The sequence below is a fragment of the Eptesicus fuscus genome, chromosome 22, assembly GCF_027574615.1.
Source record: "Eptesicus fuscus isolate TK198812 chromosome 22, DD_ASM_mEF_20220401, whole genome shotgun sequence".
Taxonomy (NCBI): Eukaryota; Metazoa; Chordata; class Mammalia; order Chiroptera; family Vespertilionidae; genus Eptesicus; species Eptesicus fuscus.
Genome location: NC_072494.1, coordinates 28823890 through 28884837, shown reverse-complemented (window position 1 = coordinate 28884837; position 60948 = coordinate 28823890). Strand labels below are relative to the sequence as shown.

Sequence of the window (60948 nt, the reverse complement as noted above, 5' to 3'; positions counted from 1 at the left end):
ATCCTTTACTCCTACCAGTTTATGTACGGGCTACGTGCACACTTGGGATGCTTCAAAAAATAATAATAATAATAGGAGGAAAAAGAAGAAAAACAGTATCCCCGACCCAAATATTCCTGCTCAAGACACCCGCTTACCTCGAAAGGACCCAACCAATAGAAACGTTATTCCACACTGCATTTAATGGGCATGCTGGTAGATCACTTCGATTCCCAACCTAAAATGTCACATCTCCATTAGAAAACTTGATACAGTAGCCTATCACGCAAGTGTGATTGGTGTGTTTGTGCATGTCTGTGTCGTTTCCAGTAATGGGGTGCAGGGCGTGTCTGCGGGCTTCGAAAGGGAACGCAGTGAAGGCTGGGGATGCTCAAGCAAGTCTCCTTTCTTGTCCTGGACACCTAACCTGGACAGCTTGATTTTCTTTTCCTTCTTTTCAGTGTTTGAATCCAGTGCCAAAAGTTTCCTACAGGGTGTAGAGTTGGACATAGTATCATTGCTATTATTCGAAGAGATTAACTTCCTTACAGTTGGATGAATTTGAGGCTGGAATGGTAAATGTCCTAGGAGGGGTGTGTGTGTGTGTGTGTGTGTGTGTGTGCGTGTGTGTGTGTGTTTGCAGAAGCTGGTGGTAGTGTAACACACCTCACAAACACCCTGTTGTCAGGATGCAACGTGATTCAACCTTTGATCTGATTAAGTTTGAGGGACACCAGGAATCCTTGCCCCCGTCCTACCTAAGAAAATGAGTGTCTCATCAACTAAGTGTGAATGTTTCTGCTTTGCAGCCCTTGCTCGTCTTAGCATTTTCAGGACCTTAAAGCCCTAAGCCCGGCTGCTTTATTGAAAGCCATGTACTGTGCCGGGAGAAAGGGATGTCCTAGCCGCAAGGGCTGAAGGTTTGTAACGTGCACACCCCCAGGAGCTCTTTACTAGCCACGTTATCTAAAGCAAAGCTTGCTGGTTATTTTTCACCCCAGATATGGTCAAAGCAAAGTGAGTTTTCTCTGGCTTGATGGTGAAGCCCGATATTTAAGCGTTTGAATGTTCTTACCTAATAAATACATTTTGAAGTTTGTCACCGGGGATTGAAAATGATGTAAATCGTGTTTGAAACCCATCTCTGGCTGTTCTGGGGTGAGTGAGTGAGGGGTGACTCCGAGATAGCGTTTGTTAACATTTTCTGTAAGGCTACCGTGCCTGCCATCCAAATAGCGTTGTCGGAGGCAGCCGAGGGCAAGGATTGCTCTTGATCATTTTGACGAGAGAGGTTGACTGGGATTCGGCCAAGGCTGGTCTTCTGATACCAGAGGCCACGGAGCCGGAGTGGAAAACCTCTGGCACCTATTATTTAATCCAAAACCTACCTGTATTTTATAAGTGTCCACCTCCCCCTTTAAGATTCTGTGAGTGGCCTGCATTCTTGATACTACCTATCATCATTTTAAAAGTGGAATGATTTAAGGATCCGCACTCCATACCACCCCACCTCTTAAAAAAAAAAACAAAAAACAAAACACACACACACAACACTTTTCTCCAGGGCACTTTCCCGTGCCTTCCTTCACCCAAGTCCGAGGGGCACTGGGCGAACTCCACCGGCTGTCCCTGGGACATGAAGAGGGGGGTAAGGAAGGGGATCCGCGCCCTGGAAGAGCGAGAGTGAGCGGAGCGCCGCCCGCGCCCGCACCCGCTTTGCATCGCGCCCGCAGATGGCTCGCTCTGGCCCCGGCGCGGCCAGCCAGTGGCCCCGAAGCAGCGGCGGGGCACGGGTGGGGTGGGGGTAGAGGCCTGGGGTGGAGGCGTGGGTGGGGGGGGAGAGGAGGAGCGCGGGGGCCCCTCTCCCCTCCTCTTTTCCCAGCCCTTCACCCCCACCCCTTTTATATATACATATATATATATTTTTTTTTCCTCCCAAGTTCTCTTGCCTGGCTATCCCCCCTTGAATCCGAAGGCGCCTCGCGATTGGGTGTCGGGGCCGGGTACGTCAGTCAGACTGTGACGTGCAGTCTTCCTGTTTCCTTCAGCTGTGTCTTAAAGTAAATCTTGTCGTGGAGCGCAGCCCTCAGCGGAGGGAGCGCTCGGGCACAGTCCACCAGCGCAGCCGGGCGAGCGGAGGCGCAGGGAGCCTCGCCGGGTCCGCCTGCTCCGCCGGGCTCCGCGCCCGCCCGCGCCTTCCCCCCCACCAACCCCGTCCTTCTCTCCTGCTCCCTGCGCGCTTCTCCTCTCTCCTCTCCTCTTCTCCGCTCGCTTTCTCTCCCCCTCCCCGCCCTCTCCTCTCTCGCCCCTCTCCCCCTCGCCCCATCCCTGGCTCGCTGTCGCACACTCACCGTCCCTGGTCCAATTATTATATTCGCCGCCCGCCGGAGACCTCCGGGTGGGCGCGCGCGCGCGCGTTTCCCTCGCGGCCGGCGGGGGAACAAACACGACGCGGCTCGGTCCCCCCTGCCCTCGGCACCGCGTAAGTATCTCCTGTCCCCTCGCCAGTCCCCTCCCCTTTTCCAGAGTCACTTGTGCTGGCTGGTTCTTCAATGGGAAGAAAAGAGACTCCCAGGACTTAGACGCCTGTCAACATCTTCCCCCCTATCCACCCACCCCCCCACCCACCCCCCTAGGAGAAAATGGTGTTATTTAAATGAACCAGAATAAAACCGCCTGGAACGCCGCGTCTGAGCCGGAGCCCCGGTGGAACTCCGCGCTGCGCTCTCCCCAGTTCCTAAGAGTAAGTGGTCCGCTCGCTCGGCTTTTATTTCTTTCTCTTTTCCTGCTGGTGGCCGGGGTGGCGGTGGCGGTGGCGATGGGGGGGGGGGGGGGAGGCTGGCCGTGCTGGACCGGTCGCTGATCTTGTCACCTTTTGTGTGTCCCGGGCTGGGGTGCGCGGGGGCGTCTGCTTCCTTTCCTCTTTCTCTTGCCCTGTCTTCTCTGGAGAGAGGACCCCCCCCCCGAGGGGGGGGGACAGGGGGTCGCTTTTTTTTGTCCGTCTGGATGCCCGCTTTCCGCCGAGCCTCATCCTTCCCCGGTCCCCGGTGAAAAACTCCTGGGCCGGCCCCCGCGTCCCTTCTCTTTGTCTACTTTATTACAGCTGCCTTCCTTGCAGGCACTTCCAATTTGCTTGTCATTTGCATACCTTTCACTTCTCCTTTCGAACCCCGGCGCAGGGCCCGGGAGAAGGGAGCTGGGGAGAGGGGAAGAGGGGGCGCTCTGTTACTTTCCTCTCCGAACGCCGCGCGGGTGGGTAGCCGAGATGTTGAAATCGGGGTCGGAGCGGTGGAGAGAGGGTCCCGGGGAAACTGAGCGCGGCGCCCCGCTCCTGAGCTCCGGGAAGCCCCGGGGGTAGGTCCAGTTGAGCGGGGTCGGGCCGCCCCGGGAGCCTGGAGGGGTCGTGGGGCAGGGGGATTGGTGCCCCAGCGCCGCGGGGGGACCCACCGATCGCGCTCGGGTCGGCGCGCGGGGGGTGGGGGGGGAGTGTTCTTGGGCAGCGGACTCGCGAGGCCCAGACTCCCGCAAGTCATCGCTGGCATTGCTTGGGTCGCGTCCTGGCTGGGTGGTACCTCCAGTTTTGCCCCAGTTTGGACGACGGGGGTGGAAGGAAAGGAGAGGTGAGAGTCATTGTTAATGGGAAGAAGGGTGAGGAGGGGCGGGAAGAGCTGCTTCTCTTGCCTGGACAGACAGGGAGGGGGGGGCGCCGGGGTGGGGGGTGGGGGCGTCTGAGGGTGGGCGGCGGGGTTGAGGGGAGACATCACCCAAAGTCCAGTTTAGCGAGTTGTTGGTCCCAGGGCTGTGGCAGCCAGTTACTCCTCCTGCTCAAAGCTGATCGCCGCTGGAGAGAGTGTGGATTTGGGATGGGGGCGTAGATTGTGAGAGACTGGAGGTCTCCCGCCCCCTGTCAGCTCTTTGGAAGTTGAGTCCTCCAGGCCGGTGGAGAGAGGGAGAAGGCAGGTTTAGGCAGTCGCCTGAAATAGCCCAGGGAGGCAGGTAGGAGTGTGAAACGGCTGCTGTTCTTGGCAGTCCGGAACCCTACTCCGCCCGGGGGGAGGCTGGGAGCTCACCTGCTTGCTTTAATTTTTCCAAGAAGGTCTGTGTCGTCTCCTTGAGCTTATAAAAACAGACCAAGTACAGGATGGCCTTCTCTCAAAGTCAAGGCTAGAAGTTTTCTTCTCTTGTTCTCGTTCTCTCTCTCTCTCTCTCTCTCTCTCTCTCTCTCTCTCTCTCTCTCTCCTCTTCCACCTATACCCTCCCATAAAAAATAAAAAAAAAATCCCTTTCCTAAACTAGGTAAGCAGAGGTCTATTAGCAGAATGCGCATGAGCAGGGCCTGACAGGTGTGTTATGTCAAGAAAGACAGGTGCAAATTTCCTCTGTGTCTGTGTGTGTCTGTGCAGTTCCAGACCACAATGCATGCCCCGGGGTTGTAGAGATTTATGAATTTATGGTTGCCCTGGTTAATAGGATTGTCCAGGCTAATGGGAATGGGCTGTTGTGATGTTTTGAACCCTTGCCATGTGAGTTCTTTGGTTGGGGGTAGGGGACACGTTTGTGTGTGTGTGTGTGTGTGTGTTTATTTTTCTTAAGGATGTTGGCAGGCGGCTGCTGAGGCTGTGTCTCAAGCTTCTGTCTGCCAGGCGGCTGAAAGTACCCCCACTTCAGGCAGCAGGTGGAGGGAGATTGACTTTCCCTTTGCTTCCGTCCAGTTTATGTCTATCTCCCAGGTCTGTGGAGGGAGGGGGTGAGAGCTGTCTTTTGTGTGTGTGTGTGTGTGTGTGTGTGTGTGTGTGTGTGTGTGTGTGTGTTTTGGACAGCCGTGGGTGATGTGTGTAACTGCCAAGAATACCAAAGTCAGTTTGAAAGTGTTACTGTTGTGAAAGCTTATCTTTTTAGTGTGCTTTCTCTCTGCCCAGAAAGAATAGGTATGTTGCATGAACTCTTTCAAGTCATATGTTAAATATTCTCATAAAGTAGAATGAGCCTGTCATTGTACCAGACATGTGCCAGATGTCCTAGTTATTACTTTGATGGGGAAGGGAAATCTCAAGTACGTGAGAGGTAACTGCTTTTCTGTTGGATGCAAGATGCGGGCAGTCAGTTCTACGAAGAGTTCCTTACAAGAACTTCTGAGTATTTTCGAAATGAAATGGGCTGTGCATGGTGAGGAAGTCAAAGGGGGGAGTATTTGGGTTAACCTGTCCATGCAACATAACACGGCTATGTTTATGTAATGGTACATAGACGAAGGTAAGGACTGTGGCTTAATGCGTGAGGGAAGATGTTGAGAATTCAATGTAAGCACTGTATCTGGATTCTTAATACTTGATCTTTACTTTTTTTCTTTACACAGGTTACTTCTTGAGTTGCATAGAATTAGGTTGGATGGTGGATGGTTTTTGTTGGTTTTGTTGCTCATTGTTTCATGGAAATGAGATAATATGTGCCATTTATTCTTTTGACTTAAACATCAAAGTTTCCCTCCAATACTTTCCTTGGATGGTTTTGAAGTTCTTTCATAATTAAAATGTCCTCTATGGATATGTTCTGCTTATTTTTAATAAGGGGTTATCTGTGCTTGGCACTTATTGATATTTTTATGTGTCCATTATGCAGAATTCTATTTAGTTTAATCACCACCTTGTGGGGGAAAAGTCACGCATACATAACATGCATCTTTGTTCCCACTTTATTCATTTCCGAGCATCGGCCCTCTACAAGTGGCACTTGCGATCTTAAAGCATAAGGTAGCTGCCAGGTTGGCCATTTATTTGTTCAAAGCGCAAACAGGCCTTTTCCCCTGAATTTATTATATCATTTCAGGAATTGTCTTGCATTTGCAACTTATTATATAAGAAATATTTAAGGTTCCGGATTAACAAAAGAAATTAGAAAATGTTACTGATTTCAGAATATGAAGATGGATTGTGCATGCTATGTTGTTATAGGATTCTAATTAAGTACCTATACAAATTAGAAAGGACATATACACAAGGAATTTCTCAAATCTTATTGCCTAGTGTATTCTAAAGCTGCGGAGGACATTTAGAGTATTTTAAATTTCAACAAAAAGAAAAAAAAATGTGTCTTTTCTTGAGATTACTTCTCACTCTGATTTACTAACTCGGTGAATTATTACTCTTTATAAATAAGTAGAAATAATTATTTTAGACATGTCTCCGAAAATGTTCTGTGTTCACTATGCTGGTGAGAAATGTATGGAATTTTTGATAGGATGGAGGAATTTTAAATGAAATGGTTATGATTTGAGAACTCTATGATGATAGGAAATTTTAAAATCTGATACAAGGTTTTGACAATGCAATCTCAGTTCATTGAAATATTAACTTACGTCAAGTGAGTCCTTCAGAATAAACATAAAAGGTTTTCTTAACCTGCTAGTAGGCAGAAACACCTCCAAAGGAAAAGTTGCTAATTAGCAAAAATGAAGGGGACAGTGAAGGGACAGCTTAGAGATTTGGGGGAAGGCAGAAGCTACCTACATTAAATCATCAGATTTTTTTCCCCTTTGAATTACTGATTCCCAGATTAATTTATTAATGATATTCCATTTGAAATTTCATAACCAGGTTGATCCAAGTAGATGAGGGGCCCATTCAAAGGTTGTTCTCTAAAAGAAGTAAAGTGTAAGCTTGAGCAATTTCTTAAAAATTTTTTTATCAACGAAGACAGATAATCTAAAGAATCCAAACAGGAAACCATGCCAACCTTACAATTGCCCTGCCTCACAAAAGATGTGTCTGAACTATCTGGATAATGACTGTAATGAAATACTTCTTTGTCCAGAATAAGGACTCCAGGTAGAAGCATAAAAGTTGCACTCCCCTCCCCAAAATAAGTTCTTGATTAAAGTCAGAGCACTTAACCACTTTCTACTTCACACCAGAGTGTTCCTTAAAAATGCTTCACTGAAAATTCTTCTCTACTAACATTAAGTCATCAGCTTCCTTAGGATTATGTTAAATAGAATGTCAGATCACTCCAATTTTAATTAAGAATCTTTTGGAGTAATTAAAATCGGACTTGATTATACCTGGATACTTATTCTTACATTTTACTAGAAGGAATCTGCTATGCTAAGATATCCATTGCATAGGAATTATTAGAGCATTTGTGCCTAATGGTACAACAAAAATATTTAATAGTGAAAAATATTCTCTATAGATGTTCACCTTAATTAAAGAGGAGTTTACAGGAGTAGATTATGTATATCTAATCAATAATACATTTGAGTTCAAATTCAACATCAGTAATATTCTGCATACTGGCTGATACTTAGATTCACCCCTGCTGATCAGGAGGTTTCAGATTGCCTGGTTCAACTTAAAATTAATGTTGAAATTAAAATACAAGATGATAATAATGCTGGGGGAAATAGAAGGTAGCAGGAAAATAGGAAGACCAAATATGAGATGGATTGGCTCCATAAAAGAAGCCATAGGCAGGAGTCTACAGAAGCTGTGCAGGGCTGTTGAGGACTGGATATTTCGGTCATCACTCATTCAAAGGGTCTCCAGGAGTTGAAGCTGACTTAACGGTACATAACACACACAAGAATCAATAAGAATTGTAGCTGAGACATTCTGGCTTAGTACATATGTTGAAAAATAAAGGACTTTTTAAAAATCCGAATGGACAGGACAATATCAATGATAAAGTCATTCGATAGCATTTTCTAAATTCTGAATTGGGAAGTCGTGGAAGTGCTTTGAAAGTATTTTCAAGTGATTTAATTTACGTTTTGCTCATTTAACTGTGTTTCTTATGTGGTAATTGTATATATATATATGAAACATTATGCTAGTAAAATACTATGTCAACTAGTTATAATTATTTAGTCTTGCCCATAGCCTCCATAGGTTATAATCCTACAGTGCACTAGTACAATTATTTCTAAGTTTAGGTCCAAGCTATATGGAGAGATATATTTCTTCTATTAATATAATCCCTTGTCTTGCTCGATTATATAATTTTTGCCATTTGTTTCATCCTATTTATTATGTCTCTGCTGGATATCGAACAACAAGACCTAAAAGTAATTAAATTCTCTTAGCACACAACAGAAACGAATCATGATTTAGTCTAAAAATGCTGACTGGTTGAAAGAGAACTGCAAAAAACAGAGTAGTTTGGTGAATTTGGAGGAAGTTACAGGGTATGTTTTCCTTCAAAGATCCAACAAGCATGTTTAACACTCTTCTCCACTGAAGACGAGAATATCATTTCTTTCCACCTTAGGAAGAGCACAGCCCTCCTCTTGGCTCCGGCATGAGGCAGGGGTGCAGCTGTTGAGACCTAGGCTAGATGAGAGGAAGTGCAGTTGACGCAGAGGTAAATGGCAGCTGGGAAAGGAAGGATGCCTGGGGATGACCTTGTGCTCATCTCTCACACAGCGTGTCACTTCTGAGCCTCTGGTGCAGAGGTGCTCTTCCCACAGCAAGGATGGGGAGCAGCAAAATCCCGTTTGGGTGTGAAGGTGAACGGGGAGAAAAACACTGCAGAAAGTTGGGTCAGTGTGTTGATTGGAGATCCCTGTGCTTTTCAGGTGATATTAAAGAGAGAAGGATTTGCACACAAAAAAGACGTAAATTTTTAAAATAATGGCAGTGAGCTCTACTTTGCTGAACTGCATGCAGAAAAGACCTCTCCCTCAATATGCAAGTCTTTCTGAGAATTAATTCATCTTTTTTTCTTGTTTGTCTCAGTCTTTCCTCCTTTCCCTCCCACCTGACAGCTACACCGGGTTTATCAGATCTAACGTGTTAGTGAGAGATCTGTCATTGCATCTTTGTATTTCTGAAACCAATTTTATCAGTAATGTGTGAGGAGTCCAATTATCCCAAATTTGACTTTGAACTCAATATTGAAGTTATTAAGGCTTGTTTCCATTCTAAATTTTTATCTTGAGGCATATAAAAAGTATTTTATTCTCAATCATACAAATATATATGTGTGTGTATATATATATGTATATGTATATATACACATATTGATATACATATACCCATATATGTATGTACACATATATATGAAGAGGCATCATACTGCTTTCACGATATTCTAAAACAGGCTCTTTTAAAATGTTGTAGCTTCACACAGAAACCAGAAGCAAGGTCTGCATGATGAAATCTTTCTCGCTTTAAAAAAAAAAAAAATACATGCTGCCATCTAAAGCATTGAGCATTTTCTTGATTTTTACAGGTTATTTCATGCTGAAATCATGCCTATTTGCATGGATAGTCATTCTTTAAAACTAGCCACAGATGCAGTCCTAGGGAGCACGTAGATGTTTTCACAGGTGAACCGAAAGAGATGGGAGCGGTTCCAAGCACTCCGCACGCTGCCTTTGGCAATGGACCCTGTTATTGTGAAGATGTGCTCTGTTAAGCAAACGTGAAGTTTAATATTAGATAAACCCTGGGTGAAAAAAATATTCTCATTTTCTCCACAAAATGTTAATTGTGAGCAAAAAAGATGTGACATCTTACATTTATGCCACATGTGGGGTTAGCATCACTAGTTAATAAATCACAAAATATGGCAACTACCTTTTATAAAATGCAAGGAGGGATGTTCTCTTTTTACATTGTGTTCCCAAGAAACAATGGAAGTTCAAATGCAGAGAAGATATTTCCTTTCTCACATATATTGGAGTGATGTTATTTTCTTTCTTTTTTATACATCTTTTTTTTTTTTGGGGGGGTCTTTATTTCTGTGTGTTTTTTCTTAAATCCAGCATATGAAATAAGATTCACAAGTGGTGTACGTTAAAAAGTTTCTTTAAGCATGGGGAGTATTATTGTGGCAGATTTTAACAGAAGAAAACTATTCCTGAAGATATATTTATCCTTGCCTAATTCAATTTATTGATTTCTAAAATGTAACAATGTCGTTCTTTTGCAGTGAGTTCAACTTGATAATAATTTAAGTAATCAGAAGGGCATCATGAAAATTTATAAATAGTCTCATACTTACATTAAAAAACCCAAAAGATACCACCTTCAATAGTGATTTTACTAATAAAAAATGAATATTATGCTAAATAAGCAGACTTGTAGTAGAAGTATTTTTGCAGTGATTTCAATGTGAAATTGACCATTTATGTTGGCAAGATGCTGATGGGGCTGTTCTCATTTCATTTCACATTTGACAAAAATATTTTAAAATTTGGTAATAAAGAGTGTGTTTTAAATATTTGCACTTACTTCAGTGTTCTTTTCATAGCCTTAAAATCACAATAATTTTAATGCAGAAATGGAATTTTGCATCCCAATTTCACCCAGCCTCAAAATTAAATCCTATTTCTTAAGTGTAGCCCACTTTCATCTTCTTTTGTAATGTGAATCCGAATGCCCAAAATTTAATCAATTGGTTGTCAGAGGCTGTGTACTTATAATCTACTATTTCTTCTGATGATAAACAGTATCATTTTAGGCATTTGTGAAAGAGAATCATATTACTGGTGCTTAAGCAGTTTTTGCCTTTTTTTTTTTTTAATCTTAATCCATCTTAAACCAGTGGAGCAGAAATATTTAAAAATGTTTCATTTCAAGCAGAGTGCATAATAAATTTCAATAATTGTAATGTGCCATAAATCCCAGAGCCTATGCATTTTGTATTTGATTCAGGATTGAGGTCAGGAAATTTGGAGAAATTTAAAGAAAATGATTCATCAGTCCTTTTGTTCTGTTGGCCAGGGTCCCGGGATTCTTGAGCTGTGCCCAGCTGACGAGCTTTTGAAGATGGCACAATAACTGCCCAGTGATGCCTGACCATGACAGCACAGCCCTCTTAAGCCGGCAGACCAAGAGGAGAAGAGTTGACATTGGAGTGAAAAGGACGGTAGGGACAGCATCTGCATTCTTTGCTAAGGCGAGAGCCACGTTTTTTAGTGCCATGAATCCCCAAGGTTCCGAGCAGGATGTTGAGTATTCCGTGGTGCAGCATGCAGATGGGGAGAAGTCAAATGTGCTCCGCAAGCTGCTGAAGAGGGCGAACTCGTACGAAGATGCCATGATGCCTTTTCCAGGGGCAACCATCATTTCCCAGCTGTTGAAAAATAACATGAACAAAAACGGTGGCACGGAGCCCAGCTTCCAAGCCAGCGGTCTCTCCAGCACAGGCTCCGAAGTACATCAGGAGGATATATGCAGCAACTCTTCAAGAGACAGCCCCCCAGAGTGTCTTTCCCCCTTTGGCAGGCCTACTATGAGCCAGTTTGATATGGATCGCTTATGCGACGAGCACCTGAGAGCAAAGCGCGCCCGGGTTGAGAATATCATTCGGGGTATGAGCCATTCCCCCAGCGTGGCGTTAAGGGGCAATGAAAATGAAAGAGAGATGGCCCCGCAGTCTGTGAGTCCCCGAGAAAGTTACAGAGAAAACAAACGCAAGCAAAAGCTGCCCCAGCAGCAGCAACAGAGTTTCCAGCAGCTGGTTTCAGCCCGAAAAGAACAGAAGCGAGAGGAGCGCCGACAGCTGAAACAGCAGCTGGAGGACATGCAGAAACAGCTGCGCCAGCTGCAGGAAAAGTTCTACCAAATCTATGACAGCACTGATTCTGAAAATGATGAAGACGGTAACCTGTCTGAAGACAGCATGCGCTCGGAGATGCTGGATGCCCGGGCCCAGGACTCCGTAGGGAGGTCAGATAATGAGATGTGCGAGCTAGACCCAGGACAGTTCATTGACCGAGCCCGGGCCCTGATCAGGGAGCAGGAAATGGCTGAAAACAAGCCCAAGCGGGAAGGCAACAACAAAGAGAGAGACCACGGGCCAAACTCCTTACAACCAGAAGGCAAACATTTGGCCGAGACCTTGAAACAGGAACTGAACTCTGCCATGTCGCAAGTTGTGGACACTGTGGTCAAAGTCTTTTCGGCCAAACCCTCCCGCCAGGTTCCTCAGGTCTTCCCCCCTCTCCAGATCCCCCAGGCCAGATTCGCAGTCAACGGGGAAAACCACAATTTCCACACCGCCAACCAGCGCCTGCAGTGCTTTGGCGACGTCATCATTCCGAACCCCCTGGACACCTTCGGCAACGTGCAGATGCCCAGTTCCACAGACCAGACAGAAGCACTGCCCCTGGTGGTCCGCAAGAACTCATCTGACCAGTCTGCCTCCGGCCCTCCCACCGGCGGCCACCACCAGCCCCTGCACCAGTCACCTCTCTCTGCCACTGCAGGCTTCACCACATCCACCTTCCGCCACCCCTTCCCCCTACCCTTGATGGCCTACCCATTTCAGGGTCCATTAGGTGCTCCCTCTGGCTCCTTCTCGGGAAAAGACAGAGTGTCTCCCGAATCCTTGGACTTGACCAGGGAGACGACGAGTCTGAGGACCAAGATGTCATCCCACCACCTGAGCCACCACCCTTGTTCACCAGCACACCCACCCAGCACGGCGGAAGGGCTCTCCTTGTCCCTCATCAAGTCCGAGTGTGGCGATCTTCAAGACATGTCTGAAATCTCACCTTATTCAGGAAGTGCAATATCCTTTTATTTTCCCCTCAAGGAAAAGCAAACAAAACCGAGGCTTCCCAACGGGTCAGGTTTACAGCACGTGTAGAATAATGTAGGTTAGCATCTTCTGAAGAATTCAGTCTCTCCTGTTACTCAGATAACTTTTATCAACAGGCCTGTGGCACCTCTAATGGCACAAAACCTCCCCACTAACCCAACACCTTTGCAATTTTTACAAGTTGTGAACTGCCCCAAAGAGCTGGTATTTAATATATGCTTTATCAGCAGTGTTTTTCTGCTGTTCTTCCTTGTATTCTCTTCTTACCCTTTAAAACATTTTTATTTATTTTAAATAAAATTTATTGATTGATTGATTGATTTAGATATTTTTATTGATTTCAGAGAGGAAGGGAGAGATAGAAACAGCAATGATGAGAGAGAACCATCGATCAGCTGCCTCCTACACCCCCCCCCCTCACCCCACACTGGGCATCGAGCCTGCAACCCGGGCATGTACCCTGACTGGGGATTGAACCATGACCTCCTGGTTCATAGGTCAATGCTCAACCACTGAGCCATGCCTGCTGGGCTTAAATATATTTTTATTGATTTCAGAGAGGAAGGGAGAGGGGAGGCAGAGAGAGAAACATCAATGATAAGAGAGAATCATTGATTGGCTGCTTCCTGCATGCCCCCTTCTGGGGATCAAGCCCAAAACACTGGCACATGCCCTTGACCAGAATCAAACCTGGGACCCTGTAGTCCGAAGGCCAATGCTCTATCCACTGAGCCAAACCAGCTGGGGCTACCTTTTTTTTTTTAAAGAATAAAATCAGAGATAGAAAAAAATCTCATTGTGATATTGAATTCTATCAGATATATAATTTTTAAGAAATGGTAAGTTTTATAATGGAGTGAAAAGTCAGTTTCAGATGCCATAAGAAGAATTCTCCCTTTAAGCCCTGAACCGGCTCCTGGGCTGTTTAAAGAAGGCTTGATTCAGTCTGATGAAGAGCACTGTGCTGGTGGGAGAAAGAGGGATGTGGGAGGGGAGGTGGATTCTCCCTTTAATCCTGAAGCGAGACGCCGTTTTTTAAAGGAAATACACAGGTACTGATTTATTCAGACGGCATCGGTCTCTCGTTCACCAAGGTCTGTTCTTTGGGGCTGGTGCAGCTGCCTTCCATGCATGATTAACCTCTGTTCAGCCATACACAGAAATCTTTTGTCCTAACATACACAAAGCAAATTATTTTGGAAAGCGAGAGAGCACAATTAAATATAAAACTCAAGCTGTATTCGACTTAAAAATGGCTCTTTTTATGACTCTTTTATATTTTGAATTTGACTTTGATGTAGAGATGCCAGTTATATATTTTATTGGATCTATCCTGCACTCTGGCTATTTTTAATTGATGATTTTTTTTTCTCTGTAAATTGGTCCTTGCAGTAAATTCTTAAGAATCTTGTGGTCATTGATGTTCTGGGTCGTAGACTAGTAGCTTTGGGGGGCAGGTAGAGGCATGTTTCTCTTATAATAAATTGCCATATGGATATAAAATTTAGCAATTAAGTTGGCTGTTGCTAAATTAAGGATTTTGAGCAATCATCTTGATGACTGGAAATTGACATTTTAGTATGTAAACCCACTCAGGAGGCTGCCACTTGAGTGCAAAGTCCCAGCTCTGGTGGAAATGTGTTTTCCCAGGTAGTGAAGGTCGTCCTTCCAGCCAAATCTTAGGATACTGGTGAAGATTTCTTGTAAGGCGAGTGGGAACCACTAGTAGGAGACCCACTTGGGCAGCTAGCAGAGTCTCTTTCTATGGTGAGGAAGAAAATCATGTCATGAGAGAAAGCAAGAGAAAGATGCTGAGGACCTAGCTTTATAAATAGAAACTGAGTCTTGGTTTGGTTTCAGATTTAACTTCTACCGTTCAAAGACCTAAAATCTAACCCATTGGTCATGAATCAAAGCTGTGCCAAGCACCATACCTTACCTGTGATGAGCAGGCAATAAACAATCAGAATGATTGGAATATAGCTATTGGTGATGAGATAGGCAAAGTAAGAAGACATAAGGACTGGATTTTTTTTTTTTTTTTTACTCTTTGTAGGCAGAGCATCTTCCAAAGTTCATACCAGGCCACTGTCCAAAGCCCAACCCCATCTCTTCAGAGATCCTCTAGTTCAGTGGTCGGCTAACTCATTAGTCAACAGAGCCAAATATCAACAGTACAACGATTGAAATTTCTTTTGAGAGCCAAATTTTTTAAACTTAAACTATATAGTTACATTGTTATTAACTTTATTAGGGTACTCCTAAGCTGGCCTTTGCGAAAAACTCAAGGGGCCAAAGAGCCGCATGTGGCTCGCGAGCCGCAGTTTGCCGACCACGGCTCTAGTTCATTTGAAGCCAATAGTAGTGATGGTGGGTTCTCTCTCTCTGTCTCTGACACACACACACACACACACACACACACACGCACGCGCACACGCACGCGCACACACACGCGCACACACGCACACGCACCACACACCGGAAAGGGACATGCCTATTTTGGTGAATATTTGAAGCCAGGTTTCAAAGTCTTATAAATCCATATTAAACTTTTTATCTCAAGATGCCTGTTTATGGAGTTTTGTTTTTTTAATTAGATTTTTCATTGTAAGCAGATAATTTTCTGTGGTGTTTTTTTTTTTAAGTAAGTTGGATCTTCTAGAAAAAAAATATTTTTGATTGCATAAAGTGTTGGCCATGCTCATTGTCTCACCCTTTCTAAATTTCCTGAGGAATTTTAAGGATTTGAATGGAAAGAAGTTCCTTTTATTTCTACACGTATCAAAGGCTTTAGAGAGAATATAGTTGCTTTTTCTTCAGATGAATAACTTCTCCTCTATCCTCCCAAGATAAGGTTCTGTTAAACGGTGGTGGTTCGGAAACACCTGTGGTTCATATGCAATGTTAGTTGCTTATACCTGGAGGTGTTTCTTTCATGTAGCTAAATAATTTGGACAACTTGTTGCAAGTAATGATTACATTTCCTACCTTCTAGCTTTCTACCCTCTGCCTCTTTCTCTTTCGCCTCTACCACACCACACTTTTAACCATTTATCTCATTGATATATTATTTCTTAAATGATAGGCAGGCAACCTTTTCTTTTCTTTTTAATATATTTTTACTGATTTCAGAGAGGAAGGGAGAGGGAGAGGTAGAGAGAGATAGAAACATCAATGATAAGAGAGAATCATTAATAAGCTGTCTCCTGCACACCACCCCCTCACCCCTACTGGGGATTGAATCTACAACCTGGGCATGTGACCTGGCTGGGAATTGAACCCTTGACCTCCTGGCTTACAGGTCAATGCTCAACCACTGAGCAACACTGGCCAGGCAAACAACCTTTTCTATAATCCACGTAATTCTGAAGTCAGTGAGGATCTGCATGTTCATTGGGAAACTGGACCAACTTTTCTGCTCTCTTCATCCTTGTATGGCAGTGAGTTCTTCCTTTGTGTGTAGGCAAAAATTCTCAAGCATTTAGTTTAAAGAAAACTCTAGGAATCACATTGAGTGGTGTCTTACTTCAGTTGTAGGGATGGAAGCACATATTTGAACCTGTAGTTACTCATGTTGAAAAGGTCAGTGGAAATGAGATGAAATGGTACCACTATAATCGTCGTTATGTTTTTATTTTTAGTTCCCGGGTTTCCAAGTTGTGATGAATAATTTAATTCTTAAGGAACAATTCTTTCCCACTCCGGAGGGCATCATCTGTTTCTCTGAACAAAGTAGCTGAGACAAGAACTACTGAGAACACCAGCTTACCAGAGAAATCCACTTAAGTTCAGCACATTAAGCATGTGTGTTCTAGAAGGGAGAACAGTACCTTGTTCTCCCTTCTAATAGAAAGGAAATGGTGAACGTGTGCATGTTCAACTGAATGTCAGTGCACCTGCTCACGTCTTGGGTATAAAAAAAATGTGTTCAGTATCTTTGCAAATGAATCTATTTAATCAAATATTAAGTTTTATTCAAATCCCAAAAGAAACAGCCAGCCAATTGTTTTCCTCCGTGATGTTCCTTGTCATTCGTCCTCTTTGCATCTCAAGAGAAATAGCCTTGTTTAGGCCTCAAACATTTGCATGCGCCCAGTTAAAGCCCACGAGGATCACAAGCCTTTAAGACGTGCAGGTGTAGACACACCCATTCTCTGTGCGGGCCAGCTGTCCCTACCGGGCTTTTAGGGAGAATGTTAACAATACCTGAAGGAGTTTTGAAAGGAACATTGTTTAATAGCTTGAAAGTAAAGCCTAACTGGAATAGATGGATTAGAAATGAATTTCTAAGATGTGAAATAATCCATAGAAGTTGACCTTTTACATTTTTTTGAAGCCTTATGGGGCCATAGTCGTTATTTTTGCTATAGGGAAACATGTATATTCAAGACTAAAAGATTCTGGGTTCCATTCCATCTTTACCATTGTGAAGTAAAATTTAAAAAATATTCATCCCCCGGTTATGTTGAGCTTAGAGAAGCAACAACTTCCTTGCTCTATCACTGTCACGAAATGAGATCGTTTAGATCTTTGCTCCCCGTTTTAGGTTTCCCGGGGGCAAGAGTCTTAGGAATATAGCAAGTCAGAGCAGAAGGAGAAAGCTGAAATTCTTTGGGTTCCAAAGTGGTTTAGAAAACGTAGGTAAGCAGTCGCAATCCGTTTGGCTGGAAATGCAGCTTGTAAAAATCTCTAGCCACAATTCAAGAGTGCAACTGGAAAAAGAGAATTTTCTTCCTCCTGCCTCCACAACCTATTATTCTCCCATTTGCCTTTTTGCTGCCTCCGCTGCTCCTCCCGCTGCTGCGTGTAGGTAAGGTTATATTGTGCTTGGTAAACAGACAACACACATTCTCAGGTTGTTTGAACACCGCTTTAGATTCAGCTGTAGCACTCTACTTCTCTGATCTTTTATATTCCCCAGCAGATGTCTTTCATTAATTTATGGATTTATCATCTTTTCTTTTTTCCCCTTTTTCTTTTCTTTTTTTTTTTTTTTTACACCTGGCAGCTGTCTCAAGTTTCAGCAGTTATTGTCTATTTTGCATTACACATAGAATTGAATGTCATCTGTCTTCACAAAGCTAGGGCTAAGAGAATTGAGGCAAAGCCACATGAGCTGCCTGGACAGATCTTGTTTGCGTTCCATCCCCCCCCCCACCCCCCCACCCCCCCTTTACCTCCTTAATATTTATTTGTGCTCATTTTCTTTCCTGGCCTTGAATGGAGCTTAGCTCGTGTTCAGTACAGCTGTATGTTTACTGAATCTATTCCATCATGACTCATTGTGCGTGTGTAAGTATCCTGGAAACAGCTAGTGCTTTCTTGGAAGAACAGTTGCTTTTCAGCACAAGCACTTAAAAGGGAAATTAACCAATTGGTCAGTTCAGATTTATTTTGAGGAGGCAAAAAGAGGATTATCTAACTGTTGGCTTTTAAAGGTTTCATTAGCTATTTTTAATAGTTTATTAGAAACATCTATTTTATGGGAATTTTATCTCCATTACACGATGGGCGAGAGAGGAAGGTTTATTCTGTGTTCCATTTCAACCGATCGATTCCAAGTATTACCAACAGGAAGCGTTTCAAAGCAAAAACAGACTTGAGAAATCAAATCAGAATAATTTTTTTTTCCATGAAATAAAAGCCTCTGCGTCCCCATCAAAATAAGATGGAAGTTGGCTTGTCGTTTAAATAAAAGGAACGAAACCATCTTTTAGCAAAAATATAAATGTGTGGAAAGCTTCGGGAAGTTTCCGTGGCGCTCTAACCGTCTGAGAACCACAGCAAAAACAATTTGCTTTGTAGGAGGCCACACTGTGAAAGATTTGGGACTTTTCCCCCCACTAAGAGTTAAATGTTCGAGGTTGTTTTAATGTAACCGTCTGAAAAAAAAAAAAAAAAGATTAGAACCCAGATCTGAGAATGTTTGTCGAAGTTTGGACTCGCCTAAAACTCTTATCGTGAGGCAATAGGAGACAGCTTGCAACTATTATTTCACTTATCCATCTGGACAGATGGCCCTGAAGTAGGCTGTGCTCCTTTAGTCTTCTCTATCTGTCTAATGGAGGTTACTGGAGGGCCTTTCAGCTCTCTCCTTGGCACAAAAAGTATGTCAGTCATAAATTATCGTCTTTGTAATCATTAAGGATCTCAAACAAAAACACAAGTTCAGTTAAGCTGCTTTGGCTTACAGATCTAAAAATCAAAATTTCTTGCTTCGGTGTTTATTTTCAGTGGAGGAAAAATAAAGCCCAATATTTAATTCTTCTATTTACCAACCAAGGTGATCTTTCGCACAATTTGCATGATATTAAAGGGAATGCTAATCACCTCCTCAGCAGAATATTTGGCTAAACACCCTGTTAGAAGTAGTCAAGAGCTTATCAATATTAATTTGATTCTGCTTCTGTAGTAACTTGCTGGGTTCCCTCTGTTCTGAAATAGATTGCTCGCGCTGTACTTGATGGAGGTCATTTGGAAACCTTTCCCTTTCCTAAATATCTGTGCGTATTTGACCTTTTTTGCATAAGGTGTGAAATTTCTGTTGGGTAGGAAAGCTCTCTCTCTCTCTCTCTCTCTCTCTCTCTCTCTCTCACACACACACACACACACACACACGCGCACACACACACGCACATTTTCTTTTTTCCTAATTTTTCCCAGACTCTCTTTTAAGAGAAAAATCCTTAGAGAAGCTTCTAGGAAGGACCCTTAATTGACCTTGTGGGGGACCACATTGATTTTCTCCACGTGCATCTTCATTTCTGATAAATTATAAAGCCATTAATTTGCTGAGGAAATGGCAGGGCCAGGCTGCGGCACAGATGTGACCAGGGCCGCCCCAGCTCCGAGTGTGCGGAGGAGTGCCAAGAATCCGGGCGAGAATCAGGAAGCCTGGATTGTTATGGTTAGCCTCACATTCTCTCGGGAACTGTTTTAGTTGCTGCTGTTTACAGATCTAAAAGGTAATGATGTTTCCAGATAAATAGGCCTTCTTATTTGGGGTAAGTGGCCATTTATTGATCTGCTAACCCACCGTTATTGATTTGTTAGCCTCAACCACTGTGCTACTCTCCAAGGAGTTAACTATAAATCCGGGAGAGGCAAATTGTACTTGGTCTTGGATCGTTGCTTTAACAAAAGCCACACTCTCTCCCCGCACCACCCCCCCCCCGCCCCCGGCCCCATTCTCTCTGTGCCAAAAGGACCCCTTCCCAAATTTAGCTATTATTTAAAAGGGAACAATTAAAAGGATACAATAATAAGATAGGAAGAAAGTGAGGCAATACGCTCCGTTACATTAGCGCTGAAAGGTAAAATGCGAAGCTTGCCTAACAGTGTTCAAAATAATGCCTTTTGTGTTTCCACGCACATTAGGATAATAATTTGATGTAAACTGCAGAGTGTGGAGAGAAGAATAAACAGAACCATAATTGTGAAGAAGGAAAAAAAAAAAACTCTCCTGATAAGAGTTGTGTAGCACGTGTTGGGTGCATTTGTCTCCTTAGCAACAAGTGAACGTATAGAGAGAGGGGCTCTGTTTTGCCATCCTCACCACAAAGTAGCCAAGATTCTGCAACTGAATTGTGCATCCTCACCGTGACATTTGGCAATGTGTGACAGGCAATGGGCATTTGGAGCAAGCGGCAGCCAGTCAGGGATGGATTCCACGGCTGCGTGGTGGGCCTCCGGACGCCCGGGAGAGGGGGGAGGGGGGGGAGGTGGCTGCTCCCTGTGTTTAAAGCAATATTTTCCTTAACCAATTGCATCCTACATGCAGGAGGGACTGTCACCCAATCACTTGAAAAAAGCAAAGCTCATGTTCTTTTATACCCGTTATCCCAGCTCCAACATGCTGAAGACCTACTTCTCCGATGTAAAGGTAGGGACGTTTTGTGTTATTCATTTTTTTTTTTTTTTAATTTCTGTGCATGTTATCGTGATTTGAACTTTTGGGAGTTCGTGGAGCTGAGTGTGGAATCAGTTCATTGGTAAAAACCTGCGTTGCGTTGATTTCATGCACTTGTCCTTCTGCCTAAAGCTGGGCCAAGCAAAGCCGCCCCCTGCGAATTAAGACGGCAGGACTGGTCTTAATAAGTCACATGGTTTCCATGGTAGTCGGGGAAACTTCGCCTCTGTCTTTCTACGTCTTAGTAACTTCTTGGGAGAAATTTCAGCTGGTACCGAATGGGTGTGCTTCAGGGGATGCTTTTTCCCTCCCCTCAGCAACAGTCGACTGTTTTCTGTTTTATTTCTGTTTGTGCTTTGGAAAGCAAACTCTAGCACCTCTTTACCCCCCCTGCCGAAAAGGAGCGGACATTGAAATTCTCTATGCAGTAGCTGCTTAAAAACAAAAGTGATGATTGTCTCTTATTTACAACTTAATTTGTTGTTGATGTAGAGTACACTGAGCATAAGGAGAATGAATAAAGTGACAGATTCAGGACACATTATTCAAATGAGGATATGAAAGCTGTCGGCCCTACAGCTGCAGCCTCCCTCATTCTACAGAATATGGGGACCTCCTGGTTCTGTGTGTGTGTGCGTGCATGTGTGTGTGCGTGGGGGGGGGAGAGGGGGCTTAAGTAATTGTTTGCATCAACTTGATGTTGTGTTAATCATCTGTAACTTTTTAAAACATAGATTGGGTTTTGATGATGATAATGGCACGCATGGTATCATTATCCAAGGATCTTGCTAAACATTACATTAGCTGAGATTAGTTTATTAGGGATGGGTGCTTCTCCCCCACCCTCCCCTCCCCACCCCCATATGGACAAGTTCTTATTTCTGCCATGGAGAGAATTCTTGAGCAGCCAAAATCTGCTCATTCCTCCGCACGCCCCTCTCTGCAGAGTGTTTTTTGTGCCCGATGCCCACGTTGCTTCCTTGGCCCCCTTTTGCAGGCCAACTCATTTCAGTTTCCTTCACTGATGTTTTCTTTGGCCTTATAAGAAAAGTTCTGTTTTCCCTCCTGTTTGCTTTGAGTTGTGTATCAACTTCAGGCTTTTATCTTTCTCCTTCCCTGGCCGAGCTCCTTAAGTGGAAGGCATGTTTCTCCTCAGTCAGTGCCAACAAACCGGGCAGGATGGGGAAGGCCGAGAAAGGCGGTAATAGGAATTACTTCCATGGCTGGATAGGAATCACCCAGCACACAAAAAGAGGCTGAGTGACACAGTAGGCCAGGAAAAGGGTTTGGACCGTCTAAACAGACAGGTGAAAGGGAATTTATCAGCTGGTTGAGGACCGGCCAGCTTCTAGAGCCTAGTGGAACCTGGAAGAGTTCTTCCAGAGAATCATCCCAACACTTGAGTTCTAGAAGGGAAGAGACGAAAGTGTTATTGTGGACACATGCATGTGTGGGTGTGTGTGTGTATGCGTGTGTCCATGTGACCTCCTTCACCCCTCTCAGCACGATGATTTGCAGTTTTGTGATATGATCATGACAATACCGTATATTATTTATATAGTACCTTTCATCCAAAAGGAGGCCAAAGAGCTTTAGAAACCGCATGCATAGGGAGCCCTCACCTGCCATTGCAATGCAGACACCCGAGGGTGGGAAGCAGCAGCCAGTCTGAGCCAGCAACACTACCCAACAGTAGATGTAAATATTAGGAACATTCATGTTTGTGTGTGTCTGTGTGTATGGGCACGTGTAGTGGGGAAAGGGGAAGGGGGGGGGGGATTGTGGTCTGTAGCTTTATAAATACTGTGCAATGTAAGCCCACAAGAAATTGTTCCCCTTCCTTTAGAACACATCCAGTAATTCAGCTTTCAAATAATCACTTACTCTATGTAAATAACAACTGAATATCGGGTCAATGTTTTATTTAAAAAACACTAATCTTCAGATTATAGATTCCTACCCATATTCTATCCATATGGGGAGAGAGGCTCATAAGGTATAGAGGAGTCTGATTAATTCTCCTAATGGAGGGGAAGCAGGGTATATCATGCAAAGCAGAAAATCACCGAAGGTCATTTCTACATTATTTTAATGAATCATACGTTTTTCACTTTACTAATTATGTTGTTTTTTTGGGGGTATTTTTTTTAGCTAGCAATAAATGAATTTGTCTTCCCTGCGCTTACACTATTGACAACAGAAAGTCATGCATAGAAAGGGAAAGGTAGTCCAGGCACGATGTTCCAGAAACTTTCTAGAAAACAAGCCTTCCTTACTTTCATATTAAGGAAAATACAGAATTTGAATGTTGACAATGTGGATATTAATTTGCAAGGCTAAAGTAACTAGCTATTTCTCTCTGTATAAATATACAATCCAAAATCTGATATCTGTCTGGATTTAAGAAACCACTGTGGAACTGAGAGATCGCTAGGCTTGGGGGAAAGGACCTTAAAGTTTTATAAGAAATAAAACCTACATCAGATATCTTGAAAAGATCTATTCAGGTGTCTATGGACCAAGTAACGCTGTCACAAAGGCACAAGATCCTTCATTATGGCCACATTCATCTAACAGAAAACTCCTAACTCTAGGAAATGTCCCTTTACAAAGAATAAAGTCATTTCATCTCAGATAGTCATCAGAAGTTGGTTTTGTGAGTAAGATCCAGGAGAAACAACACAAGCAGAAACTATTTTGTTTCATGAATAAGGTGGAGCCCAGGAATCATCAAAGACACAGTTGAATGATGGCCCTAGGCTGAATTAATCCCCAGACCAGCTCCAGGCCCCGCCAGGGTGACACACCCTCCTTTGTCATGTTCCTTAGGGATGGCTACAGTGAGTAGGGCTCCACAAGTGACTTCCCTCTGGGTAGGAGGGGGATGCTTTTAAATTGCCTTGGAAAGGAAGAGGAAGGGGGCAATCCCAGACAATTCGGAGACCCTTGGTTTGGTGAGAGAAGTTCACCAGGGATGATGTTTTCGAAGGATGAAACCAGGGCGCACTTAGTTTAATACCTAGAGCGAGAGTCGAAACAGTTCTATGTTCTCACAGAGCGTCCCACTGAATTCCCTCACCATGGCACTTAGCCAGACAACAAGCTCAGCTCATCCGGGCTTCAGATCCTTTGAGAAGGGCAAGGGGGCGAATGTGAGAGAGATGCCAAGGGCCGATGGGTGCTGATTTTAATGTATAAACTAATAACTCTTAGACCACTAAGTACAACAGATTCAGTGTCATTTTAGCTTTGAAGAACAGACACTCACAGCTTTTCAAGCCGCAGTGTTAAATGATGTATCTCATTCCCTCCACCCCTTGAGTCAACTGCTGCCTAGCCAGATTAAGGTGTCAGATTGATTTGTTTTATACATCTTTTGACCATGCTCATTGAATATTTAGGAAGTTTCTTCAGCCCATATTGAGGCTGAGATGTCCCGTGGGAAGCATTAATCAAAGTCACAGGGACTCGTACACTGTGGCAACACAGCCCCTTTATTGTAGCGATTAGTTTTTGCAGTAATACATTAACACACTACAGAGCTTTCCTTTAGAGAACAATTGATCCTTTTTCTTGTCAGCCACTACAGCACGGGGGACATTAATTCTTTAAAGTTCAACACTTTTTCTCTCCCAAATTGAATATCTGGAGAAGGGGCCTCCTGCCTTTGCCTTTAGCCAGCCACCAAAACCACACAAATTTCAGTTCGCTTCTAGCGGAGGGAGACCCAGTTCTTCAAGCTGCTGTGCCGGTCATTTCACTTGTCTCGTGTTTGGGGAGTCTGTTGTTTTTGCCCATTCTTTCTCTCTGTTATTTCCATTCTCTAACAATAAGCCTTAAATCTCCCTTTATGTCCCATTCCTAAATAATGGCAAGTGCACTTACTTTTTTGTCCTCCCCATTAGGTCATTCATGACCATTCTAGAAAAAAAAAAAAATGCCCTTCTATTTTTTTCCCTCTACAGTACTCTTGTCCATATGAGACAATGTCTTGTAACAATGCAGAAGCCTAATCTCCATGTCAAAGCAATTTTCATTCCCCAGTGCACAGCCTGCTATCATTTTGTAATGTTTTGTTTCTTATTCTAAAAGAATTAAAAAGGAACAGTAAGCCGTCACGGGGGCCTGTGGTCCTTATCTCAGTGTCTGGAAATTTGGACAGTGTATTTTACTGCTGAGATAAAATGGAAAGAACTCCAAGTTCAGCAAATCGTAATGGGTTTAAGTTCTATTGAAATCGGCGACCAGAAGATCAGATAACGGGGGTCCTTCAGTTGTCTTTTTAATCGGGTTCCCCACAAGGCTGAATAGAGACAGAGCAGACACACAGAGTGAAAATATAATTCTTGGATAGGTTAAGTACATGTTTGAACTCTTGCAAGCAGAAGCGATTTGCTGATGACTTAATCATTTTCTGGTCAATTATCTGTGAGGGCCCTTGCAACTCCATGGCAATTATGATGCAAGTTGGCCTTTTGGGAGAAACAGCAGTCTCCCTGCTTCTGTTTCCTTGTTACTTCCATTCTCTGCCATATATTTTCATTCATTTATTATCTTTGCTAGGATGGGAACAACTTTCTGTGTAGTAATTACAGCCCCAGTACACACTTTGGCTGTCATCTTCTTGGGAGTCTGGATGTTCTCATGGCCAGTGTTTGATAAGTGGTCTTGGTTGATTTTTGATGAATGTATATCTTTTTCTGGGGGCCCAGGGAAGGGGATGCCTGTGATGACAAAAGGCAGGGTTGCCTGTCAGCCCGCCTGATATAAAGCTATGGATTTATTGGCTTTGACTTGGCAAGTTGAGAGGCAGCTGTCCTTTACGTGAACAGAGGGCTGTCAATGAGAAGGGTGTCATCTGTAGCGAAGCCAGGAAGATATCTTCATTGAAAAGGTCATCGAGAAACCTTGGTAAACAAAGTTTTAAAGCTGAATCATGTTATGGTAACTTGGCATTTAAGACAAGTGTAATAAAGATTCTGTCTGTGCCATCTGTTGTACCTACTCTTAACCACACCTTCCAGATAGCCTGGCCTCCATTGGAAGGGGTCTTCTCCAATGCCGGCTGTAGGGAGTGTATGAGCAGGTACGATGGTTTCACCAGAGGGCACCAGACACGAGAACCATGTGGCAACAATAAGTGGAATCACCGGAGGATGGCCATAGGAGTCACCCACTCCCAAAATATCAAGCAAATGGCGGCCTCCTCCTCTGTGTGAAAGCCATTTTCCAGCATTGAACAAGGCTGTCATGTGATGACACAATCTCTCATTTAAAAAAAAAAAAATCAAGCTAATGGCGAAGTCTTTGGCTCATCATCTCTGGTACTTGAAAGTAATAACTCTTCCCAGGGTTCCATGTCTTGAATGAATTTCCATAAGAAATATACAAATGCAAGTTTGTTTTCCTTGAAAGATGGACAATGTTTAAAGGAAGCTATTCTGCTTCAGGAAAATCAGATTGAGAATGTGGATTTTTAAAATCTGAAATGTGGAGGGTCCTGATGTGATTTCCATTGTTCGCAGGTTTTATAATATCCTGTTAGTATATCGTTGCTCGAGCCGCTCTTGCCATCCTTTCGGTAGAATTAAAAACATTCCTTTCCAAGTAAGGGGAGGGGGGAGAGGAACTTAAAAAATGCTTTGAATGCTTGAAGAATAAATGAAGAAAATGGCAGAGTTCTTATCCCTTTCAATATTTAAATTTAACAGTTCAACAGATGCATTACCTCTCAGCTCATCAAGTGGTTTAGCAATTTCCGTGAGTTTTACTACATTCAGATGGAGAAGTACGCGCGTCAGGCCATCAACGATGGAGTCACCAGCACTGAAGAGCTGTCTATAACCAGAGACTGTGAGCTGTACAGGGCTCTGAACATGCACTACAATAAAGCGAATGACTTTGAGGTAGGAACTCTTCTTTATCTTTTGGTCATCTCCCCTTTCTTTTTTTTTAAAGTGTGTTTTCTTCAGAAATGTCCCTCAATGTTGTTTTTGTATTGGTATTTCACGGAAACACCCCCCAGTGCATAAGAGGTAGAGCTACAGTGAGGAGCACTCCCCCCACCTGTGGTTCCCATCAGAGTCCTGGGGACCCGACCCACTTCTATTTTCTTTCCCACGGCCGGCTCTGCTGCTTCCCATTTGACCACGGGAACAGGGAACTGGAGAATCCAAAGAAAATGGCAGCGAGAAACACACAGTGTGGTCCCCTCTCAGAGAAGAGGTCCCTTTTCCACATTTAGGTCTGGCATGTCGATTGAGCTGAAAACATGTGATGTGCAATGAATGGCAATAGCAAAAGTTGTTGTCTAAGGAAGTCTAGAAATGCCAATGGGGGAGAGATTCCATGGTTTCTAACTTTAATCAGCATTTATTTCCTTTATGGAGGAAATGGTATGAGAATTTACTAAGTGCATACTTTAAGATATCCATCAACATCTTTTTTTTGTTTTGCTTCTATGTCCGTTGTTTGGGGAGGAGGCGCTTGTGTGTGTATTTTGCATATGGGTCACTTCACAAGCATGTCACTCTGTGTTCATACACTATTATACACACTTATGTATGTACAACAGACATATTGTAGAGACACACAAAGCAGTATACACAATTCCCAGAAAGCAAACTCTATGCAACAATAAAATGTATGTGGCTCTGAGTAAGGCTTTTCTTTACTGGCTAACGTGGTGTCTCAGCAAACTCTTTCATGCAACACGATGACTATGAGAAAACACTAACGAATCTCCCAGTACTCACAAAGGCATTTTGCTGAGCCCCGCTGGCGGAGGCAACAATCCCCGGAAGTGGGAATGTGGGAGAGTTCCACAGGCCACACCCCCTGATGTGAGAGTAGATAGGCCATGGCTTGACCAAGATACTCCTTTTCTTCTAGTATCTCGAGGATAGGCTGTGAATGTTTTCTCCCTCACCTGCGCGTGCAGGGATCTTAGGTTAATAATCTTGCTTTCCTCACATAGCTAGGCGCTACCCAGACATGCCCAGGAAGGTCTCAACGTCAAAGGAGAGAGGGACACCTTGGTCTGGCCTTGCCAATAAAGGGACCTGACCGCCACTGCCCACACTCCATTCCTTTTTGGGCCCTTCTCCCCCTGTTCTAAGCAGTGCAGCTCGATTATGGCGGCTTAGAAAGAACTGACTGGGGTAGCTTTGAAGTGGGGAAGTCATGGTTTTTGCCTTGAAAATTTGCATGCTTATACTACAAGCCGCCAATTTATCTTTGCTATCCGAGACCAATGGAGGTTGCTTGCCACAGGTGTTATAAACAACACTGTTCCTTGGGCTGAACACATTAAAAGTGAGGATCCTTGTCCTGCTCCCCAACTTTAAAGTCTGTCATCACAGGGCACTGGTTTATGTATCAACAGATCACCAACAGATTCCTTCTAAAGCTAAATGTTTTAAAAATCTCAAGAACTTCATTTACACCCCCCCCCCCCTTTCTGGTAAGTCCATTGCCCTAAACTTTAAGCTATGAGAATTTGACTGTGTGCTAATGAACTCTTTATAGTTTATTAGGACAAATATTCACTTAGTGGCATGCATCAAGCTTCAAACAAGAATCGCCCAAAATTCCGGGGAGAATTCTGCATTTTAGTTGTGTAACACACTCGAGAGACCAAATCCTGACAGCACACATTAGGATTTTTTGTGTTGTTTAAGCCTTACCTGGTTAGAATTTAATCCCCTGCTCACAGCACAAAGACCAAAATGACACAAACAGAGGACGGCTGGCATGAAGAGATACCCAACAAGCTGCTCCATTTAGCATCATCTAAATCCTCCTTTAATATGATTAACATCTGATATTTCTCTCTTTCTGAATCATATCCACTTCCAGCCAGGCCACCTCTCCTTTATCTGCAGTGTCTATTTTAAGACTGCTTCAGTGCAAGGAGTATGGGGCCCGGGGAGTAATTTTGTCACTTCCCATGTGACTTCGGACAAGTTATTGGTCTATTTTGGGTCTTATTCTTCCTTCGGTAAAACTAGGCTCTTTCTGGAAATGTGGTGACAAGGTAGCAGGAGTCTGGATCCCGCCCTGCCCCCTCCGCTCACAGGCTCACGCGTTCACATGCGCGCACACACCCACCCACCACACAGGGTCCCAACGTCACCCAACCGTTTTTCATTTAACCTCTCCGTTTTGGTGCATGTGCTCGCAAAAGCTTCAGATAAGACGATCCTCTCCTTTCTGTGCCCGTGTGCGTGGAGGTCAGTGCTTAAGTGAGATGCTTAAGAAGCCACCGGTCTTATCACAGGAGCTTTACCAGTGTGGGCCCCGGCTGTGAGCCAGAGGTGGACCCAGCACTTCGAGCCAAATACCTCCACTGAGAGGGTGTGCACTGTGTGACTTTGGCATTGAAGTTTCTACTCTTCGACTGAGTGAAAGGAGTCTGTAGTCTAATATGAACAAGAGAAGAGGATGGCAAAGTGGAGAACTGTATACCTTGTTTCTTTCTTAACTTTTAAGCAAGCATGTAGAGGGACTCTGAAGTTGTGTCTGCATGATGCCCAAAGATCCTATCAATTCAAAGGAATATATTAACCCAACAGAGTACTAGCTGGTCCAGTAATAAAACATTTTACTGACTGCATTTTAAATTTCTCAGTCAGTTGTTGGGCAGCAATAATAAAACAGCTAACATTTATTGACTGTCTACGATACGCTTCTAAGTGTTTTACCACTATTATTTAATGTGAGCAGCAATAATAATATGGATCTTAAGATAAGAAAAACTTCAGTTTGCCTAAAGATTTATACTGTTTTTAAAGTAATTCTAAATGGGAAGGGACAGGTAGAGGCAGGGGTAGAGAGGGGTATGAGAGGAGAGAAAATGAGGCTCATGTTTTCCCCCCTTCGCTAGACTTTCTTCTCCTTCATTCTGTTCTCCTTCTCGTCTTTTTTTTTTTTTTTTCAGCTTTCTGCTCCATCTCTGCCTCTGTCACTCTTAGCACCATCCCCCTTCAGCCCCTGCTGCTGATGGCTCTCAGAGCAGATGGGGAAGGTTTATCACTAGCGAAGAGGGAGTGGCTTGAATCTCTCTCCCCTTCTAGACCCTGCATTTCCTGGCCTTTATGAGTCAGGACCTTCTGAGTGACAGGAGAGTGGTTCTGCCTTTTGTATCAATTTACACAATTGCCAAGATTCTTGGCAAAGCATTCAGACTTAGGGTGGTGAGAGCTTGAGAAGACCCAGGGGGTGTGGAAGAAGACTCTGAAGGGGGGTGGGGGGGAGGTTGACAAGAACTATACTTTTGGCTTGTGCTAAAGCCCAGAAAGCTGGCCACGTTGCGTGGAGTGGGGCTCTCGCTCCGAACCTCCGAACTTGAGTTTGCGAAAGTGTGCAGAAGAGGGGTGTTCAGTTACAACTGCATCCTTCACTCCTACTTCTCACATTTAATGAGATTGGCAACAATAAATTTGTCTTTCCAGGTGTTATGGTATATATTTCCATGCTTCATTTTCACTTCACTTTGAAGAGCTTCCAAAGAAAAATTTTTTTTATGCGAAGGGAAAAGGGCGGGGGGAGGGGGGGTTGGGATTCTGTCCCAGTTTTTAAATCATACTGACACTTTTGACTTTAGGGGCATACGAGTTGGATTTTATTGCTTTTTTGTTGCTCTCACAACTGTGGCAGGAAAGAAGGCAGTGATCGCTGTCAATTTCCAAGGCTGGTTTACAGGTTTGGGCAAAGAACTCAACTAAGCCACTGACCTGTGTAAGTCAGCAAGGTGAAGCACACTAGCTAAGGGGCCCAAAGGCCTACCTACCACCCCAGTCTGGCTCCATGACCTCGGCTAGCTACGTGATGTGGTTCAGCTAAGACAGGCAGAATGGCCCAAAGATTGGGAGACTGGAGATGATGGACTTGTGTACACGCTGGCCGACACCTTCATCCAGATAGATAATTCTGACTTTGGGGGCGTGTAGGTTGTATGTTTTTGCTTTTTGGTTTCCTTCTGCCCCACCCTGTGGTCAGCTAGGCATCCCACCTAGCCCCATGCGGGCCTAGCTGTTTATCTGTAGGCAGGGTCCAAATTCCCAGGAAGAGTGATTGAACTCCCTTGCCCTCGCTAAAGACCCAGGTTTTTGGATGGAAAGCTTAAAAATTAATAAAATGGGAATTTGACTCATTGACTAGCTGGTGTATACATGCCATTTCCTAAGATACTAACATCTCGCTGGGCAGATGACCCATCATCAAGCCTGGGGTCCGGCTTTTTCCTGGAGTCACACGACAGGCAAGGAGAATACTCCCGCAGGCCTCTTTCTGTGCTTTCTGACTTCACTCTTAGAAAGAGAAAATAAAGCAGCACCCCTTACATCCACCCCACTCCCCGACACACTCCCAAACACAGGCCCATTTGAATCCACACCCGGGATGTATTCTCTCCACCATGCCTACCCCACCTCGCTCTCAACATGGCACACATGGAAGAAGACCTTCACGTCACCATCTCTTTAGAGAAAAATGAGGACAGGTGGATTTAGGAAGCACTTCCCCCTGCTCCAAATAGATATTTAAATATGAGGATCGTTTGGAGCACTGGCACATGAGTGAGAACCTTTTACTGCTCTTGCAGTCTTTTGGCCTCAAAGCCGCTGAGCTGTTTAAATGATCGCGCAACACTCTATTGGTGGGTGGCGGGGAGGCAAAGAAACGCTTACTATTTCTTTCCTTGCCAGCCCCACTACTGACAAGCCAAATTGATCTCTTAAGAGACGAAATGAATGTTCTCCGAATATACGTACACACGTGGCTGTCGGGGAACCTATTCCTTGTACAGAACGATCGCCTGAAATGTGAAGGGGAGAGCAGTAGAGACGCCGGGGTGGAAGTGGGGTGGGGGTGGGGCAGAGGTGGGGATTGTGTGCAGGCACGGAGCTTCATTTCTTTGCACCGCCCGTCCTCCTGGAATTCAAGGTGTGGATCAGTATATAATGAAACGGGCCCATTGATTTACCATCTATTTGGGAATGTCATTGCATTTTTAGCTCCCCGTGTCTTTTTTGTCATTGGGCTACATTCAAGCACAGTAAGATCAACTTGAAAACCTCCTTACTCAACAGCTTTATTAGTTATAGCATTCCATGACCTTTCTCAACATTCTTAAAGAAAAAGATACAGTGGAATGTCGCTTTACTTTGCTTATTGTCCTTTGTTGTGGCGAACAAAGCGTTTTCTACAGTGGCTATAGCACATAATTATACAGCTTTCAATGGCAGTGTCTTGGCACCTATCAGAGTTCAGAGGAGCCTTTAGAGGAAAAAAAAAAAGATGTTTTGTGGCAGCCTAGGGAGGGTCTCATCTTTCCTTCAGAAAATAGTTCAAGGCTCTTCTGTCAAGCTTCCCTACTTAGAGCTTTTTCTCCTCCTGCTTCATAAAGTTTAAAGCGGATTCAGTGGAGTTCTATGATCTATTTCTTTTGAAAGATTGTTCCTCGGCACAGAGAGGGCCTTTGACTTCAAGAGTTCACAGATTCATGTCTTTAGGTATCATATGTCTGACCTTATCAGTTACTCCATTTAATGTCGCAGAAAAAGTCTCAACTCTTTGTGTTTGTCTGTTTTGCCTCTGTGAAATGATTTGGTGAAAAGACCATCCTTTTTAACACACCACCGAGAGGCCGTTTCGGCTGCAACCTGCCCTGTGGCTTTTCTCTCTTTAAAAAAAAAAAAAATGTCCTTGTGTTTTGTGTATGGATGAGTTCACAGTGAGAATAGAATTATACAAGGGCAGGCGCACACACAAAAAAATCTTTTGCTGCCCTCCCGCCCCCCCCCCTCTCTCCCCCCCCCCTTCCCCGTGATCTATGGGCTCTCTTGCTGGCTGTACCCCAACAGGCGAAGCCATTTAGCAAACACAGAGGCGGCAGCCATGGCGCTAGGGCAGCCGTGGGTTTTCCCTGGCTGCGACCTACCCCTAAGGCCTTCGTAATTAATTGTCCTTCAGAGACGAGGAAAGTTCAGAGACAGCGTGGGGAGTGATGCCTATTGTCTGACATTCAGCTCTCCTTGCCTAAGCTCTTTCTCTTGGTCCCACAAAGGGTTATCAAGCGCGGGGGTGGGGGGGTGGGGGGGACATGGGGCAAGTCCTCAGCTAGAGCCTCTGGTGGTGGTTAGAGCTTTCAGTGGGATGTCACCGTTGTGTCCGGCCCATCCCGGGTGAAATGTCTGAAGAAGTTCTAACAGGCTTTCGAAAACGAGCCTGTTTATTTGGTCTCGAGTAAGCAAACTCTTTTAGCGAAACCAAGCTTGCTCCAAACTCTGCGATCCCTTTTCACGTGGCAGATAACATGGAAATCAAATTGCCTCATCCCAACACTCCCCACCCACCACCCCCAGCCCTGATTTTATTTCACTTTGACTGTTTGGGTCTTCCTCAGACACGGAGCAGAACTTTGCACGATCATTCCACTCATGTCCCTTAACCACCACCTCAGTGACAAATTTGCAAGAATAAGTATTTTCGCAAACATTTCTTTTTGGTTCTTGAAAGTAGATTATTCCCGTTTAAAAATAACGTTTCGCCTTCAGGGATTGCCTTAAGCCAGCCTTCAGTGCTGTGTGCTAACAGGACATAAAACAAACACAAACTGGTCCCCTCCCCTCTCTGGGCTGAGACACCAAATTAAGACGCAGTGTGGGGACAGCTACTTGAGAAGGAAAGGAAAAGCAGGACCACTAATGATGGTCATACTACTGTTCCTGGTAAACAGAGTGAAGCCAAGAAAAACAAATACAGTCATTTTTCCAAGGGGCACTTGAACTAGCACGAGAAAGGATTAAGGTCACTTCGCTGTAGCGTCCACTGAGACTTCAAGGCTGGAGGGGACCAGATTTACGGGCAATCTCTGGATCCCTCGGAGCAGCCTGTTCTGGAGGAAGGGACCCACAGGATGGCCAGAACCTGTCCCCGTCGCTCTTTGAAAACACTTCCACCTACAGACCTTTTGGTATTTAAAGAGAACCCGTCTGTGGAAGTTGACACAACAAATATAGTCATACCGAAAAGGGGGGTCATAAAAAATTGAAGTTATTCTTATGAATCTTTCATTAGAAGCAATGAAAAGGGACACTATTGGCCTAAGTCCTTTGTGCTCCAAGCCCTTCTTCCGGGCTCCGGGCTATTGTTCTTTCAGCTCCTCAAACAGACTTTCACTTTCAAGCTGACAAAAGTCACTTAGAAGCCAGACAGCTGTACTAACACACCCACCTCACGGAGCAGCAGCCGGGGGCAGGTGACGGGGGCCAGAGACCTTCTAGAGCGGCCTGTGTTGCTTTTGTACTCACCTGGAGCGGGACCATTTATTGCTCATTTGTGCCCCCAACCCCCTGAAGTTCCCCCAAGATGGATGTTTCTTGCATTTTCTTTACAACGTGAAACATGGACATCCATGGTAATATTTATATCTCGGGTTTGCATGGCCTGGATCTGACCGGTAAAAGCTTGAGCACAGAACTTAGCAGAAGGCAGAGGGAGTTTGACTCAAAACTCCTTTGATTTCTCCCCTGGCTTCTCTCTGTTCCGCCTTTTCCAGCCAGTCCAAATCTTAAGCTTTTCCATTTCTGCTGCCTCATCCCAGGAGTAGGTGGGATTTGCGTGAAAAACAGCCACCAACAGCGAGAACAAGCCTGGCCTTAGGATTTAAGATGCAGTTAGAGATAGACAGGTCGCCCTGCCTGCCTGCCTCCCAGGCCTCAGGGCAGCAGCGCCACGGGCCACGGGCCACGGGGAGTCCTCCCCGTGTGTGTATTACAGGCCCTCCCTCCCCTGTCACCTTGTGTACAGTCTGGTCTGTGACACTGATGGTGATTATGTCATTATTTTGCTCTGGGGGCCCTGGCACATCTGCAGAGCCCAAGCACATCTTCTTTGTTGCGCTGGCAGGCGTCCCACACCGCAAATGCTTCATTAGCCCTGCTGCTGGCCTCCTTGCCAGACGCGAGTGCCCAAATGCGGGCTCCTTTTTGCTCTCCGCTCTTTTGTGTAGCTGATGATCATGTATTCATCTTCCCACTTCTTCCCCATTCCCGACTTCTGAACTCCAGATGTCCCAGTTTTCTTGCCCAAATCACTCGAAAGAGAAACAAGGAACAAAAAAAAAAACCTCCTTGCTCCTTAACCCGTCCTCACCCTTTCCAACCTTCCCCCTTTTCCATCCGCCCAGTGAATGGGGTCTTTGAATCGCTCCCCAATATGCGGACTGACGCTTTCCCACTTGCAGTTTGAAAAGATACCAAGCGGTTGCTCCCAGTAGGATGGCGCAGGTAGGGTTAGAATTCGGATTTATTAGGTATTGCTTATTCGGTGTATGCCTTTCTCCACCACCCCTTCTTCTCTCCTTGGCTCCTTTATTTGCTTCGGCGCATGGCCTCATTTTACCAATTTTCAGAAAGCGGTCCAAACTGGGAATAGAGCAAAGATTCTTCATGCCTCGCTGTGCATGTTATAGACAGCTGAAGGTCCCTTTCCTCCGAATGGAATTGTCTTCTCCCCTCGGCCCCCCAGCCGAAGTGCCCTGCCTGCTCCTTCTGCTGTCATCACCTCCCCAGCCCCCGACAATGACCTATTATTAGATATTGAAAGTGATTAACCCTGGGCTGTTTTGGAAACAAGCTAAAACATTTCTCTGAAGTTTGACTCTGTATTTAAAGGAGCCAGCGCGTTAGAGAAGGTGTAAATGGTTCCAACGTTAACTGCAGTAAATGTTTGAGCTCCATATCTTGGGCTGTGATGGGTTCTCTGTAATTGGTATGTTTTAATTCCTCCTTAAAATGGAATTAATTGACCTGTGTTAGCGTATTATGAGCAGCTTTCCCCACAGAGAATTTAAGCAGTTTTTGTCCCCCAATTACGCCAACATGGGAAGTTTTCAATGTCTCTATCTTTGAGTAAAACAACGATTTTAGTTTTACGCCCAAAGGAGTAAGTTGCTATATTTTCAGCGATCATGGTCAGACCACTGTCCAGAATTCGAATGCAGACTCCTAGGTCGAAGACCCTGGAGAAGATTAAAGAGCATTTCTCCCGAGGAGTGAGTTGCCATCTTGTACAGGTTCCTGGGTTCCCCTGTCGCTGAGCCCTGTTCTGAATATTAGGAGCCATCCAGCTGGGAAAATGAGGAGAGAGGTGGCCAGATCAGCAGGCCACCAGCCCTGGGCAGGGAGCGTGTTGGGAGAGTCTGATACCTGTCACTGATTGAATCATTTTCAAAAGACTCAGGATGTCCCCAGAACATTCCCAACTTCCCATTATTAGATCATTATGGTTTTATTACCCACAGGTTTATTTAAACCTTTTCAGGCCTAGCCCCGTTCTCAGAATATACCACTCCTCAAGATAATAATTCTCTAAATTTATTACCCGCTGAGAAAATAGTATCTTCTTTTTATGGCTCGTAAGTGATTTCCCTGGAACTCCGAAGGGATAGCCCTTGTTCTAATATCCTAGGATTTGTGGCCAGGGCTGTGGCCATGTTCTCCATTTCCTTTCTCATTTTATAGACTTGGATCATTACTGCCTCTTAATCTTCATCTCTGCAGATGAAGGAGCTCTAATCCTTTTTAAAAGTCTAATCTCATACAGTTAGTGGGCTGCCCCTGGTCGTTTTAGCTGCCCTCTGTCATGCGCTTCAGCGTGACTGTGTTTTCCCAGAGACAGTTTCAGTTAGGAGACGATTGAACCGAGTTCCAGGTGTGGAATGGCACCTCATGAACGCACCCAGGGGGACTTTTTTTGCTTGCCCCAGAAGTTTATCCTGAGAAGTTGGATTTCTTGAGTAGCTTCTCAGATGCACTTATTGGTGAAAAGAGCCTATAGACCAGTGTATGGAACTCCTGACAAGTATTCTGGCCAATCTGATGGTTGTCTACAGGACATATTCAGCCAGATAAGCAGTGGGCAGATCCACCATGCTATCCAGATGTTGACAGTGTTTTTGTAGATAAAAGTATAGAAGCGTTTGACATCCTGAAGACCCAGCCTTATTCTTGGGCTCTAGTCTATAAAAAATGACAGCAGAAGCGAAAGGAATGCTCTGGCCTCTAAATTATATTCTCAGGAAGGAAACAAAAACTTTACTTACAAGTAGATGTTATTTTATGTAAAAGCATCACCTTGAAATCTTAAAAAGGAAATCCTTTGGCGAGGCCACGGTCAGCGGTCCTGGGCTAATAGTGTAAAACTTAAAAGAGCATGGCTTCTGGAAACAGTCCCCGAGTTCAGATCCCAACTCGGCCACTTTCCAGCAGTGAACCCTTAGCAAGTGTCCTCCCCTCTCTGTGCCTCCGTTTCCTCATCTATAAAATGGGAAAGACAGTAGCATCTACCTCACAGAGCTGTCCTGAGAATTAAATGAATACACATGACTTTATTAGCACAGAGTAAGTGCTGTCTAAGCATTTGTTTTTATTCATCTGTCGAGCCAAATGAAAGTTACCTTGTCCAATTATTGCATCATTTCCTGCTGACCCTAAATAGGAAAACAAACTAATGAGCAAACAGAGAGTTCTCATCAGAACTGGGACAAAGAGTCAATGCAAAACTGGCTTAAAAAAGAGAAAGTGGTCTCTCTGCCCCAAGTGTGGCTGTGAAGGTGGCACCAGCCTGGATCAGAGCTGGAGTCACAGGTCCCAGAGGAGAAGGGGACCTCGGAAGGAGCACCAGATTGGAGGGTCTGCCTCGGGCAGCACCTGCCTCAGGAGGCTCTACTTTGCTCCCCCGTAAAGTGATGAGATTAAACACAGAGCTGTGTTCTAGGTCTGAAATTCTGTGATTTGAGGATAGAAGGCCTTCTGCATTCTCTAAATAAATCCTTGGGGTGATGCAAAGCTTTAGGCAGTGAAGGTGGATCGCCTGGGAGTCCAGATGCCATCCACCCAGGGCCGCATCCACCCTGCGGCTCTGCTGTGGCTCAATTATCTCAGTAACTGTCTCCAGGGTGCGCACGTTGGTGTTCCCTCAAGGCCCGCTTTGCAGATCTCTCATCAGTACCTTTGGAGACGTGGCAACTCCCTCGCCACGATTATAGAGACTAATCTTTCACATTCATAAACAATTTATTGACGGAATTAGCACTAATCTTTATACTTGCTGCTCACTTTATCTGCATTGGCTGGGGCAGCCAAACATAAGGAGTTCATCTGTGAATCCCCCAGGCCTGTGGGTTCCCTAGAAGATGGTACAGACCTGAACTAATGGGGGGCCTACAAGCATTCTCCTCATGCCCCACCCCAACACAGCCAGTCAGCATTCGTAGTATATTACTAGCCTCTGAATAATATGCTACATCTCCCCTATTTCAAACAGAATTAGTTGTTCTAGATGGTATAACTACCTTCACTATTAGGCTTGGTTAGTAGCTTTTACAAAAGCAAACCATTCTTTCCTTTAAGTATTCCCCAAATGATAGTAACCGAAGTCGTAAAAGTTTTTTTTCCACTGGGGTTTTGTGGGTGTGTATGAGTGTGGTGGGTAGGTATGAAATCCTCACAAATCACTTAGATATGTATTTTTCATCTTTCTTGTGGTTATTGTACCCAACCTCTGTTTTTGAACAGACTACTTTAACATTTTTAATTAAAATCTGGTACTAAATGTGGCTTTTAGTAAAAGGTAATAGATGAACTGAGAACAAATGTGTGTGGGGGGGGGAGGGGTTGAGAGGGGTAACGGCAGAGAAACTGCCAGAAGCAGAAGGAGGAGGAAGGGGATGAAAGGCTATGGTTTCAAGGCCACTCCACTTCCTTTCATACAAAGACTATTTTTGAGATTTATCATTTTATGTGACCTGCATGACTCCTGGCTTGGCTCTCAGCAAGGCCAGTCCTAGGTCTGACAGCATCCTGAGACTCCACCTCAAGCAGCACCTCAAGGCCCATTAGGCATCGGGCAAGGGACTTCCAAAAATTCCTGGGGCCTTTCTGGAACCTGTTTCTAGGCCTCCCCAAACTACTTATCTTTCTTGAAAAAGCAATTTCAAATTCCTTCATAAGCTCATAGGTGGCTTTTGAAATATAGCTCATCCTTATTTTTTGCAAAGGATCACTGTAGAGGGGAGACCCAATAGAACTCTCTAGAAGGACAAAATGGAATTTCTCTGACAGAACCAAGATCTTTCGGTCAAATCCAAATGATAGGATTGAGGTCGTCCATCCCAGTCCTTTCCCAGCGCAGCCCAGGATTATGTGGACGCAGGAGCTGCGGTCAGCAGAGAGGCAGTGTCTCCCAGGACCTCCGAAGCAGTCTGACTGTCGGCTGCATCTCACGGTACTTTCTCTGCTGCTCACCCTGAGCGGTGCTGCCTGACCCTGCTTCCTAACAGTTCCTCTGGAGGCCGCACGCTCACGGCGCCCCATCCATGCATACAGGGCACGCAGACTCGTTTTAACGTTAGCCCGGGCAAAGCCTAATTGGGAAGGTAAATCTCCCGCAGAAAACAATCAGGTAATGCATTCTCCAGCGAACAGGAGTACCCGGATTATCTGTGCCCCAGTTTCCCTTCGTGCAACGCGGGAAATTTATGCCGAGTTGTTTTTGGATCATTTCCCGTCCAAGAATGGCACCACGCTTGGCCCCGTTAATTGTAACACCTTACCCAGGCATTGCGGCAAAAGTGGAACGTCAGGCTCTACCAGCCTATCGAACTGAGACCCCAGTGGCTCACCCTTCAAGGGGCCGATGTGAAGGGAAGCTAGTTAACACTGCAGAGCGACTGGTGGACTGCTTCTTTTTCCATCTGAGCTGACTCGTTAGATGTGTGGTAAAGGAGGGACAGGTTCCTCCATTGAGTCCATTTAAATATTTACTGGCAGGAAAGCGCCCCAGGAAAATCTAATCAAGGCAGGGCGAGACCGAAGGCTTCTTGGTTCTTGCCCATCTCTGGGTGTGGTCCATTAACTCTATTCCATAGCCATGGGCAAGCCTCAGATGCACCGGAGGGATGGTGTGACATGGCAGGTTGAATTCAGGGGAGGCGATCCCAGCTATCCTGCAAGAACCACCAGTGTGCTGACCCAGTGAGGCCCGCAGGCTGAGTGAAGAATGACAGAACGTTAGGCCTTCAGAAAAGTTGTCAGCCTCCAAGTTTGGCTAAGAGCAGGGGTTGGCAAACTATAGTCTACAGGCCAGGTGGGATTCTCTGTCTGTTTTTTATGACCCCGAGATAAGAAGAGTTTTTACATTTTTAAAGGGTTGTAAAAAAAAGGACATGCAACAGAGATTGAATGTGACCACAAAGCCTATGCATTGACTATCTAGCCCTTTGTGGAAAAAGACTGCTGGTCCGGCTCGCGTGGCTCAGTGTTTGAGCGTCGACCTATGAACCAGGAGGCCACGGTTTGATTTGCGGTCAGGGCACAGGCCTGGGTTGTGGGCTCAACCCCCAGTGTGGAGCGTGCAGGAGGCTGCTGATCAGTGATTCTCTCTTATCATTGATGTTTCTATCTCTCTCACCCTCTCTCTCTCCCTTCCTCTCTGAAATCAGTAAAAAATTACTTTAAAAAGAAAGGAAAAGCCTGCTGACCCCTGGCTGAGGCTATTTCTCTCTTGAGTAGAGCACGTACTCTCTGAGATCCTTTCTACTTCTGAAGTCCCAAAACTATGATTCTTCGATTGAATAATCTGGGTCCAGCTCTAACCTGAACAGCCCCTCCAGACACATAACCCCAGCAGGGAGTTTCCAATTGTTTTCAAGATCTAAAAGTGTCTTTGTAGTATCTCAGGGGTAAAAGGATGGGAGAAAGTATTCCATTTTAGTGTTTGATGCTTTTTCTCCGATTTTGTTTTATTTTGTTTGTTTTAATGTTGTTTAAACTCGGAGTCACTCTTTCAAACATACGCGGAGTTTGAGAAAGACGGAAAATCTCCTCCATGACAATCCTTGAGTTCCCTGACATATATAACACCAAGACTTCCAAGCATGAGCAAATAAACTAGCCGCGTTAAGCATATTCACTGATCAACGCTCAGCCCCACACAATAATTTGGACGGCCTCACAGACTTTACTATAACAATTGTCTTTCTGTTCCCCGCATGCTAGCTCCTTCTTCGCGGGGGGCCACGGAGAGGCGGTTTTATTTCCATTGATGTCTATATGCAGAGCTGCCAGTGGAATGTTTACACAGTGTAAAATGAATACACACAAATTATTAACAGGTAGAGTAGAGGACGATAAGACATTCTTTTACATTCCCCGAAAGTCACCATTAGTCAAAGTGCTCAATTCTAGCACATTGTTGATAATCTATGGTGTGTGTTGTTTTTTTTTTTTTTTTTCGAGACATGTTTTATCAACAGTTTTTCAAAGGTGTACAAATTTCTGTGTGGATTCTGTATTTTCTAAATAGCCACTCCTAAAGACAAAGACGCAAATTCAGGTGAGGAAACAAAGAAAACACTCAGGGCACAAGTGGGGATGGCCAGGGGCGGCCTCCACTGCCCCCACACAGACCAGAGTCCACTTCCTGTGGTCCTTTTTCATGGAGTCCCACCGTCCACTCAAGGTAGATCCTTACCCTCCCTCCTCCTTGCAGTTTCCATGTGACTGTTCATTCTTCTTATTGCGTTCCCTCCAGTGGGCCCTGACTGGTTGCTACTCTGCCGGCATTGATTTGGGTGGGTGGGGGATTGGGGGGGGTGGGGGGTGTGTGTCAGGTGGCCTAACTTGGGAATGTACATGCGCCTGTAGGTCCCTGCAGTGTGGGGGCAGAAGGAGAGACCTGCTTTCCTTTCGCCACTTTTCCTAATTGTCCCCGCAGCTCTTTCAGTGGTGTGGGGCTCGCTCACGTCCTTCCCCAGCCTTTCCCTGGGCTGACTTCCCCGCCCCCACCCCCTCGCACATTAACATGACAGTGCATGGCCAGCACAGACCACAGCCCGGGAGCAGCTTCCACCAGCTGAAACCTCTGATCCCAAACCCACGAGAGAGTTTGGCTTTTGGATTTTTGGCAAGAAGGCCTGTTGCCCATCAGGTCAGCATGAATAAAGATTGCTTTCTTCCTTTCTTTTTTCAAGTCGGGCATCAACTGAAGGCGCCCCCAGAGCTCCCTTTCTCAAGACGATTTAACCCCTTCCTTCTCCCACGTCTGGTTTCCTATTCTGAATGCATGGTTTTTTGTTCTGTTCCTTTCCTGTGAGACAACCAAGAAATCCATCTGTAGAAATGGAGAGCCGAATCAATGCCGAGCCATCTTATCATTTTTAAAGTATGTTTATCCAGCTTTGTCGTAGGAACAAGCAGGCTGTTTGAAGGCCACATACTTCTCAAACCTTGGTTGCAACACGTTTGCGCCGTTTTGAAACTGTCTTTATCTAGCTGAGAAAACGAAAATCTATTTGATAAAGTGGCACTCTGGCCAGTTTATCTTGCAATATGGCTTTAGCTCACTGGGTCTATTGATTTCCTTAAATTAATGTTTACAGAATGCTACTGAATTTCGCTCAGCAGAACATTGTTCTTTTGAAGGTTTATAAAAACAATGATACAGACTGTTATTGCCATGTGTTCCTTTGCTTAGACGGAAGAAACGTGTGTTGTTTTTTTTTTTTGATGGTTCCTTTTTGTTGTTGTTCTGTTTTGTTTTTTTAAGGACAGCCTTGAACTCTAGCGACTTCCTAAAAGCATTTTGCTCCTCTCGTATTTAAGGAGCCAACATGGAACTAGGAAGGGAGCCCACTCAAAGGCCTACAACTGCACGGGCATCACATTAACCTGACCCCGTAAGGTCCCCCGCAAACTGAATGCGGCCTAAGCATCAGCGTGAAAGAGACTTTAGTCTGAACCTCAGTGGTGGGTGGCGTCTGCGGGCGGCTTCGCAGCCAGTGCCCTGGAGGGTAATGCCAGTCCTCCCAGAAGTACGTGCGAGCGTCCTCATAAAATACAAGCGCTGGGTCGCCGTTGGATGGGCACCCTAAATATCACACCTCGCTCTTTGCCCGTGGTGCTCCGTGTTTCAGACACAAAACCTAATCTCCAGAGGTGATTTTAAAGCTGGCCTTCCCCGGGAAGCACCGTGCCCATTCAAGCTCTTGACAGGGCTTCAAGTCACCATCGTGTGAGATGACCGAAATAAAACTCTGGGAACACAAAGCAACTTTTCTCAACTTGTTGGCTGGGCCAATAAAATCAGCCAAGCGAACCCCCTCAAAGCACCTCTCAAAACGCTGCTCTGCGCACATTTATTAATCCCGGCGGAATGCCTCCCATTAAAGGTGCCAACCACCGCCTTAGGTTCGGGTGGTGTTTTCTGCTTCTCAGAGCACAGTCCTGCTTGTCTTCCCACCCGAGCTTTCCCCGTAATGAGGGGGGCCTTGGGACACAGTCCCCCGATCCGTCTCTGATAGCATCCTGCACCATCTCTCCCCTTCTGGAAAGGGGCCAGTGGGTCCCCCGCTGCACACTCAGGGTAAGTGCCCGCACGGCTGCGGAGGGAGACCCTTAGGAGCGGCATCCTGTACCCACATTTCATAGCTCCGGGCGTTCTCTCCTCTGCCTCTGGCAGGAGAATTCAGGGAGAGCGTGGCCATAACGAATCTGCTCTTTCCTTTTCACCGGATCATCCCTGTGAGGACTGACTGACCCATCTGAGTTTATCCATGCACGTCCACTCTGTCTGCGGTAAGGTCCCCAGCTTGGGCCCTCCCCGCACCCCCCCCCCCCCCCCCCCCGCAGGAGATGTGTCTCTCCTTGATCAATATTTACTTAACAAACAGCAGGGATGGGGAGCGTTTGCTTAGCGGAACCATGTGCGCACCAGGGTGAATGAATGTTCGGGGAAGCACTTCAGCTTGGTCTCCCCTGGAAGGATCTGCACGTGGGTGTGCGCACGCACCCCCGGGCACACGCCCTTTCTCTTCTTTTAACTTCTCCAAGGACGCTTAGAAGTCACCTAGCTGTGCCCCCTTGGGTGTGAGCACTACATTATGTATGCTGTCTGAGGGTTCCTGGTGTGAACTCCCTTGGAAAAACCCAGCCCCGGGGTTTCCTTCTCCTTTCGTGCTCCGGCACAGGTGAGACCCCGAGAAAGCCTCTCGGGATGAGCTGGGCCCAGGAGCATCTTCCTCTGACCCCTGGCAGGCGATGGGAAGGGAAGAAGATGCACATGGAAACAATAAAAGGCAGTCTGACCAGGAACTCGAACTATAGATTTCTGATGGCATTAGGCTCCCCGCCCCCCCCAGAAAGCCCAAGGGGAAAAGGGGCTCCCAGATTTTCACAGCCGCTGACCCCGTTTTCAGCATTAGCTGTGTTTAACTCTCAGGGTAAACATGAATGGCGGGGTGTGGAAGTTTCCAGGGCGCTGTTCTTTCAACTTCACTGAAACAATTGCTTGAAGGCTCAAGTCAGGGCCTTCAGTGCGGGGGGACTTGGAGGCATCTGGGTCCGGTTGGAGGGGGTTTTGTTTCTGTGTGTGGGTCGAGGCTGGGAGGGGGGGGGGGCGGCGGGAGTTATTTATTTATTTGATTTTGTGAATCGGAGTTGTAGAGCCATCTGAAATATTCATGCAGAATTGTCTGAGAAGCCCGTTTCTGTTTTATTTACTGCACAGTAGAACAGCCACAGCGGATTAGTTCTACAATACCCGTAACAAAAGCCCAACAGCTGATGCATGTGATGTTAGGAGGTGACAAAACAGTTAAAGTATGCTGCTGGCTACAGGCAAGCAGTCAGCAGATGCAGACAAAAGGGTTTGTGACAAGAATAACTCTCTCTCCAAGGCGAGCAGTGAAGAGTATCCAAAATACCAGTACCCTTTTCTCCTTGACATTGTCTTCTGACAGTCAGCATTTTATTGCCCTTTTATAGTATTAAAAAAAAAAATGGAGGAGGAGGAAGAAAGAAAAATCCACACACAAACTAATTCACCCCGATACTAGCCAGCATTTTACTTCCCCATCAGTTAGCCGCTCCCGCCCAGACAGAGGTTTCCTTTTCCATTTCCCCAGTCAGGTAAGTTTGAGAGAAAAACAATAGTTTAAAAGATGAACTGAAAAGATGATCTCCTTTGATTAGATTGCAATGTATTGATAAGCTAGACAGGCTCTTGGAGTCGTTGGTCATCGGGGAGGGGCTGGGGAGAGAGGTCTATCTATGCCTGGTTTGTTTTCTGTCCATTTCAGCGAAGATCATTTCACTGATGAAATTGGGCCAGTGGACCATTTTTTTAAGGGAACTGAGGCGGGAGAGGTGTCTACGGGGAGTGGTGCAAGGGGCAAGGTTTAGGTCCCCTGCAAGGGGCCGATGGATGAGCTTGTGGATGTTTCAAAGGTGTGAAAAATCAGCTTCTCTGTCCAGAAAATAGGAGAGGCTGTCTTCTTTTTAACCTTTCTAATTCCCCTTCTATTCTCTGTGACATTCATTCAGCTGCCAAGAGCGTCTGGCAAGGTTTGGGCCAGCGAGCACACTTTCAGTGACCGCTAACCTTGGTATGTCCTGACACTTATGATGAGTGTCTGCAGGACACAGAAGGCAGGCAGCCTGCTATGTCAGGCTTTTATTATGTACTGCAGAGGCTGGGGACAGTCAGTTTAATAAAACAAATCATCCTTGAAGGTAAAGCAACTGGGAAGAGGAGGAGGAAGACAGGGGGGAAATGTGTCTTTGCCACTCATTCTGATAAAAAAAAAAGAAAGAAAGAAAAAGAAGAGGTGCAAAATAACCACCCACCCAACACACCGTGTGTGTATATGCACGTGTGTGTGTGTGTATGTGTGCCCATGTGTGCTCATGCACATAACCCTGCCACTGACTGAGAAGACTTGAAAACATCTTCCCCTTTTCCCCATTTCATCAAAGACCACAGGGCCCTCATTTGCTGTGAGGAGACTTAAGTACAAACAATTGTGATGAAATTGGTAGATGCTGCTAGCCAGCCCCTTCACATTTTTGAGTGCCTTCAAGTACCTCATGGCGATATTATTCTCCTCCGAATATCAAGGCAAGGAGAGGCAAGACCATGTGGGGTGAGGCTCCTATATTGGGATGCCTTTTATCAGAGCAAAGTTTCCACTCTCCTCTCCTGAAGAACACTCATCTCAGCAGCTCCCACAATAGCCTCCGAGTCCCAGCCAGAGACTTTGGAAGCCTTTTGTTTTTCCCCTGTGGCATGTCCAAAGGCATGGCCTTCCCTCCCCCCTCCCAGCAGCCTGCATTGTCTTGCATTCCTGGGGCTTGATTGACTGTTGCCACCTGATGCTGAGGAGATACTCTAGGGTTCATTCTGCACATTGTTGGGTTCTATTAAAAGAAACCTAGATAAGGGATTACTTGTCACTAAGGGATTTTCTGCAGATGTTTATTAGTGATTGGAAATCCATTAGGTGTGAAGAGGTACAGAAAAATATGGACAATATTGTTCTCTGAATTCTCAGGTACCCCCCAAAACATCAGAAAGTAACACCCCCCCCCCCCAACGTACTCTGTTAAATGGAATTGGGAGAATTTTCTATTGGAGAGGTAAGGGTCTCTCTTATTCATGGGTGATATTTCTACTTGTAGGTGGAATTCCTTCCCACTCTTTTGGAAGATCAGTTGCTACCCATCAGTTTACCTCTCTGGAGCCACCACAAACAAAAAAAAAGATTAATTGCGCTAGTATTAACAGATCTCATTATAACTTTATTTTATCTAGCTCAATTCATTGTATGAGTATTGTCTCAAAGCAGACACTAAACTAGCAAACCATTTCATCCCTTCCCAAACATAAACCCCAAACTGAAGTTCCCTCCTGGGATCTTTGGTACTGTTCCCATTTATTTTAAGTTACTAACTCTTCCGTGGTTTTTTCTCAATCATAGACCCACAGTTTGTCAAGGTTTTGATGCCTCAGATAAGCAGTAATAACAAAAATGCATTAAAAAGGAACCAACATGGTTTAATGGAAAGACACCTGCACAACTTATTTTGCATGAAGCTCCTAATTGCATAATTTCTTCAGCTCACAGTTTCTTCACCTGTGAAATTATGATTTCTGAGATCTATTCCAACTCTTTAAGTCCCACCTTATTTTACAAATTCCTTAAGTATTGAGCGAGAAGATTAAGTGTGATGCTAAAGCAATATGGAGTAAAGCAGAAGGCAAGATCTCATTATGAACTATTTATCAAAGACTTTTCAAAAGAGCACTGCTAAGCATTGTGGGGGATGTGCAGAACAGAAACCCTGGCGCTTTTTTCTAAAGACATCTTATGATAAATTCATTACAACTTGATATAAGTAGGCAAAAAGTTAAGTAACATCAAGACAGATACAAAAGGTGTTAAAGGACAGCTCAAGAATACTACCAAAAAAATGAATGTTTACCACAGGATAAAAGCTCTGAAAACCATCAACAAGCATGGCAAATGATAAGAACAGTAAGGTAGAGGTACCCCCCCACACACCCCCACACTCCCCCACACCCCCGCCAACAAAGAAGTTACTTTGATTTGTTCTTAGGCAAACCCTAGAACTACTCCTTCCTCCCTCCTCCAGTGCTGAGGCTATTGTAGATATATCTCCTTCCTCTTAAACAGTGCCCCTGCCCCCTTGGCCCTTGGCTCCCCAGACCTCCTGTGGAGTCCTGGGAGTGGGCGGGGCTTCCAGCCTTCTCTGCCCTCCCCTGGAGCAGCTGCCATACCTTCTATAATCACAGCTCTCTGCAATCCATGCGTGTGCAACCCTGTGTGTTCAAGGAACATAGATCTTCGTCACGGCTCTGTTGCCAATGGCCAGTAAAACCACACTTCTTGAAATGTTTATTTTAATAAATGCCTATGATTATGTTTCTGCAGCATTTGGCTAACAGCTCCCAAACCAAGTAGTTATCGTGGGTAGCTGCGCTGCCTAACTGTTCTCCAGCCAGATTCCCTCTCTCAGTAATGCCCATCTGATCAAATGGGAAGGTTTTATCTTTGGGGGAAGAAGGGAGGGTACTCAGCAAAACTGCTTAATGACTTTTTACTTAGTATAAGGTGAGTGGGAGTGCTAATCTCTCCTCCTGGCCCCTCCCGTCCCACCAATACTCATGTACTAGTATATGCAGGAGATTTGAGGGAAAATTACCAAAGTTCTGTAGAAAGTCCAGATGATTTCTCAGCAGGGAATGGCCATTGGGGTGAATGGGGTTTGCACATTGATGGGGGACAAGGTTGTGTCTTGATGGTTTTCAGGAAGCGTTGGGAACTGTCCTGAGAAATTGGCCAGTGTGTGTGTCTTTGGGAGGAGCTACTCAAAATTCTCACTTTTTGTAGATCAGCCCTAGCTTGGGGCCTATTTCCACCCCCTGGGAAAGTATTAGGTTTCTTTCAAAGGACAAGTGATGTACCATTGGAGGCACTGAACTTTTTTGTCCGATTTTAAATGTTTAAAAATGGTTATCCTACTAGTTTTCTTTAACAGTTCCTATCAATTACAGAAATGTCCATTGCCCAAATCGGGAAAGATGGAGAGAAAAGGATCAAATACGTTCAACAGGGCATTACGTCCCTTTCCTTTGTTAAGTGGCATGTCTGAACTGAGATGAAAATCTTTCACCTCTTACATGTGTAGACAGATCTGTCTACATGTACAACCACAGGGCATTGACTTCCTCATATGTTTGCTCTTACTGTAAAAATAAAACATTAGGAATGCAGAAGGACCCCACTAACAGAGATCTACTGAGTGTCAGTGTATACTTGGAAAATTATGAGTTCCTGGGAAGATTCTGTGAATCCATGCTCTTGGTGTAGGGAAAGATAGGCCATGCTTTAGAACACTAAGTGCATCAATAGCGACTCCTTTCCCTAGATAGACTAGAGGTCAGACTATTAAAAAAAAAAAAAACAGTTAAGCTCACACACGACACATATACTCACACACTACATATATATACTAATTGCTGTGAAAGAAAAGATTAAAAATTAGGGATTCTACAAAGAATATTTGGAGAAGGTTTGCCTTGGAGTATAATGACTTGGAACAATTCTGTTGATCTCAGTGAGCCTCAGTTTTCTCACCATAAAATGGGTATAATAACAGCACATAAAGATGTTGGGGAACTGACTGACATAATTCGCATTCAGTTCATAACACGGTGCCCGACACATAATAAGCACTCCAAAAATGTTAGTTTTTATTATTTTTATCACCTTCATGAACTAGTCTCTTATGGAACAATTCTAATCTCAAGGTAAAGTATTTTCGGATGTATCATTTTTAGGATTCATTACAAACTTTATATTTTGGGACTCAGCGTTAATGTTATTATCTTCTTTTTGTATGTATATTACTTGATAGTACAAGTTAGCATTTTAATGGACAAGTTAGCATTTGAGCCAATCCTCTGATACAGGCAGGCAACAGAGATTTTGGTTTTCTTGGATTCTCTCTCTCTCTCTCTCTCTCTCTCTCTCTCTATATATATATATATATATATATATATATATATACATATATATATATATCTTCATTGATTTATTGATTTCAGAGAGTAAGGGAGAGGGAGACAGAGATAGAAACATCAATGATGAGAGAGAATCATTGATCGGCTGCCTCCTGCACATCCCCCACTGGGGATTGAACCCGTAACCCAGGCATATGACCTTGGCCGGAATTGAACCTGGGACCCTTTAGTCCTCAGGCTGATGCTCTATCCACTGAGCCAAACTGGCTAGAGCTTGGGTTCATTTTCTATCCAAGGCCAATTATTTATTATTCTAATTATGAGAACATATTTTGTTTTCATAACGGAAATCAAAAGGAAACCCGATTCACATTCTGAAAGATGGGTCGGAGACTTGCTTGTGGAACACACCTACTTAATGAAGTGAGGAATCCCAACAGTGTGTCCCCTTGTCCTACCCTAACATTCGCAATGGAATCCTAGCTTTTCAACAGGTCGGCATGCATCCTTGGCACAAGTCTCTTCCTAAACCTCTACAAAGCTGTCAACCCCCCATTACAATGCTACTATATATAACGCCTTTGCATAAGAGAAGAGAGGCCGGCCATTTTTAGAAAATGCAGGTGCCATGTAAGCCCCCTTCTGAAAGAAAGAACTTAGCTCCGTTTCCTTTGAAGAACTGGAGACTTGAAACTGAAAACTTTATTAATGCCATTGTCTCCTTGTATCAGCAGGTTCCGGAGAGATTCCTGGAAGTTGCGCAGATCACATTACGGGAGTTTTTCAATGCCATTATTGCAGGCAAAGATGTTGATCCTTCCTGGAAGAAGGCCATATACAAGGTCATCTGCAAGCTGGACAGCGAAGTCCCTGAGATTTTCAAATCCCCAAACTGCCTACAAGAGCTGCTTCATGAGTAGAAATTTCAACAACTCTTTTCGAATGTATGAATAGTAGCAGTCCCCTTTGGATGTCCAAGTTATACGTGTCTAGATTTTGATTTCATATGTATGTGTCTGGGAGGCATGGATAGGTTATGAAATCAGCTGGTAATTCCTCTTCATCATCTTCCTCTCATATTCTTTTGTTTTTCCACTGCAAGGGGATGGCTATTTTCCTTCTGCCTTCCGTTTACTTTTGCCCAAGGCCCTTAACATTGGGAGACTTAAAATAGGGTTAATTTTCAGGGAAAAGAGGAGTGTCGACACGTGTCAAGTCTACATTAACATGGAAGGGCATTGGTTAGCGGTGCTTCTGCTTGGCTGATGCTATATTGTGAATGACGGTTGGCGGAGGGAAACTCGTGACACAGCAATTCTACAGCGTATGTCTCTGTTTTTTTTCTGCTAAGAAGGTCGGAAAACTCAATGAAACCACTTCATGAACTTCAATCTATTGTTTGGTTTGAACTCAGTAGCTTTTGATGACATGTTTTTTTTAAAAAAACAAAAACAAAATCCAATGGCAGATGAGCAGCTGACTTCTCAAAAGTATTGCAAAAGGCCAAACTTAGAAAAGAAATATAACCACTACTGTCAAGTCTTTCCTAAGAGAAATGGCAAACACCCCAAACTAGTACCCATTTCTTAAGGAGGCAAAATAGTTTTGCACCAAACTGACTCTTTTAAGATGAGACTGGAAATTCACCCATGATCCTCTCTAAATTTTACCATAGGTTCCTCTTCGTAGTAAGTGAGCCTGTATCATTCTTCATAGAGAAAAAGCCCTTATAACTTACCACTTTTTATTTATCTTGCTTCAGATATTAAAAGGCACATACGTTTCACACTTATTCTTTGCTCAACTTTGTTCATATGCTTAAAAGAATTACTATTTCTGTATAATATTTAACACTTTTTCCACCCCAAAAAATACTATTTTCTGATACCTTTCTCTAGTTAGGAATAAAGGACGTCCCGATGTGACCATAAAATTTCTGCCTACACGAGAAGTTTCTTGACAGCTGTTAGACTACTTGCTCTTCACCTCCTAAGAGGATCCCAGATGAGAATTATCCGTTTTCATGTACAATTCCACACTACCCTGAAGGATAGGCAAAGTGGTGACAGTGTAATTAAGTGTGTCTTCATTTTAGGTAGAGCATTTCAGAGCAATGGATAAAGTCTCTTCTAATTAAGAAGCTAATATTGACCAAAATGTGAGAAGAGTGGAGAGCATAGCAAAGTTTGGGGGTTGACCCAAAGACACAATTTCAGCACACGTAAGAAAGCTAGCTGCTATTTTATGCTTTCTTCCATGGTTCTCTTCTTTTTTCTTTTCCCCCTTTTTGTCAGTTTTTCAAAGGCATGCAACGTCCCCTACTTGCTCTTAAGAATTTGTGTGGCATTCACACTTGTTTTGTTAGATGGGTTCTGTGTGCAGATGCAGTAAGAATTCCTTGTTCATTCAGTAGTTGTTGTTTTTTTTTTTGTTGTTGTTGTTTTTTGTTGTTGTGTGTGTTTTTTTTCAGGACCTTCCCTCCCCTTAGGTCATTTGATACACACCTCCAAAAATGACACAGTAACAAGCCTGGTATTTAGATAATACGGAACATAAATACCAATTTATCCTCCATTTTTGTAAAAATACATTTTACTTTGGAGAATGCAGGTGGACCCACGTGACTAACTAGCTGACCCAAACGTTGTAATTTAGCGTCGTTTATAAATTCTGCTGATGGACAGGAATGTCTGAAGGCAGTTACTGTCAGCACAGAGCCTTAAAACCTGCTGACTTTAAATGAAACAGCCCAGTCCTGTGACGGCCTGCACCACTGAGGGGACTGAGCCACTCTCCCCGGGTGGACAGCCTGCAGGGACATAGGCTGGAGCCCCACCCACAGCTGAGCACACCGCCCAGCTCGCTCTCCCTCCACAAGGCACACAGAGCCATCAGTTCCCATTTGTCCTCGTCCCAGCTTGCTCTGGAGGAGAAAAAAAAAAAAATGTTCAGGTAATCATTACCTTGGAATAAAATGCAAACCAAAAACCAACAACAACAAATCCAATCAGCACAAAGTAGGGAAGCATTGTCAACCCTCGGTCACGCTCTTTTGCCTTGTTTCATGTGGAAGAGTGTGACTTGCACTGTTCGCGTCAGATACCACTGGGTCTTGGCTGTTCCAGGGGATTCATGTCAACAAGGCATTGCCATTTGCAAGATAAAAGGCAAAACCGTAGGGTATTCACCTATGTAGTCAGATTGCTAGAATCTTCTGGAGCTGGGGCAAGTTCATACTGGTTCCAGAGTTGGGTTTTTAGTAGTATTCTCCCCTGCCTTTCTAATTTAAATAGCCAAATCAAGCAAAAGTGTATGTTCACAACCAAATGTCAATGCGCTTATCAACACCGATATCCGCTCAGTGTTCACTGAGGCACAGAAATTATTTTGGAGTAGAAATTGCAGCATGAGGATAAACTCACCTCATTGTTTTGAAAATAGAATTGGATCACTACGCTTTTAGGTGATTTCCCCCCCTTTACAATCGTAGAATCTTGTGCTTCCAAGTGCACTGGAAAATGGCAAAAATCTGTCTGTCAAAACTCCTATTTAATAGTTTTGATTTTTCAAACCACTATCTTTCAACTCTAGCTCAACTCTCAATAAGTGAAAATTGGTTACTTGGGAGAAAGTGAACTTTCTATGGTGGGAGAGCGAAGGACGAGGGACAGTTTGCATAGGAAACAAAAGTCTAAAGTCCATGTTGAAATACCACATTAGCACTTGTTTTCTGCTAAATTATTTTTGCATTTACACTTGAGGTTATAGTCTGTGCCTAGACCTAAAATGCACCAGCGGGGGGATTTTTAAAAATCCTTCAAAATACCAGTTTTTTCCCCACAAGTACAATTGTTCTTGTGCCTTCTGTGGCTTTCAATTTCATCTTTTTTATTTTATTTCCAATTACTACAGCTGCAATAAACACTAGATTTTTTTTTTCTGGCTGTTTGACATAACGTTGATAGCTATGCATATTTTGTGTCTTTTTAAAACAAAGCGGGAGAATACGTTTTTGAAGAAGAGAATTTTTAGAACAGTTTGATACCGCAAATTATTTTTTCCTCAATTGTTTGAGCAGCATTCGAGTTTTGAAAATTCTTGTAGAAGCCAATTTTTTGTAACTGTGGTGCAAATCTTGTGTTTTCTTAGCCTAATGAAAAGTAGTATAGAAGCAATATTTCATACCATGTGCTATATATGTGTGTGCAGATGTGCGAACATAAGAACACATACATGCACACATATACACACATGTAAAATATACATATTATATATATATATATATATATGCGTGTGAAGTGGAAAGCTTACCTTTTCCTATCTAGATTTAAGGACCTATTTTAGACATTTGTTATGTTTTGTGAAAAGAACGCTCTATTTGCATCAACAAAACATTTAATTCTTACTGTATCTCCGGCTGTTTGATGAGGATGTTTCTCATTAAGTGGTAAAACAATGTGGAAGCTGGTAGAATGTAGTAATTATTTAAGGAAATGCTCACCCACATTTTCCTGAAGTTTGCTTTGTGCCTCCGAGTATTATTTAATTAAAGTGTTTTATGTTTGAGAATCTCTGTTGCTGTGCTAGGGATGTGGGTGACTATCATTTTTAAGAATTTTAAAAACAAACAAAAAAAGGCAAAACAAAAACACTAAAGCAAGAGGGGAACTTTTATAAAGCAATGTAAATATTTAACCTCATGGCTGTTGTTACGTAAGACATGAGATTTTAATAAATAACTACATTCTCACAACATCTGTTGAATTTATTACGAACACTACAACGACTTGTATAGACAGTTGAAAGCATTCTTGAAAATCCTGCTCTCTACTTTTAAAAGATAACAGCCTCTTTCATCAGATGTCAAGGGCAAGGGTGATGCCATTTCTGTAAATTTATGAAATTTATTTTCTATGTACATGAAGACATATAGTAAGTGACCCCTCCCCCTACACACACACATACACACACACGTGCAGTCTAATATGAAGTCATAAAGCTGAACATTTGGGGGCTTTGAAATGAGAATGACCCCCAGGAACTATCAAATTCATCAAAGAAAAAGCGATTTACAGACTCCCCTTAAAGAAGCAGTGTACATGTGAGGACAGAGCGAATCCTTTGCCCTGTATATTATAGAATATTCATTGGTGTGACTAGTACAATGTTTCCTTCTGGTACAAACTCTGTGTTTGCGAATTACAAGAAGCACTGTTTTCCAAAAGCTCCCCTGAAGAGAATGTAACTGGTTGATATGAGTAAGCGGTGACTGTATTGCACTTAAATGTTATGTGGAAGGAAAGGCAGCTTTGTTTCCTGTAGACCTGTTGGTTGTACACCATCCGCGAAACTAAAGCTGCAATGCTCCTAGTCAGAGCTGGGATCAAAACTGGTATTCAACCTTTGCATCTTCTTATAATTATCCTTCTAAGAATATAACAGAATCTGGAAGCATTTGGTCTTTGAGTCTTTTCCGCTGAGCCCTCTTTTCAAATCTGACACCCTCCCCCCAAATGCACAAACATGAGCAGAAAAGGGAAGCGGACTGGCCTTCTTTGGTGAAAAAGTATTCATTCTGTGTTTTTTAAAATATTGTGATCCTCCACATCAGGGGGGCAAAGTATTTTAAAATTGTATATTACCACTTCAAAATGAGAATTAGAGAAACAAATGTGTTTGGGGTTGGCCTCAGCACTACCTGGAAGAATCAAAGGTTGTGGCTTTCCCGATACTGTCCCAGCCATTTCTCATATGTATATAGTATAAACCGTGACAAAACACTGCCTTTATATTATTTAGCAATATGTTGTAAATAGCATTATTAAGCTCTTTTTTTTTGTAATAAAGATCCTTTGATTTGAATATAGTACAATAACTGAACTGATAAAGTCAATTATTTTTTTTTTTAGCTAGAGGCAATTTCAATTGTGGATTTTTGTTGTTGTCTATTGTTCTGAAGACTTTGCATAATTTATTGGTTTAATTTATCCTAATTTATTTGATGAAGGTGTACAATTTTTGTATTACCAAGGATGTACTGTAATATTAATTAATATGATTTTTAAAAAATGAGACTCCCTGTCCATATTAAAAAGAAAATAAAAAGGTGCAGTAGACAATTGATTTTAAAGTAAAAGTAAAAAATTTAGTTTGGCAGCTACTAAATTTTAAAACAGGAGATAAACAGTTGTTGGGGGGGGGAGGGGGTTTTTCCTTTGTGTGTTTTAAGCTTTTGTATACTCTCCAAACTTTTACCTTTTTCTTTGTACCACTTAAAGGATACAGTAGTCCAATTGCCTTGTGTGCCTTCCATCTTCTCTTAAACTGAATGTATGTGCAGTATATATGCAAGCTTGTGCAAAATAAAATATACATTACAAGCTCAGTGCCGTCTGATTTTGTTAAAACATGTGGTTTTACTTTTTGGACCTGTGTCGAACTGGAGGACAAGAGGCTAGTTGTGGCTGTAAGTTCAATTCTGGACGTTCCCTTTCATTGCAGTTCTTCATTATACAAGCCTAACATCAATGCTTGCGGCTCCTATGAATTTCTTCTCTTTTACACTTGTAGTAACTGGCTAGATGTCTCTCCGAGACCTCTTCTCACAGACTTAACTTTAGCCCTCAAAATTTAAAAACAACAACAGCTTTGGCTCAAAACAATGTGAGCCAAAAATCAGTTCAATTGCTAATGTCTAATGATTCGAAGAATAAGGAAAGGTGTTCTTAAAAGTCACAAGATGGCAAATATGTTACTGAAAACATGGGGAGTGAGAACTTGTTTCTACTCTGGCTAAACTCAGAACTAAGTACTAATGTAAAATGTCAAAGCCTTTCTAAAGTGTTCCTTTGGACACAATGGGCAGCATGCTTTATACTAAGAACAGTGGTTGTATGGCTTTTTAAAATTTCCCTTATTGCCCTGGCTAGGTGGCTCAGTTGGCTGAAGCATCGTCTGGCACTTGCATAGGTTGTGAGTTCGATTCCTAGTCAGGGAGCATTCAGGAGGCCACCTATCGATGTTTCTCTCTCACATTGATGTTTCTCTCTCTTCTCTCTTTCTCTCTCTAAAAATCAGTTTAAAAAAATATACATATCCTCGGGGGAGGATTCAAAAAAAATCTTTATCTCTTTTGCTGTGGTTTAAAATCACAGCAAATGGGAAATGTGAAGAATCAGCAGAAATCACTGTGAGCCTGAGATTGACGCTGTTACTACACAGTTCGTAGCTGCACCTCCCTTTCAGTCTATCATAGTTTTGTAGACTAGGTCTCAATCTTTCAGATTTCTTCTTTTGCTTTCACCTAACTGATGAAAACTTTACATTTGACCCTGTTATACACGAGGATGCTTGGAATCAATGCATTATCAAAACTATTAAGTTATAACCGTGTTTTTTCCACTTTCAGCTCTTTTTCTATCAATGGCACAAATTTAAATTCCAGTCTTCCTAAGTAAATTATTCAGAAGAACATGCCTATGTCCTCTATGCCAACATGTTTATTCCCCGATTGGAGGAAAAAAGGGATCTCTCCCCACACTCCCTCTACGCCCCCCTCCACACACACACACACACACACACACACACACACACACACACACACCTGCTCTTGAAAGGGAGACAGCACCTTCTGTACTTAGTTAATACTGATCTGCTCTAAAAGAGATTGGATCATCCAGGTAGTGACTAAATCACTAAGAAGTCACAGCAGGTGGTACTATTTCCTGTTTAGGAGGTTTATTAAAAATGTAGCTTCACATAATTGACTAAATTTATCTGACGGCGCGGGTCTAAAATAACATGTGCACCATTCTCAACACTGACCTGAACCCTGGCCACACACCTTTTCCCACACCGGTCTGTCTCAATGCCCACCGGGTATGTGATATTCTTGAAAGTGTAAGCTTCACAAGCTAATAGTAAAGAAAGGGCCGGTTTTGTTCACTCTTCTCTTCATTTTTCATCATAAATGATTTATAAGTTTTTCTTAAAGACAATTTAAAATTACTGTATTTTCAAAATTAATTTACTGATACATACTCAGGTGACAGAAACATCAAATATTTGCATGTTATCACCAGGTTTTGGGGTGTGTGAACACTCCTATGTTTTGAGAGGCATACAATACAAGGGGAGCATATGTAAAAGAAAACAGCTGATTTTAGAAATGTTAGAAAGTAGTCGATAGGATGCCTAAGCAAAATTATGAAAGATTATTGAGGAAAGAAATGGTGCTACACCACCTTCACCAACAACATAACTCTCTGCAGGGAGATTCAAGACACGGGGTTAAAAACCGGAAGGGTAACATTTTAAACTAAATTAAAAAGAACCAAGAGAGCACTGCTTTGGGTGTCAAAGAAATACTGCCTCTGATCAATCTATTTCTAAGATCTTTATGGGCTCACCTGGGGAAACCAAGCTAAGTCACTTAACCCTTGAGCATCAAGGGACTGGAAAGAATTTTATAAAAGGCTAAAGGACTCTTAGAATTATTGCAGCCGCCATGCTGACTTGGTAGGATTCCTATGTGGAAAAAACCCCCCACAAAAACCAGTTTATTAAAAAGTTTATGCTTCTCATAAGAAAAGCAGGAAGATGCAGGACAGGATGAGGACAAAACTCTGAGGTTGACCACGTGGGACTTTGGGTCCTTTTCTCTCTGGGGTCCATCTCCCTTCAGGAAGCATCTCTGCTCCTTGACAAGCACTGAGTGCTCTCGGGAAGCCCAGCCGGCCCTCTGTTCACAGGGCCGAGCCGCCAGGTAAGGACAACAGTAAGACATCACTGTCCTGGGGTGTCCTCTTCCAGTGGTATATACATCAAAAGGTACCTGGTGCCCAGGAATACAGTCTACGTGGCTCACGTTGGGTCCAAGCACACGGACTGTGAGTGATGAGGGGCTGGAGGTGGGCTCCCCACCAAACGTAAGGCCAGGCCTTTGGAGTGGTACCGCCCACGGCTACCCCTTGTTTCTGTCCCCCAGACTTTCTTCCTCTCCCTCTCCAGGACTTGTTTCCTGCCCCTGGTCACAGAGCCCTTCCAAATGTCCCCAGAATCTCTCATCGGAACTCACAGAAGGAGGACTCTTCTCCATTGGAAACGGGTTTATTTTCCTGGGCTGCAGAGGAAAACGATGTAGAATGAAGAACTTTTAGAGGTAATCTAACTCAGTGGTTTTTATTTCTTAGCTCTCTAGGGTAATGCAGTATCATGTCAGGGGCCACCAGACTGGGACCTCTTTAACCAAAGGAGCTTCATCTTTAGATTGGCGTGAAATAAAGTGTTCATTTACAAAGAGCAGTTGTCTGCTTAAACAACAAAAAGCTCATCGAGTATGACAGGACCGATCTCTAAGTATGAATGTGGGTACGTTCTGTCAAAGCTTCATTTAAAGAAAGGAGTTCTTTGCTCAACAATACAACACTCACCGGGTAGAGGAAGAGATCTTTAAGGATGAATGTGAAAGTTAAAATAAGTAATAGGTTATGTGAGTCCTATCAAACCTTCAACAAAAGCGATTATTTTTATACCCTAGAAATAGCACAGAGCCCTGGCATATGGGTTTGGGGTGAATCACTACTTGTTCCCTTTCTTCTCCTTCAGTTGGTGGCTTTTGCTATCTTGCCATGCTTTTTTTAAGTTGTGATGTAAGAATTACACCCAGACCCATCACAGCTTCTCAGGACAGTCAACTGTGAAGAATACAGAAATGCTCCAGACCATGAAAGCTTCTGCCCCACAGGCCCTCGCCCTCAGCCCCAGACATATAGCTGCTGTGGCCACACCTCCAGCCAGCCACGCTTGGGCAGGCCCCAGAATAGGAGTGGAGCAGCTTAGAAAGATTAAGGTGCCATGACAGACTGAAACAGAATCACTAGGGCTGCCTCTACCCTGGCAAAGGGGAGGGTATTATTTGCAAAGCCCCCTGCTGAGTGGCCCAGGTGCTAGCTAGACAAGCTCAGGAGATGGTTTGGCAGCCACCCTGGAAAAAATGCCTGTGTCTCTGCAAATAAATCTGCTGGTGGAGAAAGCACTGGGTTTTCCCCAGTGCTTGTGCAAATAGTGCTCTGCTCTTTGCTGGTATTGGAAATTCCTTGGTGTGAGTAGCTCTGGACCATGGAAATGGGAGCTATGGATTTCTTGTCATTGCTGTTACCCTTGACCTGTTGGGAAATAATTCCAAAGTCAATGGTTTTATTTCCAATTATTTGCAACTGGAAAATCTTTGGTAACCAGAGACATGTTTTCCCTAAATTCCCGTTCACAGCTCAGCAAATGACCTAGGGTTGAGCAAGAAAGTCTTGAAGTCTGACACAGAGGAGGGTAGATTATGCACCCAAGTGTGGTTTGGGCATCTGAGTGTAGGTATCTGCATTCTAATAAAACTCATGAAAAATTATATATTATCAATTGAGTATTATTTGCATCTTTTCTTTATTTGATATCCAAGAATTTGTAAAATCAACAGTATGGTTAGATATGTGAGAAATTTCAGCAAAATGGGTGCATTTCTAAGCAAAAAAAAAAAAAGGGGGGGGGTAACAACATTTTTTCTAAAAGTAAAAAAAAAAATTAAGTAACCAAGGCCATAGAAAATATTAAAAACATTGTCCAAACAAAACACAAAATAAATTTTAATAGCTCTTCTCCTTCCCTAAAGGCACCTGGCCTTTATAGTTTTATAGGTGATTTCTACCCAATATTAAAAAATAGGTCATATTAGATAAACATCATATTATTTTATATAAATGTACATGTTTATATAAAATTACTCAATTTGTTTTATGATGGCCACATTTATTAATTCAATGCAAAAATCCTATGTAAAAATATAAGCAAATCCAGTTCATCAGTAGAGTTAGAAAAATACTATACTACCAGATAGCAGGGTTCATTAACTTGTAACCAACTGGGATAAAGGAAGATCTAGACTTCTGGGTAAAAAACAGGAACTATTTTCTTAATATGTTGATTTGTTTTTTCTGCCTCCTAATGAAAATGGAAACAAATATTCTCACTGGGACTGTCAGCTAACTCAACCACCCTGTGCTACTGCCTCCTAATTCCTTCTTTTGCTGGAGCCAAGCAGCCTTTGCTCTTTCGGCCATTTTAGTTTGCCAAGTTGCCTAATTCAAAGGCCAGATCTCACTGTAATACATCTTTTTGGAACTCTGAGTCTTTGAAAAAGCCAGATTCTTATAGTAGGGTTTAAAGATTTCCCTCAGTAAATTTTTAAAAAGAAAAGAAATCCAGAAAAGGAATGCAAATTAAAGATAGGCTTCTCATTCTATGTAACAGGAATCATGAAAATTTCATTTTCTGGACTACTGACTTAAAATAAAATCCTAAGAAGACAGGATAAGGTATCAGGCTCTAAAGAAGTGTTGGCTTGGGCAGCACTAATCCCAGGCAATTTGGTGAAGCTTATGAGAATTTAATTATGAGCAACAGGACATTGAAAAAGAAACTTGGCAATATCCATAATGTTTAAAAATGTGCATGCAAGAAGCATGGAACGGACTGTGGAATCTCAGAGGGAAGGCAGCAGTGGGTGGGTGAGTGGGTGGGAAGAGATCAACCAAAGAACTTGTATGCATATATGCAATAACCCATGGACACAGACAATAGGATGGTGAAGGCCTGGGGCCAGGGGGACAGGGGCAGGCTAGAAGGGGTCAACAGGGGGAAGGAGGGGATCTATGTAATAGTTTCAACAATAAAGTTTTAATTTAAAAAATGTGCATGCATTTGCCCTACCAGACCACATCTAGCAGTCAACCTTTTAGAAATATTTGCACTTATAAGCAGATAGAATAACAAAGACACGTATTTGCTTAGGTTAAAACATGTGGTTTTGCCCCCCTACAACTCAAATTAATCTCTACTGCAAGTTCCTTCTTTGTCTGATGGTAGAAAATAATGGAGTCACTTTCAGACCAGCGTCCATCCCTTTCTGCTCCTTTCCTTAGGGTGGCATCTAGGCTCCTGGGTGTTTGTGAGGAGGCTCCTGGACCCTGGCTCATGCTTAACAATGCTTTCCCCTCTGGTCCTGGAGCAGGAGTCCTGAGCCATCTGGTTCCAAGTTGTCATTGGGGCGCCATGCTTTGTTTACTAACATAGCCATTACT

At 43.8% G+C, this 60948-nt stretch overlaps 1 protein-coding gene across 1 annotated transcript; it reads left to right on the top strand.

Annotated features, from left to right (window-relative positions):
* Nucleotides 1-2638: 2638 nt before the first annotated feature.
* PROX1 (prospero homeobox 1) lies at nt 2639-49790 on the top strand. The gene is made up of 5 exons (XM_054711747.1): nt 2639-2722; nt 10701-12494; nt 20299-20404; nt 26143-26337; nt 49552-49790. Exons 2-5 carry the CDS (start codon nt 10768-10770, stop codon nt 49735-49737), a joined length of 2214 nt encoding a protein of 737 aa, XP_054567722.1. The 5' UTR covers nt 2639-2722; nt 10701-10767; the 3' UTR covers nt 49738-49790.
* Nucleotides 49791-60948: the final 11158 nt, after the last annotated feature.

What these genes read in the sequence shown, in the direction of transcription:
- PROX1 (XM_054711747.1), top strand. Translation starts at nt 10,768, where the DNA reads ATGCCTGACCATGACAGCACAGCCCTCTTAAGCCGGCAGACCAAGAGG. An exon ending in CCTACTTCTCCGATGTAAAG is followed by an intron (nt 20,405 to 26,142) that starts GTAGGGACGTTT and finishes TAAATTTAACAG; the next exon opens with TTCAACAGATGCATTACCTC. An exon ending in ATAAAGCGAATGACTTTGAG is followed by an intron (nt 26,338 to 49,551) that starts GTAGGAACTCTT and finishes TTGTATCAGCAG; the next exon opens with GTTCCGGAGAGATTCCTGGA.